Genomic DNA, 72,089 nt, shown 5'->3' with positions numbered 1-72,089 from the left:
CAGTATTTGCTTCCCATTGCTCTATCATAATTAATAAGGAGGAGGAGGAGGAAACATTTTCAAGAAAATAGGAGAAAGAAGAGTATTAAATTGAATTATTTATAAAAATAATAATAAAGGCAGGGTATAAATTAAGTTTCAATTAAGATTTCTCTTATGGAGGTTTGCACATTAGTTGGTAGCATCCATTGTAGATACCTTTCCTAACATTTTCCTCATGTTTTGTTACATTCTGAAAAAATAAAGACCCATTTGCAAAATCATGATGATGTTATCCATTCAGTCATTTTTTTATAAAAAGTTTTTTTTTTACTTTTAAACAAACAAAGACAAACAGCAGGGGGTTGGACTAGAAGACCTCCAAGGTCCCTTCCAACTCTACTATTGTATTGTATTGTATTATGTAACATAAAGCCCTCATCAATTACATATAGCATGTCGTTAGGTTACAAGCACTTGTGCACCACCACTTTCAATTGTGTATAGGCTCATTGATTATCCATCAAGCATACATAGATACATTATTGACATTGTACATCATATTGTTCAGTTATGATTGATATTCTTTCGTTTTAAGCAAATATTCTAGAACTTAGATTCACATATATACCAATATTCCATTGCATCCTTGTCTATTTAATAATAATATGTCTTTATAGAATCACCTATCTCATTATATTATTTTTGCAATATGAAAGAATTCTCCACTATTTTATATTTATGCATAACTACTTTCAATTATATATAGAATCACAAATTATCCATCAAGTATACATAGGTACATTGTTATCAGTATACATCATATGTTCAACTATAATTGTAATTCCTTCATTTTCTAACAAAATGTTCTAAATATTCTATTCATGTATATGCTAATATTCCATTACATCATTGTTAGTCTATTTAATAATAATATATCTTTATAGTATCACCTATCTTATTTTATTATTCTTACAATATGTAAAACTTCTCCAAATATTTCATTTCCATGTTTTTTTATCTAGCCATTGATAAAACAAATCCCATAGCTTATAAAATTGTACATCTTCTTAGTTAGTTTGTCCATTTCAGCACAATCCATAACCTTTCTTATTATTTCATCTTCGCTTGGAGTTAGTTTGTTTTTCCAATTCTGGGCAAAGGCAAACCTTGCCGCCGTAATTATGTGTAGTATTAAATACTGGATTTCTTTTTTGTATTTCGCAGACATTATTCCTAATTAAAAAATTTCAGGTTTCCATTCTATTTTAACCCCCGTTATTGCCTCCAGCCAATTTTTGATCTTTTTCCAAAAGTTTTTAGCCTTCTCACGGGTCCACCATAAATGGTAATACGTTCCGTGTGTTGATTCGCATTTCCAACATTTTGGGGAGGTATTTGTTGAGATTTTAGCTAACCTTGTTGGTGCCAGGTGCCATCTATAAAATATTTTGTACTGGTTTTCCTTGTATGCAACTGATAATGTCATTTTTAAGTTTGTTCCCCAAAATTTTTCCCATTTGTCTAATTCAATATTATAGCCAAAGTTCTGCGCTCATTTTATCATTTGTTCTTTCAGAATTTCCTTTTCCATTTTATACTTCAGGAGAAATTTATATATTCTCCCTATCATCTTTCTATCTGAGCTTTGAATAATTTTATCCAATTCGTGTGGTTTTGTTTCGATGTCATATAATTTAGTATCTTTATTGTATTTAGTTTTGATTTGAAGGTAAGTTAGCCAGTCAACTTTCACACATTTAAATAATACAGTATTATTTAATGTCCATCTAGATCTTATCCTTTGGACTTTCAAGTTAATTGTAATTGGATTGAGATCTGCCCAGGTACTTGTTTCAGTCTCAATTTCCTGTACATTACAGGTCAGTTCCATTGTGGCCCATACCATGTCGATTCTGGAACATGATAGGGGTCTATTTGAATAAAAAATATATTGGTTTTTTTGTAGGGTTTCTTTCTCTCCAGACATCTTTTAAGTTTATTTCATCTATCATCTTGAAAAAAGATTCTGAGAGTGGTTTTCTATTTAGCTTTGTTGTTTTTTGTGCTTTATAGTCCATGTTCTGATCTACAATTCCATTAAAATCTCCCATCATACAGATATCAGCATAGTCCAAATCAATTATTTTCCTGTGTAGTTTTCTATAGAATTCATTTTGTTTATCATTGGGAGCATAAATTGCAATTAAAAGTGTTTTCTTAATGTTGTCCATAATTTCCACCATCAGAATTCTTCCATCCTCATCTGTATAAATTGGTTTCGCTGAAATTTTATCTTTAATATAAAAGATCATTCCTCTTTTTTTGCATCTTACCAGTTTAATAAACATTTTTCCAAGTTTTGGCTGTACCAATAAGTGTTTGTCAACGCCTAAGGCATTTCCATGACTACTTGAGAAGGGGAAGCAAATTCCATGCATAGTTTTGGCCAGAGTAAAAGTCTCATATTTCTGTACTGGGATGTGAATGCACATGTCTAGAACCCTGCTTTAACGTCCCGTTGGAGAATGTGATAAATGACCTCAGCCAGAGGGGAGGGGACACAGGGGTAAAGGTCAGACACCATTAAATGTGACTTAGTTTCAGCTACACAGAAGTCCATGCTAAGATGTTAGTCCTAATAAACGAATGGTTTTACTTTGAATTTCATCCCTGGGCTCGTAAATTAATTAGGGCAACTCTTGGAACCTTCACAGATAGATGAAACACACTTTTAAAATAATTTTTTTTCCGGGTTTCCTGAAGCCCAGTTTTCCAAGTACTCCCTCCCAATGTTTGGGTTGCTTGGAGGGAAAATCAGTAAGACAGGAGATTGATTGCAGCTGGAAGTATCCGGCAAAGCAAAACAGGGATGCCTTTCTCAGAAGCAGAAGCAAGAGAAGATAAGTAAATGTGGAAATTCCCTTGCCCTAGTCCAAAGCCCCAGATGGAATCCCGAGGGAGTGCAAAAGAGCAACGGAGGGAGGAAGTGAGGGGAGGGACATCTGATCTTGTTGAAGGGAAGAGATGCAGACTGGGGTGCAGCCCCCCTCCCCATCCCGATGGAAGGAGAAGGAGCCCAGAACAGCAACCAGTGCCTCTCCCACGCAGCAGGCACGCTGCCAAGAGCAGGCAAACCCCTCCCTCTCGCCGAACTAGGGGTGAAGGAGATAACCAGCCATATCAGGCACAAGCATACCAAGGCCGACAGGAAGCTGGGGGATTAGGGCTGGATGACCCACCCCAATTCAGGGGAAAGTTTGACGGAGACTCAGACCAGCTAGCCCTATTCCTTGATTCAGCTGATATCCACCTAGAACGCTATGGGCACCTCTACCCATCCCCCAGAGCCATGGTGAATGCCATCACAGAGGGTCTGCAGGGAGAAGCAAGGGAATGGCTAGCAGCCCTCCACAAGAGGAGAGCCCCCCAACTGCAAGACATAGATGACTTCCTGCAACTGCTGGAGGCCAGGTTTGAGGAGAAGGAGGAGGAGGACCCATATGCAGAAGAGGAACTCAGCAACCTAAAGCAGAGGGGCCGCCCCATCAAAGAACACATCTGGAGGGTCATAGGAAGGCTACCCCCCTTACCAGAGCGGCTGCTGATGCATTTTTTCAGAACAAGCCTGGACAAGCAAATTACCCAGGTAACTGCATACTGTGACATCCCAAATCAACTCTCTGAGTGGTTCCGAGTAGCAACAAAAGTCGACAGCGGGCTGCGCACCAATGACATGACAAAGCAACCGGACACACGAGAGAGAGGTCAACCCGACCTGAAACCACCCAGCCGGCAGGGAACCACAGCACCACAGCAGGCTCTGAGACTAGCCCTCCCTCGAAGTCCACCAAAATGCTACAGATGTGGGGGGATGGGCCACATGGCAGCTGCATGCCCAACCCCAGCCCCAAAACCAAAGCCAGACCCACCGCCTAGAGCATGACTAGAACGAGGGTCCAAACGGACCACCAACATGTCTGGGAAACTCTCCAGGCTGCAAAGGCCCCTTTCCCCTCAGGCGAAAGTGATGGCAGCGACAACCAATCGCCAGAATCATATGACAGCGAGGACAAGGGAGAAAATGACCCAATGGTGAGTGAATCAATTCACCCTTTTCTTTTTCCAATACGCCTCACAGCCCCAAAAACAGGAAACCAGGGGGATTTTCAAGCCCTAATAGACTCAGGCTGCACAAGGTGCTTGATCAACCTAACCACAGTCCGGAAACTGGGGATCAGAGCAAAAAGACTGGCCCACCCGATCCGGTTTGAGCAGGTCGATGGGTCCCTAATGGGAGGAGCCTATGCCACCCACCTAACTGAACCAGTGAGGCTAGAACTAGTGGATCACTGGGAAGTAATTCGATTCATAATAGCCCCCAAAATGACAGACACAGTCATACTGGGACTTTCCTGGCTAGACAAGTGGGGACTGACCATCTGGTGGCAAGGGGGTACCCGAAGACTTAGGATATCAAGGGGCCCCCAACCTCTCCCACACCAGCAAGTAGAAACACCACCCACGCTGGAAAACCCCCCAGAAAGCCCACGAGAACAACTGGTAACCACATCCGACAAAACACAGAGGCCGAACTGATTCCGATAGAATATCAGGACCTCGCAGAAGTATTCAGCAAGGCTGAGTGTGATGTTCTGCCTCCCCACCGGGAGACAGACTGTGCCATCGAAATCATCCCCAGGGCAAAACTACCCAAGCCCAAACTGTATGCCATGACGCCCCGGGAAATGCAAGAGATGCGCAAAAAAATAGACAAAAACTTAGCAAGGGGGTTCATTGAGCCAGCCAAGCCACGGGTCGCAGTCCTCTTCAAAGAAAAAAAAGATGGCACCATGAGGCTGTGTGTGGACTTTTGAGGGATAAACGGGGTGTGCATACACAACCTATACCCCCTACCCCTCATGAAGGATATGCTATCTCATCTGGCCAAGGAAAAGTCTTCACCAAACTAGACCTCAGAGAAGCATACTACTGAGTACGAATCAGAGAGGGAGATGAGTGGAAAACAGCGTTCAACTGCCCCCTAGGGAGCTTTCAATTCAAAGTGATGCCTTTTGGACTGCAGGGGGGGCCAGCGGTATTCATGCAGTTAATAAATGAGGTGTTGCACGAGCACCTCTACAAGGGGGATCTACATGGATACCATGGACGACCATGTACCCCTGGTCTGCCAAGTACTGGAGAAACCTCTGGCAGCCAACCCGTACATCAAGGTATCAAAATGTGAATTCCACCGTGCACGGTAAGACTACCTGGGTTACCGAGTGTCAAATGAGGGAATAGAGATGGACCCAGCGAAAGTGCAAGCCGTCCTAAGCTGGCATCCCCCTCGCACCCGCAGGCAGCTACAAAGCTTCCTAGGGTTCGCGGACTTCTACAGACAATTCATTTCCTCCTTTGCAAAGATTGCCAAACCCCTGACAGACCTCCTGAAGACAGGGAGCCCAGGAACGAAATCTCGTCCGGGACAACCCCTACCATGGGACCTAACCTGCCAAGAGGCGTTCGAGACACTAAAAGAAATGTTTGCAAAGGAGCCAGTGCTGAAGCATCCTGACCCTGAGCAACCTTTCGTGATCCAGGCAGACACCAGCGATGTGGCAGTGGGAGCAGTGCTACTCCAAAGTAACAATCAAGGAAGCTTACAACCCTGCTCCTACACCTCCCGCAAGCTCACAGACACAGAGAGCCGATGGGCCGCATGGGAAAAAGAGGCTTTCGCAGTGAGATGGGCACTGCTAACCTGAAGACACCTGTTGGAAGGGAGCCAGAAACCATTCGAAGTCTGGACCGACCACAAAAATCTGGAGGCGCTTAGGACCCCATGGAAACTATCACCTAAAACAAGTCCGATGGGCTCAATATTTCAACTGTTTTGATTTTGTCTTAAAGCACATTCCAGGCAGGAGGAACTTTCTAGCTGACGCCCTCTCCCGCATGCCTCAGTACAAATGCGAACGGGAGCACGTAGTGGATGCCATCATTCCCTCTACCCAAACCGCTGCTCAAGTGACCACCAGACAGCAACGCCGTTACCGGCAAGACCAACTTGCAAGCGACCTAACCACGAGGCTTAAAACTGAACTGCTAGCAGACCCCTGGTTCCAAACCAACCAATACATCTTGACAAAGAGAGATGACCTTGCATGGAAGGGGACAAAACTCTATGTCCCAGAATCCCTACGCACCCTGGTTCTCCAGAGGAGTCATGATGCCAAACCAGCAGGCCACTTTGGGTTCCTAAAGACTTTACACTTATCCCGGAGGCAATTCTGGTGGCCTGGCATGAAGAAAGATGTAGATAGTTATGTGAAAAGTTGTACCATTTGCGCCACAATGAAGAGATGACCAGGAAACCCCCTGGGCTACTGCAAACAGTAGCAGAGCCAAAGAGGCCGTGGGAGGAGATTGCAATGGACTTTATAGTAGAGTTGCCAAAAAGTGGGGGAAACACAGTGATTTGGACTGTAATAGACCTGTTCTCCAAACAGACACACTTCATACCCTGCAGCAGACTACCCTCAGCTCACAAGCTGGCTAAACTGTTTGTGAAGCATATCTACCAACTGCATGGAGTACCTCGAAGAATTATCTCAGACAGAGGGGTCCAGTTCATGGCTAAGTTCTGGAGGGAGTTCCTGCGGTCCATTGGATCATCTCAGGGTCTTAGTTCAGCTTTTCATCAGAGCACCAATGGGGCAGCAGAGAGACTGAATGCCATGGTAGAGCAGTACCTAAGGTGTTACGTGAACTATCAGCAGTCCAATTGGGCAGACCTTTTATCTTCTGCTGAGGTCACATATAATAATGCTGTCCACAGTAGCACAGGACTCACGCCGTTCAAAATAGTGAGCGGTATGGACTTCGTCCCAATGCCTGAGTATCCAAGGGATCCCCCTTCCTCAGTCAGCTTGGCTGACTGGATGTCGATGCTGAAAGCGACCTGGGAAAATGTCAAAAAGGCACTGGCTAAAGCAGCACAAACCTATTCATCCCATTGGAGAATGTGATAAATGACCTCAGCCAGAGGGGAGGGGGCACATGGGTAAATGTCAGACACCATTAAATGTGATTTAGTTTCAGCTACACAGAAGTCCGTGCTAAGATGTTAGTCCTAATAAACGAATGGTTTTACTTTGAATTTCATCCCTGGGCTCGTAAATTAATTAGGGCAACTCTTGGAACCTTCACAATGTTCGTGTTGTTTTTGAATATGTGCTTCTTATAGACAAATTGTGTCCAGTTTTAATTTTTCTAATTTGTGAAATATTCTTCTTCTTTTAATTGCTGAATTAAGTCCATTTATATTAATTGTAATCGTTTTTTTCTCTTCCATGTTTATGTTTTATAAGTAGGATTTATAGCTCTAGTTGATCTTGGTTCTCATGGTTCTCTGATGTCTAGACCTCCTACAGCACCTTCTTCTGTTTCGAACCCACCTACTGCACCTACTACTTTCTCAGTCTCAGCAATGGTTGTCTCTTGGAGATCTACCAACAGCTCTTCTTTTCCAGTCTTCTCAGCCTTCCCTCCCAGGTGTTCCATATAAAATGCTTCTTCTTTTTCAGTTGTATCTATTCTATATCTTTGTCCTTGTCATACAAAAACTAAACCTTCCAGTATGAGCCATCTATAGTTGATGCCTTTTTTGAGTAAAATCTTAGTCAGAGAATTGATATTTTCTTCTTACCTCTCACTCGTCTTGGAATTTGTTTCAGAACTACAATCTCCTTGCCTTTATATTCCAATTTTCTATCTCTTGTTTTCTGTAGTATTTGTGACAATTGTTTTCTTAGTAAATCTTACATGAACTTCCTTTGGGAGAGCATTTCTCGTTGCATATCTTGTGTAAACTCGAAACACCTTGTCTATACCGTCTATCATCTTCTCTTGGGATATCTCTAACACATGATATTATTTGTACCAAGTTCTTTCCCTTTTCTTCTTCTATGTTTTGAAATCTTAAGAAAAATTCTGACCGATCCATCTCCCATCCCAATATTCCGCTGTTATCTTTTTCCACAACATTCAATCTACTATCAATGTCCTCAATTTTCTTCTCTCTTTGTTCATCTCTTTCTTCAATTTTTTGTAATTTATCCTCATACTTCATCATCCATTGTTGAATGTTTTCAATTTTTGCTGTTTTACCTGTCTTTTGTTCTATATTTTCTGTTCATTGTTCTAGCATTTCAATTCTCTTTTCCATAATCTCTGTTCTCTTTTCAATGGTTTCTGGTCTCTTTTCAATGCTCTCTGCTCTTACTTGTAGTTTTTGTATTCCTTGCATGATTGCCTCTAATGTTACTCCCTTATCTTTTTTCCTGTTGGAGCATCTTCTATATTGATCTTTGTCCTCCTGCAGGTGAAGAGGAGGGAGTTGTTGTTGCGGAGCCAATGGCTGTTATTTTTTTACTCATCTTTCAGATTTTTTCTTTTGTGTGTTTTAATCCACCTAATGTAAGATGAAATTGTGGCCCCACGTAGCCATTGGGAGGCCAAAAAATAAGAAATAAAACACTAAATAGGGGTTAGGGGGCAGCAGAAGAGCCACAAAGAGAAAAGAGAAAAAGATACAATAATATAAAAAGCCAAAATGGTAAAAATCTATGGTCTCTTGTATGCCCTTATCCAATTGGTTCCAATTTAAAAAGGGGGGGGGGGGAGAAGAAAAAGTAAAAAAAATAAAAATAAAAAGGGGAACTAAACAAAAAAATAAATAAGAGGGGAGAGCAATTCCCAAATAAAAATATAAAAATATATAAAAGTTATAAATAGAAGAAGGGAAAAAAGAGAAAAAAGAGAAAAAGAATATTTAAGTGTTCCTTTGGTCCAGTCCACTTAAAACATGCTCACAAAGTGCCTCAAAGTAAAAAAATAATAATCTAAAAGTAAAAGGGAGACAGAAAGAGGAGTCACAGCTTCCATAACAGAGTAAGATTAACACTGCCACCAAAGAAAAAGAAAAAGAAAAGGAATTCAAAGCTTTTGTAGTGTGAAAGCCTTTCCAAGGTCACTCTGGGCTTTCCCTTAAGGTTTTTATTTATTCTTTCAAGGTGGGTTTCCAGGCATTGAAAGTTTCCCAAGGGACACCTGTATAAACAACTGTGTTCCTCTCACTATCAAGCCTTAGCAAGATAACCTTAAGAAAAACAGCTTCTCTCCAGACATTCATGCGAAAAATAAAAATATTGTTTCAAGTCACTAGGTGGCAGTGGTACTTGTTTCCCACTCTCAGTCTTTGTCTCTTACACTCCACCTTTTACTTTAAAATAAATGGAAAGCCAAGAGAATATATTAACTCATTAAACAAAGGTAAAAAGAGAGAAACTTTTTAATCAGTTCAAACTTAGTTGTATCAACGTTTCCAAAGAATCCAATAAAAAAGTAAGGAAAAAAATGCAAAGAATCAGTCCACTTAAAAAAGTAAATTGCAATGAAAGCCCAATCGGGCTTCAGGCAGTAAAAAGGGAAAAAAGGAAACCTTCAATTGACCATGCATTAGATCCGTCACTTATTCTCTCATCAGTCTTTATTGTTAATAAAATCTCCAAATTTAGGGTGTTCTCTCTCCAATAGAAAAATGGAAAACTCTCACCAAACGACATGCCTCTCTCCTGCCCTTACGTTACGGAGCTGTCTACCATTTCAGGAGCCTAATGGCTGACTCAAAGTTGCCAGCAAAAGGGGCTTTTCCCCAGATCATCAGAGACTTTGCGGGTGCCTCTGGGATCAGCAGGATATACCCCTCTCTATCACCGTCTCTACAGGACGGCTTAGGTCTGATTGGACCGTCCAGGCAACCTGAATTCAATGGCGATCCTGGGACTCCAGAAAAGTCCATCGTTTCACAGTGACATCAAGCCCCTCCCCCCATTCAGTCATTTTTTATTCTTGGCAATTTTACAGGCCAGGTCTGTCCACATCTTCAGATTTTATACTAATTCTTTCTTTTTCTATGCTCTGGGTGGTATCAACTTTGATCATGTGCAAAATCATATTGATAATCAATGGAGCTTATTTTTCTATAGGCTTAATAAATGTTAATAATATTCTCAATCAGAATCTTGGGTAATCTCACTGTGATTTATGAAATTCTCTAATTCCTTTATTCTCTCCAATTGTGGAGAAAATCAGTGTTGACATAAATGGAACAGTTTTAGACAAAAGAAATTTAGCCTTACAACATCTACCTCATAGTGGCCTATGTGTCAGGCATGTAGTTATGTTCCTTTTAGGATCTTTGGCCTGCCACACTTTCTATTATTTTTCTATGCTGTTTCATTAATTTAGTAGTTGGGAGGGGGGAATAGAAAGGAGTAGGATTGTGGAATGTATTGTTGTGATTCTTTTTTAGAAGCTCAAGGCCATCTTTCGTCTCTGCACCTCGACACCTGACCGGAAGCAGAGGGGTGTAGATGCCAGCGTGGAAGAAAAGGATTGGACCATGTGATGGATTATGGGTGCGGGGATAAGATCATGAACTTTCAACTGGGTGAAATTCCAGGAACAAAATCAGAGTTGGAATTCCACAGACATGCTAACATGCCTGTATGATTAAATTGGAACTTTAAGGAAAATTCTGCCTTGGTCTCTGATTGATTTCATGCATGGTATTTGGAACGCTGATATTATTCCAACTCTCCCTTTAAAATAAATCACTAACACCCCCCTCATAGGGGGGGTGGCTGGTGAGGGGGGTGCTGAATTCCCAACGCTGACCGGCACAGCGTAAAATATCAGCGAACAATTATGAGTAACCTTTTGGTGATAAGAAGCTGAGAGCCAACGCTTCTCTGCTAACTTCAAAGGAAAAGGAATTCTTGCTTCAAGATTTATTGCAGCTGGCAAGAGAAACAGTGAAGGGGAGGAAAAGGACTAGAAGATGAAAGGAATGGAGATCCCAGCCATCCCCACACAATCATCTCTGATGGGCTTCCCAGACCATTTCGGACAACTAAACGGGAGTGCATACTCCCCCTCCTTCCCGCCAGCTTGGAAGCAAGGCTTGGAAAAAAAACCTGGAGTGGAGATTTTGACTCCTTCCAGACAGCAATAAATGAAATGACTTATTACCCTGCAACTGAGTGAGAGACAGGTTCCCTATCAAAATGGGAATTTCAACCGAGACAGCAAGAAGGGATTTGGCCAGCATCTTTCACTTGCCAGCCACAAATTGGGCTGCAACCAGTGAATGAAGCACCACCAGATTGGGTTTTTTCCCCAGAGTATGGATGGATAAGATGCCACTGGGCCCCTTCTGTGCCATCAACATGGGAAAATGCTCCAACCCAGCAGAGGGCACCTATGTGGCCCATAACTCCTCCAAGCCAGCAGAAGGGTCCTTGGTACATAAAACCCTCTAGCCAGCCATCGTTGGTTGAGCTGCAACCTGTGAATCTGGCAACCCCGGGATGGGTCTTAACCCCAGGTCATGGACGGGAGGGATGCCAGAGGGCACCTGCCCTCCCTCAGCAGATGGCACCATGGCAGAAAACTGGGCAGTGGCCAACCGAGGGATTGACCTCCCCACCAGTTCCAGTCTCCCCTGCAATGCCCCAAAAGGTTCTTACCCCACCTTCCTACAGAGAAGCAATCTCCAAAAGGGAAGAAGGCATTACCAAAGGGAGGCCTGCGGGATGGATGGCGGGAAAATGTGCACCTGCAATGCCCCAAAAGGTTCTCACCCCAGCTTCCTACAGAGAAGCAATCTCCACCATGGAAGAAGGGATGACCAAAGGGAGGCCTGCAGGATGGGAAGCAGGACAAGGTGCATCTGCAATGCCCCAACAGGTTCTTACCCCACCACCCTACAGAGAAGCAATCTCCACAATGGAAGAAGGGTTTACCAAGGGGGAAGCTGCAAGATGGATAGCAGTCCAATGTGATGAGATGGTTCCTAAGTTTAGAGATGTAACTAGGTTCCATTCCTCATGGGGGCCAATAAAATGCCACCGTTGCTGTCAACCTGGCCACAGAACGTCAGAGTGCTTGGCTCCAGCTCCAATGCTACAAACGTGCGCACCAACCGCCACGGCGGTAAAGAGAAGGCCCCAGATGCCACCACAAAAGAGTCATCTGGGCCACCAACCTCTGGAAGAGGATCCCCAACTTTCGTTGACAAAGAGTCCTACCAAGGGGGAGGCCTCAGAGGAGGAAAAGGGCAAACAAGCTCTGGAAGAGGGTCCCCAACTGACAAAAGGTCCTACCAAAGGGGAGGCCTCGGAGGAGGGAATTGCCGAAGAACAAACGTGTGTACCAATCGCCACGGCGGTAAAGAGAGGATCCCAGATGCCACCACAGAAGAGTCATCTGGGCCAACAACCTCTGGAAGAGGATCCCCAACTTCAGGTGACAAAGTGTCCTACCAAGGAGGAGGCCTCGGAGGAGGAAAAGGGCAAACGACCTCTGGAAGAGGATCCCCAACTTAAGGTGACAAAGAGTCCTACCAAGGGGGAGGCCTCGGAGGAGGAAACGGGCCAACCAGGGATGATTGAATCCAAGAGCCCAGAACCTGCAGCACCTGCAGCAGAGAGCCCTAACCGGCCATGGGAAGAGGTCACAATGGACTTCATCGTGGAACTCCCAGACAGCAGTGGGAATAAAGTAATCTGGACAGTTATTGATTTGGTTTCTAAGCAGGCACACTTCATTGCTTGTTCAGGGTTGCCATCCGCAAAGAAATTAGCGAAAATGTTCGTGAACCACATTTATCGCCTGCACGGAGTACCCAAGAGGATCATTTCAGACTGCGGAGTCCAGTTCACAGCCAAGTTCTGGAGAGAGGTCCTGAGATCCATTGGGTCCACACAAGAACTGAGTTCAGAGGTTCATCCCAGCATGAACTGCGCAGCAGAGGGAGCCAATGCGGTGGTGGAACAATACATCTGGTGTTTTGTGGACTATCAGCAAGACAACTGGTCGGACTTGCTACCCTTCGCCGAAGTGGCGTACAATGATGCGGTTCACAGCAGTACTGGATTTACTCCTTTCCAGATTACCAGTGGCATGGAATTTGTTGCCATGCCTTAGTAGCCTAGAGAACCTCCTTCCTTCATGTCTTTGAATGAATGGATGGACAGACTAAAGAAAGGATGGGAGAATACGAAGAAGGCTCTAGCAGTTGCGGCAGAAGCCTACAAGAAGCAAGCTGAGAAACATCACTCGCTCCAAAACCCCTTCTGTGTGGGGGACAAAGTTTTTGTATCTACCAAATACATAAGATTAGGAATGCCTAGTAAGGAATTGGGTCAAAAATGTCTAGGTCCATTCCCAATAGTGAGGATAATTAACCCAGTTACAGTTCAACTCAGTCTACCCAGACGTCTAGGGAAAATTGACCCAGAATTTCATTGTAGCTTGTTGAAACCAGTAATTGGGTCTAGCCTAAGAGCATCCACCCAAGCTTTCTCTCTTCCTGTAGTGATAGAAGGGGAAACACAATCTGAGGTTGAAAAAATTGTAGACTCCAGGCTGAATAGGGGTCGCTTGCAGTACTTAGTGCATTGGAAGGGTTACCCTTTGTCTGAAGCTCCGGGGGTAAAAAGTTGGAACCTAAAAGTGAAGAAGTTAGTAAACAATTCCATGAGAAGCTTCCCAATAGGCCTGGGGGAGGAAGAGGTGGTTAATTTTGTTTTGTTAACTTTTATGTTATTCTCTTTTCAGGAAATGTTTTTCTTCTGAGGAGAGGCCGCCTGTCAGGCCTGTAGTTATGTTCCTTTTAGGATCTTTGGCCTGCCACACTCTCTATTATTTTCCTATGCTGTTTCGTTAGTATAGTAGTTGGGAGGGGGAATAGAAAGGAGTAGTATTGTGGAATGTATTGTTGTGATTCTTTTTTAGAAGCTCAAGGTCATCTTTTGTCTCTGCACCTCGACACCTGACCAGAAGCAGAGGGGTGTAGATGCCAGCGTGGAAGAAAAGGATTGGACCATGTGATGGATTATGGGTGTGGGGATAAGATCATGAACTTTCAACTGGATGGAATTCCAGGAACAAAATCAGAGTTGGAATTCCACAGACATGCTAACATGCCTGTATGATTAAATTGGAACTTTAAGGATGATTCTGCCTTGGTCTCTGATTGATTTCATGCATGGTATTTGGAACGCTGACATTATGTTTATTAGAATATTCCCACTGCAATTCCTGAATCTCAAAATGCAAATGATTATTCCAACTCAGGTCAGTTTTTTCTGTAGATTCAAATGTTTTATGTCTTTACCCCATTTCCTCCAGTCCAATATTTCTTCGACTTTGAATTCCTTTTCACCTTGAACAATCATTTGAGGGAGCAATAGCTGTTGCAGTTTTAAAAGTCTTGGTGAAGCCTCTCTGACCTGCAACGATGGAAAACTGGATGGATCTTCGTAGATGTGGGAACTGCAAATAAAAGATCAAGTAATTTGCATATTTCCTGAGGTCCAGTTTAATAAATATCCTCTGATTTTGCAATCTGCCCAACATATATGGTAACTAGATATATGGTAACTAGTAGGTAATAGTCCCTCATTGTGACCTTGTTATTGAGGATTGTGCACATGGGGACCTCACTTTTTGGGTTCAGAAAATCCATCTCTTGTTTCTTAGGAACAAAAAAGATAGGTGCTGTAGCTGGTGACTTTGAAAGTCTAATCAATCTTTTTCCAAATTGGAATTCAGATGTTGCTTTAAGATCACCAGTTCCTTTCCTGACATTGGATATTGCCTCTTAGCTGGAAATTTACTCCCTGGTACCAAATTAATAACACAGTCATAGGAAATAAAAAACAATTGTGTTTGGTGGGCCATAGTGGATTACAATTTATTGTTATATTACTATTCTTTTTGCCTGGCTATTAAAAGATTAGGGTTGGAGGAACCTGAAGAAAATATCAAACAAAAATAGAAGAAGGGGGGTCAAGAGAATGTAAGTTTGGAAACTAACTGATTCATGTTTTTTTCTTTTGATTTTTTGACTTTGGGTTTTTTGTTTATTCTCTCTCTTTTAGATTATAATTGGATAATTTTTATTTTTGTTTCATTTCATGGTGGAAATGAATAATTTCACTTGAAGTTGACTGGGCTGACTTTTAGCTACAATTTCAGAATATAGAGGAAGAAAAAGGAGAAAATCTAGAAAAAATGGCAGTTATTGGTAGGAACCCTAGACATGGACAAAGATATTTTTTTTGGAAAATATTGATGAGATATTTAGAATTAACACCAGATATGCAGCGAGACATAGACTCCCTAGAAAGGTCCATGTGATTTTTTTTAAAAAAGCAATGAAGGCAGAAGTTTTACAAAAGAGAGAAAAGATGAACCTTTAAAATACAAGAAAAAGGAAATTGTAGTATTAAAACAGATTCCAAGGAGAGTAAGAGAAATAAGGAGAGAATATCAGTTTGTAACAAGACAACTAATCAAACACAGAGTAAATTTAAGATGGCTGATTCCGGAGGAAATATTGGTGACTTGGATGGAGCAAAGAAACAGATTGGACTCCAAAGAGAAAGCAGAATAATTTTATGAACAATATTTTGGACCACAAGAAGAAATGAGAATTAGTGATAAAGAAGAGGCAAGACGACAAGAAGGAATGGAAGAGAAGGACATGCAAAAAAAAAAAAAAAGATGAGACGAGGAGAAAATAGCACTAAAAGAAGGGGTAAGAGCAAAAGAACCAAGAGAGATAAGATAAATAACCATGGAAGAACTTAATGTCAATCAATATAAACGGACTGAATTCGGTGATAAAAAGGAAAAAGATTTTCCATAGATTAGAAAAATTAAAGTTAGACATAACTTGTTTGCAAGAAGTACATATAAAAAACAACATATGAAACTATTGGAATATCCTAAAATTGGGAAATAATATACTGCTTTATCACTACAAAAGAAATGGGGAATAGCCTTGAATATAAAAGAAACAATAAATGTCAAACAAGATTTTACAGATGAGGAAGGGAGAATTTTGATGGTGGAATAATGATGAACAATAAACTGATATTTTTGGTAGCAATATATGCACCAATTAGCAACTAAGATGTTTTTTATAAAAAAAGTATATGAAAAAATAACAGAATTGGAATATGAAAATATTTGTATCCTGGGGGACTTTTATGCAATTATGGATACAGAAATGGACTATAAAACTAGAAACTAGATAAAACTAGAAAAGCAAATAAAAAGGCAAGGAAAACACTTCCTAAAGTATTTTCAAGAATGATGGAAGAACTAGCTATTCAAGATGTTTGGCATGAAATGGGGCGTTGGTTACTTACCTGATACGCCCCTTCTCTGGGCAGGTGGAAACAGCAGCCATGAATGGGTTAACTCAGCCAGTAACCAATAGGACTGAGTCTACTGATTTGACATCATAGCCTCTGAGAAGTGTTCTTCTGCTTCTTTGACGAAGGAGATAAGTAGACTGCTATGCTCTAACAGATTGCTCTTGTTAGCTCATATCCTAGATTTCCTCACTACTGCCCCTCTGCGAACTAGGCCCGCAAATAGAAAGGGTGGGGATGGCTGCTGTCCCCACCTGCCCAGAGAAGGGGCATATCCGGTAAGCAACCAACGCCCCATTCTCCGAAGTTGGTGGAGACAGCAGCTATGCATGGGACATACCACAGCTTGGCCTGTCCACAGGAGGGATTGCGATGCCTAAAAGACTGATGAGGAAAGTACTTATTGAAGCACCTGTCTTCCGAAGGCCGCATCTGCCAAAGTGTACCTACCCACCTTGTAGTGGCATATAAAAGGTGTCGGAGAAGTCCAGGTGGCCGCCCTGCAGATTTCTTCCACCGAGGCTTGGGTAGACCATGCTGCCGAGGTTGCTGCGCTGCGCATTGAATTTGCAGTGATGTTAGATGGTGATGTGAGGTGATGTGCTTGATACGGCTTTGAAATGGATGACCTGATCCAGTGTCCTAACATTATAGAGGAGGCCTTAAGCCCTTTACTGGTGGAGTGAAAGGAGACGAAAAGGTCCTCCATATGTCCTGCTGACGTAGATTTTGAGGGCACGTCGCACGTCCAGAGTATGCCACTTTCTTCCGAGTCTGTGTGTCGGATGGGGGCAAAAATCAGGAAGAGTCAGATCTTGAGCCCGGTGGAAGGCCAAATTTACCTTAGGGGCAAAGGTGGGGTGGGGCTGAAGGACCACTCGGCCTGGATGAAACACAGAGATCAGATCTAATGGACAGCACCACCAATTCCAAAACCCGACTCGCTGATGTGACAGCAACAAGAAAAGCAGCCTTCAGAGTCAGGTGTTGTAATGAGGCAGACCACAAGGGTTCAAACAATGGCTCAGTGAGGAAACCGAGGACCCTGGTGAGGTCCCACGTAGGGAACCTATGGGTGACAGGAGAGCTAAGGTTGGAGGTGCCCCTGAGGTAATGTCCGACATGCGGGTGCAAAGAGAGAGGTTCAGAACGATGTAGAGAGAGAACAGATGAAAGAGCCTCCATCTGCCGCCTTAGAGTGTTAGGAGAAAGTCCTTTTTCAAGACCTACTTGTAGGAATTCCCAAACCTCAGCTATCGAGGCCTGGAGAGGAATAATACCCTGAGAACGGCACCATGTAGTAAAGGTTTGCCAAGAGAATTCATAAATTCTGTTAGTAGATGGGTGTCAAGATGCCTGAATTGTCCTGATTACTCTGTCAGAACGGCTAGCCGCTGTTAAGACTGCCAGCTCAGCCTCCAGGCAGCTACACGAAGCCATTGGAGGTCGGGGTGATGAATGGAACCCTGATGAAGAAGGGACCTGACCATCGGAAGGCACCATAGTGGACTCACTAATAGATTGTCCAGGTCCGGATACCAACGTCAGGGCAGCTGATGCAGAGCAATTAGAATGAGCTCCGCCTCTACTTCTAGCATTTTGCGAATGTCCCTCTGTATCAGGGGGAAGGGAGGGAAGGTGTACAGAAGACCTGGAGGCCAACTGCACCTTAGAGTGTCTGTCCCTTCCACCCCTGGTGTCATGTATTGAGTGAAGAACCTCAATACAAAGTTGTTTGTTGGATCGGGATGTGAAAAGATCCAGAACTGGAGCCCCGTACCTCGTGGTCAACTGCCTGAAGATGCGACAGTTCAGGCTCCATTTTGTCGGGTCGATGGTTGTGCGACTCAACCAGTCTGCTTGTGTGTTGTCGGTGCTTGAAATATGTTCTGCCCAGAGAGAGAGAAGGTTGGCTTCCGCCCAGATCCCCAGGCAAAAGGCCCAGTCCATGAGAGAGACTGCCCTCGTTCCCCCCTGGTGGTTGATATGCGCCTTGGCCATCATGTTGTCTATTAGAATAAGGACATGGGAGTTGCATACTGTTCTCTGAAAGTGGAGGAGGGCTAGATGGATAGCCCTCAACTCCATCCAATTCATGCTGTGGGTAAGGTCAGAGCTGGACCACAGGCCTTGGGCCACCTGTGAGTTTAGGTGAGCGCCCCACCCAGTGAAACTGGTACCTTTCATGACAACAAGCTGCCGAGATGCCCGGGGAGATCCACCACTCCAGAGATTGGATCAGCTCTGGAGTCAACCTGACCTTGACTAAGGAGCAGCTGCTGTTGGTCTTTTGATACGGCGAAAGAAACCATTGGAGACAGCGGCTGTGAAGCTGGGCCCAAGGGACAATGGAGAAGCAGGAGACCATTTTCCCTAGTAACTGGGACAGTCGGATCAGAGGAACCACTGTTGGTTCCAGACTCCATCGGCTGACCTGAGGCTGATCAGCCTCCCAGAGGCTGACCTGCCGCTCTCGCGACAGATATACCTTCCCCTTCGCCGAATCTATCAGGGAGCCCAGATGGACTAGCTGGGAGGTGGGAACTAGATGGCTCTTGTCGTGATTTATGGAGAAACCCTGTTCTTGCAGAACCGAAATGGTGGTCTGGAGGTCCTGGAGAGCCTGATTATGTGACCTGGACAGCAAGAGAATGTCGTCCAGGTAATGCAATATCCGCATGGGCCTGGCTCATAGATGGGCCACCACCACGGCAAGTAGTTTGGTGAAAACCCGTGGGGCTGACCATTTCCAATATCGGGCCCAAAGGGGAGGGCCCGATATTGGAAATGGTTGCCTGCATAGACAAACCTCAGGAACCATCTGTGTTGTTTGAGAATGGGCACATGGAGTTAGGCCTCCGTGAGGTCCACTGAGGTGAGAAGATCATTTTTGCGCACACTCTCCAGAATTGACAGGAGAAAGTGCATTTTGAATCTCCTGTACCTGATGAATCGGTTGAGAAATTTGAGATTGAGGATCGCTCTCCAGTTCCCCAAAGACTTTAGCACAATAAAGAGACAAGAGTAAAACCCCTGTCCTACCTGGCCTGGAGGCACAGGTTGGGTGGGCCAAATGTGGAGCAGGTGATGGATGGCCTGCTCTACCAGGAGCCTCTTGTGAGGGTCTCTGTAGATCGTGCACATGACAAAGTGGTCCGGAGGGCTGAAGCACAAGTCCACGGTTAGGCCAAATCTGACAGTGGACCTGACCCACACCTCATTGCTGATGTTGCCCCAATGATCCCTGAAGGCTGCCAGACGACCCCTGATTGGGAGGTCCTCCAGGAAGTCATTTCTGCCTCTTAAATGAGCGGTTGGACTTGTCTCTGAAGGATTTCTTGGGATGAAACTTCTGGTTGTTCCTGCCTGATCTACTGGAGATGGAGGGTCCCTGTCTGGGAGGTGCCTGCCCACAAAAGGGCCGCCTGCGATAAAAGTTTATAGTTTATAGTTTATTTAATTTATAGACCGCCCCCTCTCCCCGTAGGGACTCGGGGCGGTGTACAGACCATTCATAATCAAAACAATAAAAATGACATAAGACATAAGACATGGAACATAAACAACTCACACACACGATCTGTTATAAAATCCCAAAACCAATTTAAGTATTAAGAACAATTTTAAAACCCGTTAAAACCCCAATATAAAATTTAAAAAGCCATCCAGGAAGGTTTGAATAAATGTTAAATACAGTTGCGATTATGGTTGCAATTAGGCCAGACCTGCTACTCGAAACAGGTGGGTCTTGAGTTTCTTGCGGAAGGAGCGGAGATCAGAGGTGGTTCTAATATCAGGGGGGAGGTCGTTCCAGAGGGTTGGGCCCATCAGAGAGAAGGCCCTACTCCTAGGCACCGCCCGCCCACATTGTTTAGTGGATGGTACCCGGAGGAGGCCCTCTCTGTGAGAGCGGATTGGTCGCAGGGATGTATGGGGTAGAATGCAATCCCGCAAATAACTAGGTCCCGAGCCATGGAGCGCTTTAAAGATGACGATCAACACCTTGAAACGCACCCGAAAGGCCACAGGTAGCCAGTGCAGCTCGCGCAGGAGAGGTGTTACATGGGAGTACTTAGTACTCCCCATAATAACCCACGCGGCTGCATTCTGGACCAGCTGGAGCCTTCGGGTGCATCTCAAGGGGAGCCCCATGTAGAGAGCATTACAGTAATCAAGGCGAGAAGTCACTAGGGCATGAGTGACTGTGCAAAGGGTGTCCCGCTCCAGTAAGGGACGCAATTGGCGCATCAGGCGAACCTGATGGAACGCCCCCCTAGCCACGGCCGTCACATGATCATCTAGCGACAGCCGGGAATCTAGGAGGACGCCCAAATTGCGTACCCTATCCACCGAGGGCAGTTGTACCCCCCCAATGGCCAGAGATGGAACACATTGGCTAAAGCGGGGCGCCGGTAGCCACAGCCACTCCGTCTTGGAAGGGTTGAGTCTGAGTCTATTGTCGCCCATCCAGACCCGCACGGCTTCCAGACACCGGGACATCACCTCGACGGCTTCATTGGGGTGGTTCGGGGTAGAAATATATAGCTGAGTGTCATCTGCATACAGATGGCACTCAACCCCGAATCCTCGAATGATCTCACCCAGCGGTTTCATGTATGTGTTGAACAGGAGAGGGGAGAGGACCGACTCCTGTGGCACTCCACACGTGAGCGGCCTCAGGGTTGATCTCTGCTCTCCTGCCAACACACATTGCGTCCGACTGGAGAGGAAGGAGGAGAACCACCGCAAAACGGTGCCCCTCACCCCCATCCCCTCCAGCCGACGCAACAGGATACCATGGTCGATGGTATCGAAAGCCGCTGAGAGGTCTAACAGGACTAAGATGGAGGAACAGCCCCCATCTTTCGCCCTCCAGAGATCATCCACCAACTCCAGAGATCATCCACCAAAAGGATTGGTTCTGAGTATCTTGCTTTTTGGTAGCAGCCTGCAGGACCTTGCGTTTATCTTTAGACTCCATTAACAAAGGTTCTAGTGGTGGGCCGAAGAGAAGAATAGGAAGAGGAGGCGAGCCTCCACTTAGCACGAGCGTCCGCCTGCCACTGTTTAAGCCAGAGATGTTTAAGCCGGCAAGAAGTGATAGAGGCAGCAATGTATTTGGACGCGAAACAGGCGGCACCTAAGGCTGCATTTGCGGTGTACTCCAGGCCGCTTTCAATGTATTAATGTCTCTGTGTGCCCTGGAATCCCTAGGAGGGAGTCTCTCCTGAAGTTGCCTCAGCCAAAGGAGAGCAGGGTGGCTGAAGGAGATTGATGTTGCGGCACGGACAGTCCATGCCAAGGCTTGATGCCCTTTAACGAGCATTTGTTCAAGCCTCTTGTCCTCAGGACGAAGGGCTTCCTCAGTCGCAGCCAAAGCCGCATTTGGGGAGGACAAACTCACCACAGGCAAATTGACAGATGGTATCTCTAGAGCCTTGGAAAGCTCTGGCCCCACATTGTAAAGAAGTTTGTCCAAGGTGTTGAAGAGAGGGCCTGTACCTGCGGATACCCATTGGTTCTGGACGTCGTCGATAAACAGCCTGGGCAATGGAATCACCTCTTTCTCTACCCTGGGTTGAATGAAGAGAGGATCTGTAGCATCAGTCTTGTCCGCCTCAGATCCCTGGGTAGCCTTGGGTGCAGGAATGCCCGCTATTTTCTTTGCCTTAAAGAGAAGAGATCAAAAGATACCTGGTTTAAAAAGGCTTACAAATGTGGGAGGATCTGGTGGAAGACCCTCGTCCTCAGAGAGATCAGAATCTCGAGCTGGGCATTCCTCTTCACCAAACACTGATGGTTGACTGGAGTAACAGGGATTTCGTACATAGAAGAGGCTGAGAAGTCACCACGTCTGCGCCTGGAACTGGAAGACCTGCATGGAGTAGAATGGTTAGAAGACCTGTGTTTAAGACCCACCATGCCCCGTTCGATAGCATCGGAGATAACAGTGGCCATATCCGGAGTATAGGGCAGCGGCCTGAATGGAGGAGAACCATCCACCTGGGACAAGAGTTCCCCATCTGGGGTGAGATTCCTGTCTTCATTAGATTCATCCCCGCTGCCAGGTTGGTCGCCTGTACCTCTGGCTTCCTCTGGCTTCCTCCTGGAGGCCACAGGAGACAACTCATCCTCAGAATCAGATGATAAGTTGGGAGGACTAGCCTGACCTGGAAGGGATAGGGCTCTGTGTGCTTGGCTTTTTCCCTGGCCTTCCTAAGTGGTGCCTGCGGAACTGGGATGCCTTCCTCTGAAGGTAAGTTAGTTGTGGCCCCCTGAGTAAGCCTTGGGCTTTTGGAAGGAGGCTCATTGGCTGGAGCATCTGGGGAAGGTCAGTGCCTCTTTTTCCTGGGTTTGGGAGATCCGATTGCTGGACTCAGAGCCTGGGAGGCTGGAGGGTCCTGCTGATCCTGAGTGGGATTGGAGGCCATGGCCAGTACTTACGACCCTGCAGGAAGATGAGCTTGTCAAAATGGCTGCCGGGAAACTTCACACCCAAAGAAAATGACTGCAGAGGCTGAAAAGCCTATGGGCCGGGTTCCATGAAGCTGAAGTCCAGAAAAGGCAATGAGAAGCCCTGTTGGGATGCCGCGGAGTTGACGGATCTGCGATATCAGCGGAGGCAGCAGTGGGTTTGTGGTGGTGGTAGCAGCTTTGTGGCGGCAGCAGTGGCTTGTAGGCGGCAGCTGAGGATTCGTGGCTCCTGAGGCAGTGCTGAGCGAGTGGCAAGGCTGCACGATGGCTGGAGCCTCCAGCGGCCGATGCCAGGCAGCAAGGGGTGATAAGAGCCCGTTAACGCCACAGTTAGAAGCTGAGAAGCTGAAAGCCCCTTAAACTTCATGTGGCCACTTCTCCCGACGATCCCGAGTTGATATGGAAGCTTGCGCTCCAGCAAGGAGCAATCGCTGTCGCGCTGACAATCCCTGCCTTCCACAGCCAGGAGATCTTTTGGAATTATTTCTTTTGTAAAAAGCCATAGTGAATCTGGAGTATTGCTCAACCAAAGTTGAGGCGAGAGCAATTTAGCACAGCCAGTCCAATTCGAACTGAATCTAAAAAAGCGGGAGAACACTCCTCAGAGGCTATGATGTCAAATCAGTAGACTCAGTCCTATTGGTTACTGGCTGAGTTAACCCATGCATGGCTGCTGTCTCCACCAACTTTGGAGAATGCATCCCAAAGAAAACCAATATTCGTTTTATTCAAACAGACATATGTCTTGGTCAAGGATGGATACCGTGTTTCCCAGAAAATAAGACATGGTCTTATTTTCTTTTGCCACCTGAAATAAACACTTGGCCTTATTTTCAGGGAGGACTTATTATTTTTGAGGTGCAGGAGGCCCCTTAACCTCGGCCTGTGGACATTCTGTCTCTGTTTCTGGCACACTCTTGCCAGCCCTAGCATCACTGGGACTGTCAGTTTTTTGTCCCTAAGAAAAGGGACGCAGTAACATGTTACCCCCATTTTCCTCCCAGGAAATGGTGGGGATTGGCTGCACATACATTTAAATATTTTAGGGGAGGGCTTATTTTGGGGGGAGGACTTATTTTAGCGCATGAGTTCAAAAGCCCAATTGGGCTTATTATCCGGGGAGGTCTTTTTTTAGGGGAAACAGGGTATGATAGCAGAACTGAAAGCCAATGTAAAAGAAATAAATATTGAAACAAGCAACTGGGAACATCATAACCCAATAAAAGTTATATGGAAAGGACAAAAAAGATCATTGAGATGGACATTGAATCAAGAAATACTAAAAGAAAAGGAATGTATCCAATTTATGGGGAAAGAACTAGATGTTTTCTTCAAAGAGAATAGAAAAGAAGAAACATCATTACAAAATGTATAGGACACAGGCAAAGCATATATCAGAGGATTAGTTATAACATACAGAGGGAAGCAAAATAGAAAGAAACAAAAACAAAGAATACTAGAGGAATATAAGGCTTTAGAGACAGAATTACAAAAAGATCCACAAAAAAAGGATATAAAGAATCAAATGGACTTAATGAAACATAAAATGAGTTTTAATGGAGAAAGAAAAATTAGCACTCAAAATTAAAAATGTTAAACAACATTTCTTTGAAAATGCTAGCAAACCAGAAAGATGGCTGGCGTATAAATTTAAAAAAGAGAAAAAAAGAAGCCAATAGATAAATTAATGAACAATGAAGGGGAAATTTGAACATTATTTGAGGATACCAGTTTGGCTTTCAGCAATGGAAGCATTGATCCATCCAAATATTATTAATATGGAAAACATTGTTAGATATAAGGATATTTTAAATGAAGGGGAACTTAAAACGAAAGAAGAAATGAGTGAGCAAGGGATCGATATAACGTGGTATTCTGATGTGCAGATACAGTCTAGATATGAGAAAGATGCTAAATTACAGGGTTTTTACAAAGAACTAACTGAGTTAGATAAAATTCTAACAGAAATAGAAGAAAGATTAATTTAAAAAACTATATAATTACTTATTGGGCATAAAATTGGAAGAGGAACAAGTAAGAGACAATGATAGCATGGCCGAAAAAATTTGGCTATACGATAGAATTGGATAAATGGCAGAAATTGTGGGATAGGAATTACAAATCAACAATGTCAATTGCATATAAAGTGAATTTGCATAAGATGTTTTACAAATGGCATCTACCACCAGCAAGGTTGACAAAGATGTTTAAAACAACTCAGCTAAATGTTGGAAGTGCCACCAAATATCTGGATCTTATTATCATATGTGGTGGACATGTGGAGTGGCAAAGAAGTATTGAACAAAAAATAAGACATGATTGGAAGAGACGATACAACAATGTATTAAGCTGAAGCCAGAAACATTTCTGCTAGGAATTCTACCTGAAATTTATAATAAAGAGAAAGTATATTTAATCATTCATGTATTAACCGCAGCTAGAATTGTATTTGCACAATATTGGAAAAGTGTAGAGATTCTTGTTGATGAGGTGGTGATAAGGAAAATATTAGAATATGCAGAAATGAACAGATTAACATTAGCAATTAAGGAGAAAGAGCAAACTGAGTATTATATGATTTGGGAAGTATTTTACCAATGGTTGGAGAGAGAAAAAGGACTTTGGAAATGAAGAAAACTAAAAAATAAGTAGATAATACATTTAGATAGAGCTATAAATAAGATGAAAACTGTTAGTATGTGTATGATGAGAATAATGATGTTTAATGTTGATACGATATTATTACTAGAAGATAAAAGAAGAAAAATGAAAAGTTCCATAATATTTAAATGCTCAATATATTATAATAGGGAAATAATGTTAATATGAATGTGAAAGATGTGGCAAAAGAGGAACGATGCTGCACAGAGATGTTTGTATCCAGATGGCACACTGCATAAGGAAAGATGGAATGTTTATTTTTGTAACCAAAAAATAATAATAAAATTGTTTTTTTAAAAAAACATACAGTCATAGTCCCTATGGAGAGGAAGAACCAAAGCCTTATCTTTTGCAAAGTTTCTGTGCAATGTCAAAACAGTGATCATTATGGCCATTAACTATTTTTTTCACAGATAACCCAAAATGGCCAGGAAAGGATTGAATTGCCTTTTGCCATCAAAATTAGTAGGCGCTCAAATTCATCTTAAGCAGGCAGTTTTAAAAAATCAAGAATCTAATGGCATCTGCAGCGCCAAGGGCCAACTTAATGACAGTCTTGATATTTGTAGCTATACTTAATGGATTAAAATGTCTTCTAGAATTAGCATTTTAAGGAATATTAGCAATTTTTTTTCAAAGTATGAATTTACTTAAGATGTAAATCACCAGGCTTAAACTGTCCTATTTTAAACACAGTTGCATAAATTTGTAGTTGCTAACAACTGATTACTTGATGGCACATCATAATCATTCAATTGGAGACTTTTATAATGAATTACTTTTTTGAATAGGCTGGATATCAGCAACCATGCAGCTCTTTCGTCCCTCTCCTGCGACTCCCTGTCACACCGGTAGTTAGATTTTTCAGCAGTTCTGGATGATCTCACCACTGGCTGACCCCATCCATTGCCCCTCCCCTCCCACTCACTACTCGCCTGACCTGAGAAGAGATTTGATCTGGGTCCACCACACTCATCTTGTTGCTAAGGGTGAGTGGAGCAGGGTCACATTGTGCTTCAAGTTGTAATGAGTCCCGGGAGGAGGGGACAAGTCTCCCACTTTGTGAAGCGCGCTAAATTTTGTTGTGTTGCGCAAGGTGCTGCAAGAGCACCTAATGGCCTGCCAGCTGTTCTCATGCCTTGTGCAGCAGTGAAATTTAGTGGGTCTGAGGTGCTCCCAGCACCAACAAAGGCTGGAAGTAGCCGCCCACTGTTTTTTGCTTCAGTCTGTCGGGCAGCAAAACCCCTGGATGAAATGCTGGAGAATCAGAATCAGAGGAGGGGGGAGAGAGAGGGAGGGGGGGATATATAGAGAGGGGAGATACAAAGACAAGGGAGGAGAGGGAGGTTGAGAGGGGGAGAGATATAGAGAGGGGGGAAAGAGGGAGAGATTCATAGAGGGGGGGAGAGGGCCGGGGAGAGAGATACTGTCAGGCCTCAGGCCTACATGGAGAGAGAGGGGGGGAGACAGAGATGATAGATAGATAGATAGATAGATAGATAGATAGATAGATAGATGATAGATAGATAGATAGATAGATAGATAGATAGATAGATAGATAGATAGGATAAACAGACAGACAAACAGATATATAGGGAGAAATGGGCAGATAGAGGAAAAGGGAAAGCAATACAAAGAGGGGAGAGATATAGAGAAGGGGGAGGGAGGGGATGAGAGAGATACAGAGAGATACTAAGAGAGGGGGGAGAAAAAATACAGAAAGAGAGGCAGGGTGAGATATATGGGGGGGAGGGGGGGAGAGACATCATTTGACATCCTTTTAGATGTCATAAGGGTTTTGTGGCTCCCGGTGTTTAACAACCAGGTTTCTGCCCTAATGACCATCTGGATAGGCACGGCCAGGGTGTCATGTCACTGAGAAGGATAGAGTGATGTAGAGTTGGCCATGCCCACCCAGGTTTTGTGGCTCCCGCGTTTTCTTTTCTATGGGAAACAGGTCCAAATGGCTGTTTGAGGGTTTACGGTTGCAGACCCTTGGTATAGGCCAGCTATGGCGAACCTTTTTTGGCTCACGTGCCACAAGTGGGGGGAGCGCAGGGGGGTCGTGTGCAGGTGTGCCGCACCCATAATGCAATGCGTGACCCCCCATGCGCATGCGCGCACAACAGGCACGCCCCCCCATTTTTACATGCTTTTTTCACCCTCCCCAGGCTCCAGAGGCTTTATAGGAGCCTGGGGAGGGCGAAAAGAGCCTCCCCTGCCCCCCCCCGAGGCCCTCCGGAGGCTTCAGGGACTGTCCGGAGGCTTCCCTGAAGCCTTCGGAACGCTTAAAATGATCCTCCGAGCAAACCGGAAGTGACTTCCGGTTTGCTCGGAGGGTCGTTTTGAGCACTCCGAAGGCGTCAGGGAAGCTCATGAAGCCTCCGGAGGGCCTTGGGGGTGGGTGGGGGGCTCTTTTCACCCTCCCCAGGCTCTATAAAGCCTCTGGAGCCTGGGGAGGGCGAAAAAATGGCTTTTAAAAACGGTGAACTGAGCTGACAGGGCAGCGCCTTGCGTGCCCTGACAAATGGCTCCACGTGCCACCTGTGGCAAGCGTGCCATAGGTTCGCCATCACGGGTATAGGCCAACCATTGAAAAATCATGAAATCTACCATAATACATTATTTATTTGTATTTCTAGGTTATTATATGCATTGATTTTTAAATAAATTACTATTGCACCTAGCATTGTTCATTTTGAGATATCCTTGGTGCTCACTGGGCTTGGTTGTTTTCTTGCAAACATTTCATTACCTAAACTAGGTAATATTATTAGTCCTAGACTGACTTAAAAACAACCAAGCTCAGAATGCACAGAGATCTCCTCATTTTAATCCTAAACTACACATTTTCTCTTTTATTGATGCTATTCATTTTGATATATGTAGCCTCTGGATCTATTATGTCTGCCCAACTCCCAAATATCACAACAACATGCGAACAGTAATTTAGATTATGCTGCTATAAATAATATACAGTAGTTAACATGTATACAACATTCTCTGTGATTTGTATCAGAAATTGAACCTTTCTCATGCAAATTAATACTGAAGACTTGCAGATTAGTTTCCTCAATACTACAACTTAATTTAAAAAGTTTTTACATTCATCTGTGTGTCCTGAACTATTTTTAAAATAGTTTTCTTATCAATTAAATGTTTGTAATGCAGTCAATTATTATCTATTATCCTCAAAATGCTGCTTTATTATTAGTATCATGAGGAAAGTGGGAAAACCTAGAGAATGTGCCACAGGCAGGCTATTGTTAAAAACTGTAAGCACAATATACATTTTTAATATACAATTTTAAAAAAAAGAAATGACAAAGATTCCAACACAAGGTTTTTTTTTTACTCTAAAGAAGATTATTTCTACTATTATTGGTAAGATTTGTAATTTAATAACACTTCGAAGAAAAGGCATTTCACACCAGTTACAGGTTCCTACCCTCAGTTAATACAATTAAAACAAAAACATGAAAGACCAATTTTTACATTTTTCTTCTTTACAGAAAAATATTTCTAAAGAATTTACTAGTCCATTTCTGCTTAATTTATTCATTAGCATGAGAAAGCTGAAAGAAAAAAACACATTTTTGTACAGCACGATCAGAATATTTATACTGTGTGTGTATATGTATTATACATATAAAATACATATACACAGTATGTATATGTGTGTGTATTATATATTATACACACATATACACACACATACACATGTGTGTACACACACACATATCTACATATACATACATACATACATACATACATGTATGTATAATGATATTTAAAATACCACTCTCCCAGAGTCAACTTCCATGTTCTATTAGTAATTCCTTCTTTGCTTAGTTGCCAACTTGTGGAGGTCCTTCAGGAATGAGGGATGTAAAGAAAGTGGTAATGAAAGACCATGCGGAAGCCATAAATCCAGGAGGCTGTTCTGCATTGACATCACCAATGTCTTCACCACTATCTTCTTCAATACCTTCATCCATGAGACGTTCCTTTATATATAATAAAAAAAACCTGAGTTAATTATTTAATGTAATTTTGTATTAACAGAACTACTGTAAACTATAGTTTATTGGAAAACGTGTCCTTCTTTCTATCTAGATACCAATATAATGTATTCCTCTTTGCAAATTTGATAACATACACAAATCAACACTATGCTTATAAATTGTAAAGAATAATCAGACATTGCAATGTAATATAAATTTATTCAGTTCTGATTTTAGTAAAACTTATTCCCTATTAAGCATGCATTAAATCATCTTATTTTTATTTCTAAAATTTAGAGTTGAACTCTCACAAAACTGTAGTTCTTAAATTTAAAATTAGTAGTGTTGCTTAATTCATCACTTACCATTTCTTCAAGACCTGCATTATTAACATTTTGACCATCATGGTTTATATCTGCATTGTTTGCTGCAGGCTGTTGGATTCCTTCTTGCCTGAATGGGAACCACCCAGCTTGATGCCTTTATAAAAGACATTGACAAAATTACTAAAATGAAATAAAATATTTAGATCAGCAAATAATATAAAGTAACAATAATGAATCAGTTAAGACTAATAGCATTTAACTCATTCTTCCCCATCACTGTGCTTTCCAGATGCGTTGGGAGTACAATTTATAGAATTCCTGAGACAGATACATAGATATTTTTGAATGTGATTAAATGTATTGGATATAATTTCATGATGTAAAGTTAAAATTATTCAATTATATATATTTTTAGTACATGTAACATATAAAATGAACATGTAGAAGCACTAATATTTCTGTTTTAATTTAGAAGAGCACATGACAACTCACTGTAAATATTATGAATGTTACTTACTGATCAGATTTCAGAAATGAAAAATATTTATATTTACTGAACAATGGATTAGATTGTATTGTAAACTAAAAAGTTCAGTAGATTTCAGTGAATTTAAATATAATTAAATTTGTATAAAACCACTAAAAAGAGAGGGAGCGGGAGGGGAGGGGAGGGGAGGAAGATGTCCAACACCCACTGCTAGTTTCCCACAAGAAAATTCAATGGGGAAGCCAAGAGGAAGTAAGACATTGCTCTGGAATTGATTTTTGACCACTGGTGGTCATTCTGAATCTCTGTTTAGGTAAGGAAATATCTCTGAAATGATAACCTAATGGGTCAGGAGTTTGTCTAGTAACAAATAAATATATAAAAATACACTGAATCATCAGGATTCCGTGATAGAGCAAAATCCAATTGAGTTCAATCTTTTAATAGCTTACTTCTAAAGGACAGTGTCTTGCCAAACTAAAGCTGTAACTGTCTAACCTACTAGAAGTATCTTCAGAGATAGTAGGTTGTGGCTATCCTGAACCTCTTCCACCACCGCCACCCATCCAGCTTGGAACTGCACAGCCTCTTAATCCAGGCCTCTCTCTGAAAAAAAACTGTGTTGCCAAAATTTTCTCCCATTGCTCCTGCAGATGTACATTCCATCACATAAATTTTATATATTTTTAAAATAAGCATTTAAGATATTAAATAGAAATAAACTTTAAAATAAAATGATATAATTAACTGAATGCTTGACAATTATGTACACTTTGGGATTAAGATCAAGGAGATCCTTCTGAATTCAGTTTATGGATTTTCTAATGTATAGCACCAGGATTCTCACCTTAGTTATGAACTCAACGGATAAACTTAGGCAAACTATTCATCCCTCAGACTTTCATGGTTTGCCTTTCCACCAGTAAGTGTTACTGGAAGAATTAGTTTATATAATGATGGGTAGAATAGTTTTTATTTTGTTCATGATCCATTTCTGTTTTAAGATAGATATTCCAATTAACTTCTTCAAATTTTAGAAATGCGTTGTAAACCTATATGTTCATACAGTCTTTTTAGGGTTCCTTTTCATATTTAAATTCACAATTATTTTTACAGATTCTAGTATTACAGAATAGTTAGAAAGGATGTCATCTGCTATGCAGAATAATCACGAGTTGAAATGACCCAGATACAATAGCAAAAGTATACTATGTTTTTTAGATAATTGTATGAGGAAAAATATATATCTCTTGCTAACAAGACAGGGGGCGGCTAGCTGGGGGTCCCCGGTGTCGTCGGCAGCCGCGGGGGGGTTCCTGGCATTGCCCTAGGCACCAGGAGGCGAAAGGGGGTGCGCGGGAGCTCTCTGCTTCTGCGCGCTTTCGCAACGGGGCTGCCGGACGAATCTAACACTTTGAAGGCTGCAGCTGCGAGGTGGTGAGATGGAAACACCACCACCCCCGACTCCCTTCTTTGACTGTTTGGTGAAGGATTGACAGCGTTCTAAAAAACTTTCAATCGGCTTTTGGGAAGTGTGACTGGAGGGAGGGGGATTTTTCCCCCCTTGAATGGGCGGCTTTGGATTGCTCTCTGCCCCTGGAGGAGAGGGGGGAGAGTTTTAAAATGAAATCACACTCATAGCAAGCAAGCAGGTGAATACCCTGTTGCAATTGTGAAAGAGAAGTGATGATCTGTTTCTTTTGAAAACTTTTGAAAACTTTCAGTTTGCTGCCTTTTGATCCCAAGGCAAGGCAAGATGGCACACTTCCATTGTCTTTATGCTCTTTGAGATTTGACTCCACCCACAGAAATTGCTGGCATTTTGTCTTTGTCTCCGTGACACCCAGAAATATCTCTTGAAATACTGTACCTTGGACTTGGACTGATGGATTTTATTGTCTGGATTTGAACTATAGAAAAGGTCTCTACTATTGTCTGGACTCCCTGCCTCGTGATCCCTCTCGGCTACCCTCTGCTCATTATTGCCATTCTACTTTGTGGACACAGACACCGCTGAGTTCTTCTTCATTAAGATGGCACCGAAAAGACCCCCACCTGGGAAACCAGGCTTTGCTGGCTCTGCCCCAACGTCTTCAACGTCCAGTGGACAACAGACATTAACATCTTTATTACAAAAACCCCCTGAGGAGGACCTAACCCAGGAGATGCTTCAAAAGATTTTAAAGGGGCAGGAGGAATTGAAAAATCAACTGAAAGAAATGAATGAACAACTCAGAGAGAACCAAAACCGAACGGCTCAAAATTCACAGAGACTGGAACTTTTGGAGGAGGGGACGGCTGAGATGAGGAGGGAGGTGAGGGGGGTCCAGAGAGGAAACCAAGAACTTGAGAACCACCAGATAAAAATAGAATTTGAAAGGATGTCTTTTTTCCTTAGAATTCAAAATGTAATTGAGGCTGATAATGAAGATTTGAGGGAGATTATGACAAACTTACTGGCTGAATACATCAAAAAAGACAAACAGCAATTGGGGTGGGATATTGACCTGATCTATAGAGTCAATTCAGCTTATGCTAGAACACATAATGTTCCAAGAGAGGTTCATATTAAATTTCTTAGAAAGACTACAAGAGATGAGATTCTGAGTGCGCAAAGGGGGCAAACGTTAAAATACAAGGAGAGAGAGATAGTCATCTTGAAATAAATCCCAAAGAAAGTCAGAGATAAAAGAAAAAAATATTCGTTTTTAGCGAAAAAACTATTTGAAAAAGGGGTTTGGTTTCGATGGCTTCTGCTAGAAGGGATGTTGATATTCTGGGAGGGTGGCAGAGTTAGAATTAATACAATCACGGAGGCGGAGGCCTTCATGGAAAAAAACAATGCTCTCCTAGATAAAGCTGTTGATACTACACAGGACACGCAGGACACGGGAGGTGCCAGAGCCTTGCTGGTGGGGGGGGGGGGGGGAGAAGAGACACCATCGAGAAAACTTAGATCACAAAAGTGAGCTAGAAAAACACTGCAATTGCTGATACAGGGAATTTTTCTGTTGGATATAAAATAGATTGAAAATACTGGAAGATACAAGGTAAAATATGCTGTCAAAAAAAATTGTTAAGTAGTATTTTACTTAATATATTAATGTATTAACAAGTGAAAACTATGAGAGTCGGGGGGGGGGGGGGTGCCATTCTCTCACAATGTAGCTGCCATAATTTGTACCCTTTTCCACTACCCTTTTTCCTGAAAATTTTGTAAAACCAATAAAATTTTTGTTCAAAAAAAAAAAAGGCAGCCATCTTTTTAAATATACAATTATCCAGGAAGAGAAGATGCATTTAGATGCACTGATTTTCCTAAACTAATCTTAGGAGTGTTTTAAATGCAGGTTATGGTGCTACACTGGTTAAATACTCCATATGTAGACCATATGGGAAAAAAAAACTGTAGCATTTACAGCATGTTCATAAAATAGTAAGTTGTTTAACTGTATAACAGAAAAGTTTTAAAAACCCTGCAGACTAATCCATGTATCTGTTTTCAAAGTGAGTGTTGGGGAGTGTAAATTGATGAAGTTCACAACAAAATATATAATGTTCAAACTTTTCCAGTTTCTCAAATTTAAATTCACAAAATTATGTTATGATATAAATATATCATATTTACTTACAGGTAAACTAATAACATAGCTCCCATCACCATAACAAAGCGACTGAAGGATGAATAGAAATATACAATACTAAGAAGAATAGCAGCTCTGGAGAATGTGTATATCCAGTCCAGCCAATCTCTATTGAAGTCCTCTTCATTTATAACTGGGCCTCCTTGAGCATTCATCTGCACATTTTGATTTATAGGTCTGTTCTCCTGTAGAGCTACATTTGGAGCTGCTGGGGCTTCATTTGCAGGAACATGATCAGAACTTGAGGGCTCCGGAACTGGAGGACTGGTAGACTCAGGACTGAGGGTTGCCTGTGCTGAAAGTGCAGCTTGACTATAACAGAAATAATGAATAGCTTCTCAAAAGTAAGGCATATTAGTTAGCTACCTATAATATGCAGTAAAAGAATCTCATCATAGTACTTAAATCAGCTGCTGTAAAAAAGGCACCCCTCTCCCCTGAATGAAATAAGATTATCTCGCACTGGTAGCTGAAATAGGCATTTTAAAAATAAGAATCAGCCTGAAATACTGAAATTATGGACAGTGAAATTATACAATGCTCAATGTATAATGGCAATTAGGAGCAGAATTTTCACTGTTCAGTAATGAAGATATATTTGGATCAGGGTACAGCAAGGCTGAAGGAGTGTGCATGTGGGTGCCAGGGAGGTGTAGACAGGCTCAGGGAGGGTATATAAGGATGTGAGTGAGGTGTGATGAGATTCAGAAGGGTGCAGAGGGTATAAGGGAATGTGTGGTGATATGAGGGAGTTGCAATGAGAATTTCAGATGGTGGTGTGTCTCCAGGGGTGGGTGGGAACTGAGGAGGGTGTACAGCTCATGAAGGAAACATAGTAAAGGTCAGGGAAGGAATATGAAGGTGTAAAGGAGGAGGTACAGCAAAACTTATTTTTTTCTTCAATCTCATTGAATTATCATGAATAATGTTAATTATGCCACTAAATATCACAAATTTCAAGCATGTAAAGTGATTTCCCCTTTGACACAAATGTGCAGGTAAGATAAATTTTTACCTAAAAAGAAACTGGAAATATGGGAGTGTGTCTTAACATTGTATTCTTTTGCATTTCTAATAAAATTCTTCCCAAAATACAGTCAGTCTAAGGGATGGAAATTTTCACTTTGTAATAACTTTTGTCTATAATAAAGCATATCTCTGAACCAGTCACCAAAACAAACATAAAACTACTCTTAAATAATCAAGTTTTATAACTCAGTAATTCTAGTAAGTGCTTTAACAAATCTGTATTTTTATTTCAAAATTGGTTGGTTAAAACTAATCTATTAAAAAAATCAATCTAGTCTTTGTTTTAATTATCAATCTTCCATCTGATTACTAATTAAAATCATGTTCTATTTATACTTACTATTGCATATAATACTGACGTGCATACATCTGTTGCCACCATAATATCTGGAGAGGGCTGATAGCAGGATATACTGGACACCCAGTTGATATTCCTTGCACAGGAAACTGATTATCTACACTGTTAGAAACACACTGAAATTTAATTATATATCTCTGCTTTATGTAACAGAGGTACAGATAGATAAAATATATGAGCTGCAGAAATTCAGGTACACAAAGAATAAGCATTTGTATATCTCTTTGCTTCCCTCTGGTAGTTGGGATTTTTGAAGCCCAGATTTGGGTAGGCACAAAGTTAAAGTATTTGTTTTTTACAAAATGTATATGGCTCTATCAAAGAATTTAAGGTAGTTCGTAACTGATAAAACATACAATAAAATCAGAGCAATAATTGATTTATCATACTTCCTCCAAATAAATATAAACCCCCGTTTTATTTTAGGAAAATCTTACATAGAAAAGAATGAACAAGAAGAATGTTATATTAAAAATAATATAATTTCATAATCCCCCATGGTTTGTAATTTTAAAAAAAATAATACCAGGTGTTTAGCAAATATGTAGAAGACTGCAATAAGTTTAAAAGAACTGAATACTATCACAAAATTTAACGTGTTACAAACCAATCTCCAATAGAAAAGACGATTATCCATTTCTTTCTATAGAAAAGTCAATATAAATTCTGGAAGATAAAATGCTGGCACATTCACTAACTCCCTTCACATCAAAGGCTTCAACAGTTGCTTTAAGAAGTTATGGCTATACCTGTTGTTCCCTTCTTCATCAACTTTTTCTAAGAGTGTCATGTTTTTAATTTGAAAGCTAGGAGGCAAACTTTCTGATATTTGAAAGCTACTCTGGAATATTTAGGTTAAATAACTAAGTAAAAACTATAATGTAAGTAACCTGGAAACAAATTATTTTCATTTTTTATTATAATAATACTTTATCCCAAAAAGTGTGTATAACGTAATTATATTATGCTTTCAAGAAAATAAAACACCTTAACAGAATAACTTAGCAAAATATTGTGTTACATTATGTTAAAAATGTAACCAGACTTACATACAATGATTTACTAGTAAAGATGATGATTTAGTTAGCAAAGAGAAAAGCTAAAATAGTAACAGTTATTATCACTATTGTTTCTTGGGTTGTATTTATTTATTCATTACTTCAATTTACCGTATTTTTCGGAGTATAAGACGCACTGGAGTTTAACCAAGGTTTTGAAGAGGCAATTTTTTTTAAAAGGTAGGTAGGTAAGTAGGTAGGTAGAGGGATAGAAAGAAAAATACAGTAAGTAGATAGGGAGAGAGAGAGAGAGAGAGAGAGAGAGTAGGTTGGTAGGTAAGTAGATAAAGGGATAGAGAGAGAAAGAGAGAGAGAGAGAGAGAGAGAGATACAGTAGGTAGGTAGGAAGAGAGAGTAGGTAGGTAGGTAAAGGGATAGAGAGAAATACAGTAGGTAGATAGGGAGAGAGTGTGTGTGTGTAGGTAGGTAGGTAGAGGGATAGAGAGAGAAATAGAAAGAGAGAGAGAAAAATACAGTAGATAGGTAGGGATAGAGAGAGTAGGTAGGTAGATAGGTAGATAGAGGGATAGAGAAAGAGAAATACAGTAGGTAGGGAGGGAGAGAGAGAGTAAGTAGGTAGGTAGATGTTTCCAGGTGTATTTATCCATGTGCTGGAGAAGAAAATCGCTGACAAACCTTAAGACTTTGTTCCTGCTAGCACAGCACTTGATCAATGTAATTTTCATTAGTTAAAGAGCTTTCCAAAAGGGAAAAAAAGTTTTTGCACTCTGAAAACCTCCGAAAAATGTCCAGTTTTTCGTGAAAACAGCCCCGGTTTTTTTTTCAAATAAAAGGCATGAATAGCCTGGGGGATTGGGTTGCAGAGTGCTCCTGGAAAGGGGGGGGGAGAGCAAAAAATGCTCTTTTTTGTCAAAATAAATTGCATGCATAGCCTATGGAAGCTTATAGAGTGCTGCTGGGGGCTGGGGGGGGGCAAAAATGGCCCATTTTTTGCTTATTTTTGCCCTCCCCAGCCCTCAGGAATTCTCTGAAAGCCTTCATAAGGCTATGCACAGCCATTTTGATAAAGAGGGCGGGGCTTCAGGAGGCAAAAAATGCTGTATTCAATGTATAAGACGCACCCAGATTTTCAGCCTCTTTTTGAGGAAAAAGGGTGCCTTATACTCCGAAAAATACGGTATGTAGGCTGGTGTTCTGCCCAGAAATGACGAACATATAAATCTAACATACGTATTTTAAAAATTTTACAATGACAATGCTATACATTCTTTTTAAAGGCAACAACAGGATTCACTGCAATGCACGTTGATGCAATAATATTGCATCATACCAGAATTCTATTCTAGAAGAAAGTTGGTTGCAAAGTGTCACAGGAGACCTCATTAATCTTTGTGTACTCAGACTCAGGAGATGTACAAATATTAGTAATAAGAGAGAATCAATAGTAGTCATTTAAAAATAGTTGGGGAAAAATATTATCTCCAAAAATCTATTTGGCCTCCTTAGAAGTGTGTAGAAGTAGAATAATATGTGGTATAAGGAGACAAACCGATTTTTTTTTGCAAAGAAAACATTAAAATTGTAACTATTTATTTTGAGTTTCAAAACACTAGATTTTATAGCAATCTCAGTTTTTCATAGACTTCAGGGGCCTTCAGTGTAACGGATCAAATTTTCTTGCATTCTTCATAATTCTTAAAAGAGGTTGTGTTTTAATCCATTATCTTCTGCCATGCAGTTTAAACTTTTCTATTCTATAAGGAATATCTATAGCTACATCTGTATCTTCTGGATCACATAATTTTTTCTGTTTAAGGACATGCAGAAAAATTAAAGACCTCAGTTTGGTTTTCTCTGTTTAATTGAATATTTATATGTTCTAAATATATAGAACCTTCCATAAGAAAATATGTTTAGTTGTTATTAAAAGATTCATTCTCTGTAAAATGAGAGATAAAGAAATAATTTCCCCCAAATAATTACATATTGTTCCAATTGTTTGCAATATCTGATTGTTAGAAGTTATTTCCCTTTCTTTAACATGGCCTGTTTTACATAGTAAGATGTTTTAATGTGACTTGCAACCTGAGCATATATTAGTATATTGGATATAACTCTTAATTGGCGGAATACAGGCAAGGTATTTTCTAAATTAGAGGATGCTAGCCTGCATGGAATACCATGAAAATCCTTGGAGTAAAATTAGACTTTGATTCTAATTGTGGCATATTGCCCAAAATGTGCCCAAATTGCCTGGTACTATTCTTATTATTAGCAGAGAAGATTGAATGTAGCATAAATCAGCATTCTTCAACCTTTCTGGGCTGATGGGGGGAGAAGGGGCGAAAAGGGGATGGATTTGTGTGAGGGGCAGGTGCACATGTACATATAATCACACATCTTTTGTGGAAGCAGTGGGCACACGTCCCCGCCACTTGCGCAAGTGGGGCTGCAAGTACCCGTGTTTGCTGCTCACACGAGTGTGGCTGCAAGCACCGGAGTCTGTTGCTCACACGAGTTGGGCTGCATGCATGTTTGGTGCTGCCCCCCCATTCCCACAGCCTGGTTGCAAATGGCCATAGCCAAGTGGTGGGCTGTGGCCCATAGGCTGGGGACCCGTGACATAGATATAAAGATGGCTGGTACTTTAGTCTGTGCCTTTTGTAGTTTACTAAAAAGAATTAACACAAAACCTTTCAATGACTGAAGCACTGGGTAGCAGAGATCAAAAACTACGAACATATCTGGTCACAATGTATAGAAAATTGTACCTGGAATGACAGAGAAGTAAATGATAAAAAGTATAAATTATCATCTGAAAAGAATGAAAGAAAAGTAGACTGTGAATTTGCAAAACTAAAAAAAAAAAAAAGAATAGATTGGAATAAAAACTGTCTGATCTTGTGAAGTGTAATATAAATAAACACAGAGAGGTGATGATATAGGCTTACTTATGAAATAACCAAAATGCATTCTAGAGAGTATGAATTGGCATCAAAGGTGGTATTCAGCCAATTCTGGCAGATTCTGGAGAATGGTAGCGGAAATTTTGAGTAGTTCGGAGAACCGGCAAATAAGATGGCCCCGCCCCCTGATGCCTCCCAGCCGATTTTCTTTCATTTCCCTGAATAGGAGAATGGAGCTGGAAAGCAGGTTAGTGGGGTGGGGAAGGAATGGGAATTTTTTAGTAACCTTCCCCCAGAAGTGGGGAGGAAATGGGGATTTTGCAGTATCCTTCCACAGCCATGCCTACGAAGTCATGCCCACAAAGCCACACCACTCCCACAAAGCCATGCCCACAGAACCGGTAGTAAAAAAATTTGAATTCCACCACTGATTGGCATTATCTTTCTAGATCTATAACAATAATAATTTTAAAAGACAATAAGAGGCCCAGTAAGAACATTGGAAATGAGTGCAGAGGTTAAGTTTCCAACAGAGTAAAAGGTATAAAAAAATGATGAAAATATTTATAAATAACTAAAGGAGAGAACATTGGAAGAAATATTTTAGATATTTGAATGAAGATGACATAGTTTATATTAAAGAGTGGAATTGAAACTAATGCTGTAAATACTGGCATCTTTTAAAAAATATGAAAAGGAAGCTATAAATGCAGTATAGTTGGTACAGGTGACAAAATGTTAAAATATTCACATGTTTATTAGTTTAAGGAGTGGTGATGCAATTCATTTAATATATTAAATAAGAAATATGGTATCTGATTATTGGAACAATACCATTACGGTTCTGCAATACAAAGGGAAATATGTGAGTGAAAAACTTATAAGGTGATTAGTTCAGTAAGACTGAAAAAGAATCTGGCAGAATTCTGACTGAGTATACAAAACACAACAATGAACAAAATTTGGGAAAGTCGGTGTAGCTTTATACAAAACATAAGATGTGCAATGAGATTATTTTTAGATCTTTAAAAATGTATAACAATTAAAAGAAAGCATACTGTTATAGAGATTTACAGAAATCATACAGGTAATCTTCGACTTACATCCATTCATTTAGTGACCATTCAACAACACTGAAAAGTGATTTATGACTATTTTTCACACTTACGACTACTGCAACATCCCCATGGTTACATGATCAAAATTCGGATGTTTGGCAACTGGCATATAATTATGATGGTTGCAATGTCCTTGGATCATGTGATCATCTTTTGCAACTTTCTGACAGCCAAGATCAATGGGGAAGCCAGATTCATTTAACAATCATATTACTAAATTAACAAATGAAGTTATTCACCTAACAACTAGGGCAAGAAAGATTATAAAATGAGGCAAAATTTATTTAATAACTGTCTTGCTTAGCAACAGAAAATTTTGTTTCATTTGTAGTTATAGGTCGAGGATTGTCTACATATGAATAAATATATATGAGGTAGTTATGCTAACATTAGAACTATATTGGTAAGAAATATGAATGTACTTTTTGGTATGTTTTTATGCATTGGCTGAAAATCTGAAGACTTTGCAGTATGATGCAACTAGAAAATTAATAGTCAAAGCTTAGCATGCAACAAGAAAAATGAAGTGAAAAAGTTACACATCGAGAGAAAGATCATGATTTAAATATGGTCAATTATGAATGCCAAAATGTAGGTAGAACTATGTTCTCACATTGTTATACAGAAATGAAAGCTGGGTATGTCAGGAGAAACATAGAATTTGTGTGGAAGTGGAAGTGGGTATGAATGACAAGAGATAATATATAGAACTAATTAATTTTGAAGGGATGTGATTGAAAATTATCTGTGCTTAAGAGAGTTTGATTTTATAGATAGAAAGGAGGAGGATCAAGTAGCAAAACAAATCATATAAAAGAAAAATTTACATGGTGAAAAGAAACAAAGTTGTGGTTAAAGTAAGGGAGGGGAGAAGTCTGAAAAACATCTGCAAGAAAACCATCAAGCTCAGAGAGCACCAAGGACTCAACAATTTAAACCTGAGTTGCAAATACTCTGTTCCGTTGGTACGAAAGACACTGCATGATATAAATCAGGGGTGTCGAACTCAACGCCCATGGGCCTGATCCAGCCCCCAAAGTGCTTAAATCTGGCACATAGGGCTGCGCAGGAAACAGCAAAGGACCAGCCCACAGTGCCTCTGCTAATGAAAACAGTGCTCAAGAAGCCTACCAGGCTCCATTTTTGGCCATGATGGGCTCCTGCAGCCCTCTGCCAGTGAAAATAGAGCTCAGGGTGGCCATGCATGTCCCCCCCCAGACCCCATTTTCAGCCGCTACATCCTCCTGCAGCCTTCTGCAGCTCTGTTTTCTCTGGCAGAGGATTGCAGGAGGCCATTGTGGCCAAAAATGGGGCCCTGGGAGGGGACACAAGGCCCCCCTGAGCTCCGTTTTCATTGGCAGAGGGCTAGCAAAACAAACTAAAAGCAAAGCAAAACAAAAGGAGAAATATTTCCCCTTTTGCATTTGAACATCCAAGAAGGGACAGGAAAAGAGAAAAGAAAAAGAAGGAAAGTTGGGAAGAGAGCAAGGAGGGATAAAGAAGGAAAGAGGGGAAGGGGGAAGAAAGGAAATGAAGAGGAAAGGAAAAACAGAAAAGAAAAGAAAAGAAAAGAGAGGGAGGAAGGAAGGGAGGGAGGGAGGGAGGGAGATTATAATGAAAGGGAGGAAGGGCCTGCCTTAGTGCTTGGCCACCAGCAGCCCTGCTCCACTTTTGCCATCCCCTTGTCTTCTCCTCCTAATCTCTCCTGGTGGTCTGCTATTTTATCGCTGAGGATGCTTTGGTTACAAAGCGGGTCTCCTTGTGTGGCGAGTGAGTGGGCCTCCCTCTGATCCACATACTTTGCCCTCCCGCACACACCATGACCAACATGGCCAAGAAGAGTGAGAATAGCAGCAGCAGCCTCGAGGAGGTAAGTGCAGCGGGCACCCCTCAAGGAAGCAGGGCTGGGCTGGTGCCCAAGGAGTTCGATGGCCAAGTTGGGTGCTTGCCTTCTGCTGCCTAGGGCTCTGGAAAGCCTGCATCACCATCTGAGGGTCCTCCTCATGGCCTGACAGGAATGGTGAAGGTTAGGGCTCTCTCTGACTTCCTCTCCCTCTCCTGGAGATAATGGATCCCCCAGTCGTGCCTGGGCCACCACAGGTCTTCCCGACACAAATGACTTCAAACTAGCCATTCCCCCCCCCAGCCACACACACACACACACGGTCAAACACAACCCTGATGCAACCATAAATGAAATCAAGTTTGACATCCCTGATGTAAACATTAAGGAAGAATAGTTTGCAAAGATAGAAAGACAGGCAGAGATACAGTGAATGCTCTTATTGTATATTAGTTTTAGTCAAGTATTTTTTTTCTTTTCCTTTTATTTTATTTATTATTTTAACACATTTTCATTGATTTGTGTATTATTTTGCTTATATTGCTTGCACTATAAAATGTTGAATAGAACTTTAAGATTCAAATCATGTATATGCTACTTACCCCTGCAGAAGATATGAAAATGGATGACTTTGCATTTGATTATTTTGTGTCTGTGCAAGGTTGCGATGTCGCACATCTTCAGAATTACTGACAGCTGTATATACAGTTTCTTGAGATGGGGAAGGAGATATTGATCCCAAATGTTCTGAACTCTTAAAATGCAGATAATAGTTTGAATTATATGTGCAAAGCATTCAGTGCTGGTTCTTCAAAATACAATGAAAACTAGTTTAATATTTTATACTGGACATTAGCGTCTTCCTATTAGTAATCCAATTTTTATACCTTATAGCAGTTTATACCTTGCCCAGAATATCTTTATACATCTCACACATTTTTAAAAAAGTTAATAGAATATTGTGCTGGCTAAAATAGTACACACTGTATTATTTTAGCTTTATAAAAGGTAAGCAGATTATGAATCGGAAAACATCATCATGAATCCAGAACTCACAATATGATTGCCATGTCAGCCTATCTATATTGGGACCAAGACATCCGTAAATGCTTTGTAAGAGATTTGCTATCATCTATTATCTCCAAACATTATGTATATTCTTGGAAGGATGGGGAATAGTACTTGCACATTTTTTTGTATTTTTAGAAAGTTCTAAAAGATGCAGTCTAGAAACCTTTTATTATGCCTCATTTAATTCATCAAATGGCCAAAATAGTTGATATAATCCCTTTCTGACAACAGTACTATCATAATTTCACTATTATAAGTAGGAATGAATATATTAAAATAGCATTTATTTATTGATAGAACTTAAATGATTACATCTCACACAAAGATAACTTACCAAGCTGTTGCTAGATGCTGAAGACTCATGACTTTCTCTAACAGTATCAGGTTTTGGGGAATTTGGGGGTGTCCGTGAAGAACATACTAAATGAACCATATGATATTCATCTTGCTAAAATAAAAGGGATTATTTTTAGCGCTGTCTACTTTCACATTAAATCCATGTTGACTAGCAATACCAATCATCGTGTAAGTAGTCATATAATTAGTACAGTAGATATGTTTGCACAACACACTGAACAGATTACTGAATTAAACAATTTTCTACATTTGTACAGACTCTAAGAAAATATGTTGGATTTGCAGAACAAATTAAACTATGATTTAAAAAATAAACTCAAGCTTGCAAATTATGCAAATACAATTTCTAGGTCTTAATCTGACCTAGTTAATTCAGCCAATGAGTACCAAACGTAGACAGGTTTATTATGACCATTCCAGCTATAGTATTTGTATTAACCATCTAGTTTTCATTTTCAAAGAATAGCCCAGCACACACAGCAATGGGTAGGTACACACAGTACTCTTTCGGCTGGCTGGCTCTCTTCCTTATCAGAAAGAGAAAACACAGAACAAGTAAGCAAAAGCAAGAGAAGGGAGGAAGGAAAAAGGGAAAGGAGAAAATAAGGAAAGATTCTGTGTCTGCGTGTGTTTATGTAAATCATAATTCTCTATTTTATTTTCCTGAGTGTTCAAGAAAAATAGATCTAGTGATCTGTTTATGACTATGATTCCACTCTCATTTTTATACCAAGGAACATCCCAGTTTACTTGCCTATACAATGAGGCTTGAGGGGTTCTTCAGTCTCTGGGTCAGAAAAACGTGTGAAAAAGAATTGATATTAATATCAGGATCACCCCATATCCTAAATTTATACTCCATCTTCCAATTGTTTTATCCAGTTTCAAATAAATATTCAGAGTAATTTTTAAAGAAATAATAAATTGTCATTTATCTACAATGGATTTCTATCATAGGGAGTACAGGAATGTAGATTTCCAAATATTTCTCTCCCAATATTATGAATTTAGGCTTTGTCCTCTCTGTTACTTTATTTGAGAATAGTGTTGCTTTATAACTTGCTAGACCTGACAAAAAAAGTCTTAAGCAAAATCCAAACATTTTATCTACCTATCTGCCTGTCTATGTACCTAAACTATATTTAAATAAATCCCTGGAACTTGCTTAAGACTTTCTTCTGAGCAATTTTTAAAATAAAAATGGTGTTTAGATTTTGTTCTTCACTGCATTATCAAATGACCTTGTGCTGTTCCAACAAATTGCATATGTGATTCTGAGTAAGATGAGAAATATTATTTTCCATATGGATTGTTCTAGTATTTCTGAAATAGAAACGATAAGTAGAACACTAATCCCCTTGGCTCCATCGATTGACTCCACCTACACTCTGGAGAGCAGGCAATCAACAGGTTCTCTCTTCTTCCATCAGTCCCAGTGAACCATCATTAATCACTGCTTCTCCTCCTAAATTTATACTGCTGTTGGCAACAGTCATCAATTTTAATCTCCTCTTTATCAATAAATAATTACAGGGAGAGAGTATTAGAAAAAGGCTGTAATTGTTCAGAATTAGAGCAGCAATAGATCTAACCAATGCAATAAAATAGTTAGGAAGTATTACAAATTTAACACTCATATTTATGATACATAAAATAGCTAACCTCATGTATGTGTACACTTAGAAATATACAGTAATTATCACAGTAATAATTTTCTAAAACAGATAATCAATTCATATTGTAAGCAAAGTCAGCATATTCTGTAGTTCATCATACAACATTGGAATTGCTCCATTTTATAATAGTAACAATTCCCACATAGTTTAACAATATTTAAAATCACAATTTAAGTAAAAGATTTATTTAGATATATTTTATTTAAAATATAGTAATTGGGTAAAGCTTACTTTTCTGAGAATATCTTTCAGTTGCAGGTGATCAGGAAGCAACCTGCCAGAATAAACCAATCTCTGATCCTTTGTAGACTAAGAGATGTGACAAAGAAGAATTAATCCTTTTCAGAAGCATTATATTAGACCCGCAAACAATATTTGTAGATTAATAGTTTAGTTTAATATTATCTTACATTGAACATTTGAAATATGTGCAAATGATGTCTAAAGCTTCCATCTACATGCCCATTAATAACACAAATACACAAAAATGCTTTTATGACTTCGAGTCATGGAATAGTTCATCCAATCAGCTTTAATAAATAAAGTGAACATACATTTAAGTAATTTATTTGTCAAATGTGATATCTCTTGACTAATTATTGTCATTTATAAATATTGGTCTTGCTAAATTAGAAGGAAATAAGATAATAAATTGTCACAACTAATTGCTTTGTGTCACAACACTATAATTATGCTTTAATCAGCTTTTTACCAGTGCTTTTTTAAACTAACGTCTTTATTTTGACATACTTAGCTTCTTTAGTGAAGAATATTAATATGATTCAGAGCTTCCAAATGTGAGTTTCACTATCATTCAGTATGTATGTGATAAGAAGGGATTCAAATGTATTGCTGAAATAAATAATATTTAATAAGTCTTATTCAGAACTATTGAATCTCTCCAAATAACATACCTCAAAGGGAAGATGTTTATCTATAGATGACAAAAGCTCTCCTGTTTGTCAATTTGTAACCTTCAATTAGCCCAAACAGTGCATCATAATGCAATGATTTTTGAATGAATGTACCTCAAATCCATTTAAAGAATGTGTACAAAATCCGGGGCCAAGAAACCATGTACTATAGTGTGCTATATATAAATTCTAAACAAAAATCAGGAAGCATATTACTAGATGATAAGGTACCAGTCTGGGAACTGGAGGAATATAAGTTCTAGTTTTGTCAGATAGACCTTTGGTCAATCACTCTCTCTCAGTCTCAAGGAATAAGAAAATGACAAATCACTTCCAAAAATTTTGCCAAGAAAACTGCACAAACTAGTAGATTCCAGGAGTCAATACTGACTTGAAGGCACACACACAAACCCCCCAACCACAAAAAACTATTGTTTTTTCACTTTTCTTTGGTTTACTGTCGATTAAAGCAAACAATTCTTAACCTTGTAAGTTATAATAGTTCACAGTATATTTTAGAAAGCAGTACTCATATTTGTCACTACTAAATATTGATTATTTTAATGCAAACATAACATAGGAGAGAAATCAGGCTTCATTTTCATAAATAATTTCAAGATATCACTACATTCTATCAGAGCAGGCATGATTTCTCTGAACTGCTTGTAGAACTACAAGAAGGTGCAGGTGAAGCCTTGGAAATGAGTTTTCATCTATTTAAAATGTTAGAAAACAAATTATGTAGCAAAAACATATTAGTTTGCTCAAACACAGTCTGTAAAGGCTTACAGCAAAAATGCAACAATCTATTCTCTACAAGTTGATGCAAAGAACCTATGCAGAAAAATCAAGAACATCTTGTATTTGACTGACTTATATTATCTCAAATAAAATGAATCGAGATAAAAAGAGTAGTGAGACAATTGTATTCACTCCAGTATTATGAAAAGGAAAAGACACCTTTAAAAGAAAGTGGCTATTTACTCATTTCTAAAAATAAAGTAGGTGATGGAGGTAGAAATGTGCAGTAGTTGGATTCAATCTTTAAAAGTTATTTCAGACCAATACATGTTCAAACATAGTGCCTTACTACAACACTTAAACAGTATGATTTTTTCCCTCTGGGATCATGTGATTAGTGATTATGCAATCCCAGAAAGTGGAAGAGCTATTTATTAAGACATCCTTTTGGAGATCTCAAAATACTCAACAACTCTAATGCAGGAAAGCAAAAACATATTTTTGGACCACATGGATGGTCTAAAAATGGATGAGTTCATGACTGAACAAAGATCATAATGCCAATAATAATAATAATAACAATCGTGTAATTAACTAGAACTATGATGATCACTTTCTTGGAGATATGTATATGATTTGAGCATAAAGCTCAGGTTAACAAAGCTTTTTTTATAACATAATAAGATTTTAAAATTGAAAAATACCAAAAACATTTGCAATAATGTAGAGAAGTAGGATGAAAAGCTACAAGAGGCAATTTTGGTGGCTCAGCTAGTACTATTTAGAGAATTAATTGCAACAAATATTTTTAGACATAACTATTTAGAAGCTTGGGGTTATTTTGCAGATTGTACAATTATTGGAAAACACAGATTTGCTTCTGCAGACATAGTAGTCAAGTTGTAGTTATTTTTTTATAACACAAAGTTGTATTATACGTGTGACTTAGTATGTATATTTTAGATAGGAATGGCTTTCTTTAAATCCCCATAATGGAAACTATGCACTATTAAAGACAATATGCATTTAAAATTAAAGTATATGTAATCTAGTAATTAAGAGAAAGAGAAGTGACCAACATTTGGAATGCATACTTGGGCTCAAGAAAACGAACATGAGCAACAAGTGAGCCCACTGTTGAATACTGAATGAAGAAACACAATCTTACTGGGGCACACTTTGGTTTGGGGAATGAGGGGAGAAAGGCCTAATTGTTAGTACTATGCCAAGATCTGACACCATTGTTTGGGAAATAGCAGGTAGAGCAGATAACTTCAAAATGGCATTGAGATCCCATGGGATACCAATAGGAATGCTATCTTTTATTTCTGACTATTGCAGAAGTTTAAACCCTGAAATGTAGCAAATAAAGCTTGCTCAAATACAGAGACGATGTGAAAACTCCATTTTAGAACACTATACTCCTTTCAAACGCATAACTAAAGCAAGCCCCAAAGCATAAAGCGTTCTCCTTCCACACAGCAGCTTTTCTCGGTCAGCATCTCCTGAACCTCACCGGCTGCTCTGTTTCGTCCGGGGACTCGGGAGGAGGAGGAGCTAAAAGAAAGGCGAGGGGCTCACCGGCTTACTGGGGTACACCTTGGAGAGGTGGCACTTCAGTCTCCCGACGGTCCAGTCCAGGAAGCAGCTGATGGTCTGATCCGTGTACTTCTGGTTGGGCGCTTTGATGATGAGCGTGACGGGCACTCCCGCTACTGGGGTCTCCATCGGGGCCGGCGGTTGTCTAGGCGCCCGACGGGTAATCAGGCTTAGGAGCAGCAAGAACCAGAGAAGCGCCTTCCAGAAACGGGAGTGGCCGCGCGGCCCCCAGCGCCCATTTCTGTCCACTGGGAGCTGCTATTTCCTTCTCAGCTCAGCACGGCCCAGGCCTCCAAGAGGCAGAAGCGTAGCGTCATACAGTGGTCACGCGCAACAAGGCCAGAGCCCGGGCCCGGCCTTGACGTAGCCCGCCGCTGCCCCGCAAACAGCCGCTCATCCAACACCCTTCCCAGCCCACAGCGAGCCTAAAAAGGAGGCCGGAAAAACAACCAACCGCCCCGCCTGGCCAGAGCTCAGCACGGCAGCGGCGGAGGCGGTGGTTGTTGCTGCTCTATCGCGTGGCCACCAGGGGGCACTGTGGGGCAGCGGTGATAGCCGTGTCCTGACAGACGAAGGCAAAACAGCGAGAGACTGGTTTCTGCTTGTGCAGTTCGAGTTCTTGAAGGACAAAAAAATTCCCTCAGGAAATGAAGCTTCCCATTATTGTTGTGTTTGGCTATGCTTCGTGAATTTGGAGCTGCGGAGACTAGAAGACGGCTGAAGCCAACGAGAGGCAACAACGAAAAGAAAAACGAAAAATAGCGGAAAAGGAGAAAAAGCAACGAGCAAGCAAAACAATAGGAAATAAAACGTCATTTTATATTTGGGCACAGTTTGTCCAAGGGCACTTAGCGAGTTTTCAGCAGTCCCCTTTGATGCGTTGGATTCCCACTGCAAAATGTCAGGGAGGTGTAATACAGCTCAATACATGGGGAAGATGCCAATTGGGAAAGGACGCCTGTAGCTGGAAGGGGAGGACCATAGACCAGTGGTTTGAGTATCTGCTCTAACTCTTAAGCATCAGATACAGATTAACAGAGTTGGAAGGGACCTTGTAGATCATCTAGTTCAGTGATGGCAAACCTATGGCACGCGTGCCACAGGTGGCACCGGAGCCATTTGTCAGGGAACGCGAGGCGCTGCCCTGTCAGCTAGCCAGCGCACATGCACGCGCTGGACAACTGACTTCACCATTTTTAAAGCCATTTTTCGCCCTCCCCAGACTCCAGAGGCTTTATAGGAGCCTGGGGAGGGCAAAAAGAGCCACCCACCCACCCCCAAGGCCCTCCGGAGGCTTCATGAGCTTCCCTGACGCCTTTGGAGTGCTCAAAACGACCCTCCGAGCAAACCGGAAGTCACTTCCGGTTTGCTCGCAGGGTCGGTTAAGCACTCCGAAGGCATCAGGGAAGCCTCCAGACGGTCCCTGAAGCCTCTGGAGCGCTCAAAACGACCCTCCGAGCAAACCGGAAGTGACTCCAGAGAGCACCCAGGGGGGCGGGGGAGGCTGTTTTCACCCTCCTCAGGCTCCTATAAAGCCTGTGGAGCCTGGGGAGGAGGAAAAAAGCATGTAAAATGGGGGGAGTGTCTGTAGTGCGCGCATGCGCACTGGGGGGGTCACACATTGCATTATGGGTGCAGCACGCCCATACACGACCCCCCTGCGCTCTCCCCACTTATGGCATGCAAGCCAAAAAAGGTTTGCCATCGCTGATCTAGTTCAATCCCTTGCCCAAGCAGGAGCTCCTACACCATTTCTGACAGATGGCAAACTAGTCTCTTCTTGAAAGCCTCCAGTGATGAAGCTCCTACAACTTCTGAATACAACTTCTGTTCTATTGGTTGATTGCTCTCACTGTCAGAAAGTTTCTCCTTATTTCTAGGTTGAATCTCTCCTTGTTCAGTTTCCATCCAATATTCCTTGTCTGGCCTTCAGGTCCCTTGGAAAACAGCTTGACCACCTCCTCTCTGTAGCAGCCCCTCAAGTATTGAAAGACTGCTACCATGTCTCCCCTGGTCCTTCTCTTCACCAGACTAGCCATGCCAGTTCCTGCAACCGACCAGCAAAGAATAAAGAGGAAAGCTGGTGAGAGAGCAGAGCAGGAAGGTGGAGAGGATAGGAGAGGAGAGCTTGCTGTGGAGCATCCAGGGGATCCTGTTTGCTGGTGGAAGCAGTGTCCTGGCACAACAGACCAACAAACAGGAGACACATGGCTGCACAGCAAAAAGCAGTGCAGGAGGGAGGAGAACCACAGCAGCAAGGGGCAATGCAGTGAGCTAGAGCCCGAGAGCAGCGCAGAGAGTAATGGGGAAAGCTATGGTGGAGGTGAGTGGAGGGCTGAGAGGAACAGACCAGAAAGTGGAGTTGAGCCAATCAGAAAGCTGAGCAGCAGTTCAAGAGAGCTGACCAGTGCAGGAACAAGGTTGAAAAGACAGAATAGAGCTGGCAGAGAAAGCAACAAGCAGCTGGAGCTGCAAATTTAATACCTCTCTTAAATGTAAACTATGTAAATTACTAGAGGAAAAAATAACGGATCTAGAGGTAACGCTAGCCAAACTCCAACCTACACAAGAAAGCTATGCCCAAATTGAACCAAATAATAGTAATAGCACTTAGTCATATACCGCTTCATGGTGCTTTACAGCCCTCTCTTTTTCAAAAAAATTTTTTTTATTCTCTTACATACCATTTTAAGTATGCATTCACATAATTGCTATTCTTCTTTACATTTATCATTCTTATACAGTTATTATTTCATTTAATAAGTTATGATGTACCGTTTGGGCTGCTTTGTTTACCATTCCTTCCTCCTTTTGCAATACCTCCTTGTTTTCCCTTTCTTTTCTCCCTCCCTCCCTTCTCTACTTTCTTCCTCCTCTCCTCCCTTTTTCCCTTCCCTTTCTCCTTCTCCTGCTCTGCCTCTTCCCCTTCGGCCGAAAGATGAGGCAGGATGCATTCTGAGGCAACTCAATAGCGTTTATTGGAACAAGCAAGTCTAAAACTATATACAGACAGAGTTCAGCACCTTTCCCTGCTTGACAGCTATTTATACGGCTTGGCTGTTGCTGGCTGTCAGGTCGTAAGTTGAGGATAGAACACCTCTTCCCTCCCCCCCAGTGAGGACACATGTGCAAAGGTTGCACAAGCATATTCGCTAAGATAGGCAGGGCGACGTCGGATCTGCCCAGAACGCCTCAGTCGAGGTGGAGTCGGCGGAGGAGGATGTGCCCGTGAAAGCTCCTCCCTGAAGAGAGTGTAGCTCCGGGTGACGCCAGTCGGACCTTGTCCAGAGGGAGGATCCTGAAACTCAGGTAGGACGGGGCGAGGGGGTGCGTCCATTGTAGGCGGGCTTGAGAGTGACTGCCGGAGGGCGGTGTCTGGATGGCGAGGCCTGATTGTGGGAAGGCCATAGGATGGGGAAAACCTGGAGGGGTGTGGACAGAAGGAGTCGGCCCGTGGATGGTTGGCCAGCAGAGCGTGTCTGTGCATGCGAGGCCGTGGTGAGGACCGGAAGTGCCTGGAAGTATGGCAGTAGGTCATGGTAGCATGGAGGCCGGCTGCTGAGCAACGGTGGCCGGGCTCGACAGACTGGTTTGAGAGGAGGCCTCTGGTGGCAGGCAGCACCTCAATTGGTCCACATGGCGCCGCCATTTGGTGCCATCTGGTAGGAGGACCCTGTAAGAACAGGGACCAGTTATGGAGGTGATGGTGGCAGGCACTGACCTAGGATCTCCCGAGTAAGACCTGGCCCAGACAGGGTCCCCAACCTTGAAACTACGGGGAGGGGGCCCCAGGTTGCCAGGCTGTTCCCCAGAATAGAGTGGGTGCAATCTATCTAGGGTGGTCCACAGGCACCGGCCCATCAGCAGCTCCGCAGGGGTTTCCCCAGAGATAGGGCAAGGGGTGGAATGCTGACCCAACAGGTATGTAGCCATCCTTGCTGGCCAATCGCCCCGGTCCATCCTGCCCAGGGCCTCTTTGGCCGATTGGACAGCACGTTCTGCCCGGTCATTGCTGACTGGGTGGTACGGGGCAACAGGAGCTTGGCAGATGCCCTGCATGGCCAGGAACTCCTGAAATGTCGTGGATGCGAATTGCAGGCCATTCTCGGAGACAACAATGTCCGGCAGGCCATGGGTGGCGAAAAGGCGCTGCAAGGCTCGTACAGTGGATTCTGCTGTGGTGGAAACCATCAGGACAAGTTCCACCCAGCAAGAGTATGCATCCACGACCACCAGGAATACCTGGCCATGAAAAGGCCCTGCAAAATCCAGATGCAGTCATGACCAGGGATCCCTGGGCAGCTCCCATTCCCGAGGGGAAGCGGCCAGAGGCGCTGGTCTGGACAGTTGGCAGGGGGAGCACCGGGCCACCCAGGCCGCTATCTCGGCGTCCAGGTGAGGCCACCAAATATAGGTCCAAGCAAGCACCTTCATTCACGCTATGCCTGGGTGGCCCTCATGGAGATGAGACAGCACCTGGTGACGGGGGCCTGGTGGGATAACAACCCTGTCTCCCCACAGGAGGCACCCACTGTCTTGAAGGGGTGGAAGTCGTCAGGAACCCTCCCCTCAGGCCACCCCCTCAGGACCCAAGCCATGACCTGAGAGAGGACAGGGTCAGCCCTGGAGTGGGCAGCTACATCGCTGGCTGTCAGTGGCAGGTCTAAAGAAGCTATAGAGAGAGCCAAAAGGCAAGAGACCGCCTGCGGGTTAGAGACAGGGAGGAGGCAACGGCTGAGGGCATCAGGGGGCAACAGCTGAGGGCATCAGCGTGCCCCAGCTGTTTCCCAGGGCGGTACTTCAAGGAATACGAGTATGCCTCTAGGGGCTGTTCTGGCTCATGTACTGGCCTCTGGTCAGGAAGCCCCTATTGCTTATTTTTCACGAACTTTATCGCCGACTGAACGTAATTACAGTTAGGTAGATAAGAAGGCACTGGCAGCCATGGCAGGGGTTAAACGTTTTCATGACTGCCTGTACAGCCACCGCTTCCTCTTGGTGACTGATCAAAAACCTCTCCTGGGGATTTTAGCTGGTAATTGTCCTACACCCCCTATCCTATCTCCAAGGATACTGAGATGGTCTGAATTTTTGGCCGCATATTCCTATCGATTGGAGCATTGCCCAGGTAAGCAGGTAGGGCACACTGACACGTTGAGCTTGTGTCCACTGCCTTTAAAGGCCCAGGATCCGGCACCAACCTTCCAAGTTATGGCAGTCAACGATCTTAACTTGCTGCTGACGTCTACTGATATCGCGGCCCATAGACACTGCGATCCGGTCCTGACCCAGGTTCTAGACTGGATACGCATGGGATGGCCTGTTGAGGGTTTGGATGGAGGTTTTGTTCCTTATGGGAGGCGGCGTTTGGAATTGTCAATACTCCAGGGGTGTTTGCTATGGGGCAACCGAGTTGTGATTCCTACTGCCCTTCACACACAGGTGTTACAGCGGCTGCATGAGGGTCACCCGGGGATTGTTTACATGAAGGCCCTCGGCCGCAGTTATGTGTGGTGGCCAGGAATGGATGATGCCATTAAAGTGTGGGTGGGGAAATGTCCAGAATGTCAAGCCGCCTGACCAGCCCCGGTGAGTGTAGAACCCAGGGAATGGGAGGAGCCTAAGGGACCTTGGTCGAGGTTACACCTTGATTTTGCTGGTCCTATCCAAGGCACCCACATTATGGTGATAGTTGATGCCTACTCCAAGTGGGTGGAGGTGGTGCCTATGTCCACTACCACCACCAAGACATCTATCAGGGTTTTAAAACAACTATTTGTGTGCTATGGGTTGCCGGACATAGTTGTTTCTGATAATGGACCGCAGCCACCTTTCAGGCATTCTTAGCCACTCTAGGTGTCCAGCAGGTGCTAATGGCTCCCTTTCATCTGGCCAGCAATGGCCGAGCGGAACGGGCAGTCCGTTCGGCTAAAGAGGCTCTGAGTAGAATGATCTCTGGCAACATACAAGACAAAATCTTCCATTACTTACTGTATCAACATTCAAACCTGTGCCCAGTAACTAATCAGAGTCCTGCCGAGTTTTTGATGGGCAGGAAACTTTGAATCACCTTTGACAGGCTTCACCCACAATATAATAGCATCTCAGCACCACCTGGGGCTTACCAGACTAGGGAATTCATAAGGGGCGACAGGGTTTTTGCACATAATTTCGGGGGGCAACCAAAGTGGTTACCAGCCTCCGTAATCAAAGTAACAGGATCCTGTTCTTACAAAGTCCTTCTGAAGGATGGGTGACAATGGCGGCACCATGTTTATCATCTGCGCCGCCGTGAGGCCCCAAGGGAGCAGATTGCTGACGTGCTCCAAACAAACAAAGAAAGACTGTACGCAGCCTAGCGGCCTAACCCAACTGCGACACTTGTTCCCAGCATGCCTGCAACCACCAATCCACCGCTAGTTAACTTACCTGGGGAACCACGACCATCCACCAAGGTGGAGTCTTTCCAGCTTCCAGATGAGCAGCATGTTCTGGAAGGCCATGAAATACCAGCTCTCCCTGCACAGGTGCCAACACAAGGACTGCGTCGTTCAGAACGAATCCAGAGACAAACGATCTACCTATCTGACTATGACTATGCAATCTTGGGGGAAGGAGGTGTTGTGTTCGAACCACAGCAACCGTGAGGTGTCAATCATCACTGGTGTTGACAGGATTGGCTGAATTGTGTAGGCATCGTCAGCAGGAGCTGGTGTTCTTCTAATTGTTTGCTGATTTGACAGCTGCATATAAATAGCTGTCAAACTGGAGTCCGTTGTCTTTGTTCTCATAGCTAGTTGTTGTTAACTAATAAAGTCATTATTCCTGAGAGATCGACAGTAGATCTTATTTAAGCTGAATACGTAATAGGTACTACAAGGCTCCGTCTTAGGCCCAGTATTCTTCAATATCTTCATTAATGGTTTAGATGAGAGAATAGAAGGGGAACTCAACAAATTTGCAGATGACACTAAACTGGCAGGAATAGCCAACACCCCAGAAGACAAGCTCAGGATCCAAAAAAATATTGACAAACTAGAACAATGGGCCTTATCCAACAAAATGAATTTTAATGAGGAGAAAAATGAAGTTTTACATTTAAGCAGGAAAAATCAAAGTTATAAGTACAAATTAGGGGAGACCTGCAGGGGTTGGTTGCTCGGAGTGCAAAAAAAATTGTGCATGTGAACTCACTTCACTCATGCATACGCCAAACTGCGCGCATGCACATTTGCAACTAAAAAGATCTGTGCATGTAAAGAACATTAGAAAAGGAAAAAAATATTACATTTTTACAATGAAGATTGTTCTGCACATCTACAGAACCAAAAAACAAGATGGTGCCAGCAACAATAGAACCAGTTTAGGAGCATGGCAGGCCGAGTTACTACCTACTCGGCTGAACTGGGCCAAACCGGTAGTAACCCACTTCTGGAGATCTGACTCAAAAACAGTAACTGTGAGAGGGACCTTGGAGCCCTAGTGGATGATCACTTGAATATGAGCCAGCAGAGTGCAGGAGCAGCCAAAAAAAGCTAATATAATCCTGGGTTGTATAATCAGAGGTACAGAATCAAGATCACATGAAGTAGTAGGACCACTTTATAAAACACAAGTAAGACCACACCTGGAATACTGCAACCAATTTTGGTCACCATATTACAATAAGGTTGAGACCTTGGAAAATGTTCACAGAAGAGCAGCTAAGATAATCAAAGGTCTCAAGTTTAAACCATATGAAGAACCACTGCAGGATTTGGCTTTCACTCGTCTAAAGAAAAGAAGAATTAGCCCTTGATATGATAGCAGTATTCAGTATTTGATGGGCTGCCATAAAGAAGAGGGGGGTCATATTGTTCTTAATATCAGAATATACATTTTTCAGCATTTCTCTCTACTTACAAAAACTCTCAGAAGAAGGGAAAAGCCAGTTTATTTTCCTTCTTTTAAGTTTAGCTCCTATATGCGAGAATAGAAATTATGAAGGAACAAAAAATGGCATATATAAATAATTTAGTGATGTTTTTCTTGGCATAAGAATAAATGATCATTAAAAGCTCAGCTTAGACCATAGATCAAGAGTGTCAAACTGAAGGTGTTTAGGTGCTTAGATCTGGCCTGTGGGTCACCCTGAAAACAGCAAAGGACCAGCTTTCAGTTCCTCTGCATGGTCCTCCCAAGCTCCATTTCTGTCACAATGGTCTCCTGCAGCCCTCTGCCAGCAAAAATGGAACTCAGGGAGGCCACGCATGTCTCCCTGAGCTCTGTTTTTGCTGGCAAAGGGCTTCAGGAGGCTGTCGCAACTGAAAACAAAGCCCCAACGAGTGATGTCGAGTTGGCCATGCCCACCCTGGCTGTGTCCACTCCAGCTACGCCCCCTCCCCAAGATCAAACACAACCCTGATGCGGCTCCCAGTGAAATTGAGTTTGACATCCTGATCCTAAATAAATGTTAGCAGTTTTTGGTATTCTAAAATATTTTCAGTCTAATAGCTCCTCCAATTGTGTATGTGTATACACTTTTTAAAATAAACTCAGAACGGATCAGAATTAACCTGTTTTGTGATTAGCAGGATGAGGTGACAAATGTGTTATTTACATGTTATAGGAATGGCTGGTATATATTATTATATACAAGTAAAAAGTTGAGGTTTTATGTATACAATATTCTACTGCATCAAAAGGAATTCGAAGTAAATGTTTTTTTTTTATCTTTATCCCCTTACCCTACACATTTTTCTCTTCCCCTTTTCCTCTGTTATTTTTCCATTATTTTTATTTTTCTTAGTACTTCTATGTCTTATATTTTGATAAACTAATAAAATATTTGAATCTGGAAAAGTGTTACTGTTGTATGCTTCATGACCCTTACAGTTCTTTGGATCACATGTCACCTATGGGAATGTGAAATTCTTATTATGCAGTTCTTTGGTCTGATTGAAGGAGCATCTTATATATTTGTATACTGGCCTTTCAGTTTAAATATTGAGTAGGAACTTGGGGTCCTTTATAGCCTGCTAATACAAAATATAACTTCTATTATCCCCAACCAATATGACTGATGGTAGGACGCTAAGAATTAAGAGTTCAGCAATATAGGAAGCTCCATTCTGGTTTGAATTGCATAGTTTTCTCAATTCAAAACAGTTTCTGTCCTCTATTTTGAACCATTGTACACCAAAAATATAAGTATTGGGCTGAGTATCAAGCTTGAAGTTTTTGCTTGAATATTTTGGTCTGAATATGTTTGTATTTTGTCCTACATATCCCCTAGGATTACTGTGAAAATAGGGAATAATAATATTATAATAATCAGAATATAAAGAAAATTTATAGGAGATCACTTCCGGTTTCTGAAGGCGATGGGCATTGGTCCACTGTTCACTTCTCCAGTGGGCTCCTTTTAGGAGCACAGGTGGTCTTGGAGGGACCACCTGCCGCAGGGTGGAACCCCCCGGATAGGCGGCAGCCATGGGGGGGGGCTCCAGTTTCGCCTTAGGAGCTGGGGAGCATAGGGGGTGCATAACAGCACCTTCGCTGAATGGATTCCGGAAGGAAAGAATTAACTACATGCAGTGGCTGAAGTGCTGGAGGTGAGAAATTCGCTCCAATCTCCTTAATTGCTTTTAACTGACAAGTAGTGGCTTTTTTACAAGTTGTGGATTCAATCTGTTTGAAGTAGGAAGATTGGAGGGGGTTGCTTTTTTTCTTCTACCCCTCTCAGGCAAAGCAGCATTTGGACTGTCTCTCAATCTCGGAATGGAGATAGAGAGCAAAAAATTGAATTAGCCACTTGAACTAACTATGTGAAAAGATTTATATCATAACTGCAAGAGCTGATTGCTGAGTTGTTTTGAAAGATTTATGGAAGTTTTTAATGTTCTGTTCCTGATCCCGAGGAGGAGCCAAGATGGCCTGCTTCCTTCTTCTTCTTCGCACTTATAAATGAAGTCTGCCTTTTGAAACTACCTTTGAAGAAAGTCTTGTTTTATATTGTCCCCCCTGAAGGACTCTTGGAGCCTCTCCTATTACGTGGTCTTTATGGATTTGGACTATTTGATTTCCTTTTTTTTTTTTGAGTCACTTCTTGGCTTGGAACTGTGACAGAGGGTTAATTTTCACTTTTGGATTTGCCTGTCTTCTCGGACTCGCTCGGCTGCGGGCTTCACAGACGCCATTTCTTTTGCAAAAGATCTTTACTCTTTCTGAACTTAGACAATGGGGCCCAGAAAACCACCTACAGGCAAAGCAGCCTTGGCACCGACTTCTACTGCATCCAGTCCAATGATTCAACAGACAAAAATTTCATCATTTTTACAAGAAAAGACTGGAGAGAGTTCAAAAGATTTATCTCTTACTCAAATGTTTCAAGCTATTATGCAGGGACAAAATGAGTTGAAAAAGGAGGTAGCAGATTTTAGAGATGAGCTTAAAAGTGTGCAGCAACAAATAACAGAAAATAAACAGAGAATTGGTGTGCTGGAGGAGGGCACGGTTGGGCTGGGGAAGGAGGTTAAGGCAGTCCAGAAGGGGAATATAGAATTGGAAAATTTTATGGCAAAGATAGGACTTGAAAGAATGTCCTTCTTTCTCAGATTCCAGAACCTACCGGAGACAGAAGATGAAGATCTTAAGGATATTATGAGTACAATTTTAGCAGAATATATTAAAAGAGATAAAGAACAGTTGTGGTGGGAGATGGATCTGGTTTATAGGATTAATTCAGCATATGCCAGAACACATAATGTTCCAAGGGAAGTACATGTTAAATTTCTTAGGGAGACCACGAGGGATGAGATTCTAGGGGCTCAGAGGGGGACCACTAAAATATAAAGATAAAGAAATTGCCATTCTTAAGCAAATTCCGAAAAAAATAAGAGATAAGAGGGGGAAGTATTCCTCCTTATCAAAGAAATTATATAATAAGGGAATTTGGTTTAGATGGTTATTGCCAGAAGGAATGCTGATCTTCTGGGAGGGAAACAGAATTAGAATTAACACAGTCGTGGAGGCAGAGGCCTTCATTAAAAAACATAGTGCCCTCCTAGAGGACAGAAATATAAGAAGTAGTGAAAAAGGCAACAAAACACAAGACATGAAGGAGGGAGAGGCTGCGGCTCCGCCTGGGGACAGGGGGGAGGGAACAATAATGGAAAGACTCAGGTCACAAAAATAAATATATCTGGAATATCATTTTAATTGTTGATATATTAGAAAGTGGCAAAAGAGATGATTGAACGCATGATTGATACAATGTATAATAAGATGCTGTTTCTGCTTATCTTTTATCTTTTGCTTTTTTTTCTGTAAAAAGTTGTGAGAATTGGAGAGATTCCTACCTCTAGCACGATGGAGCTGCCAAAAAATTTTTTTGTATATCCACCTACCCTTTCCCCCAAAAAAATTTTAAAACCAATAAAATTCTTTCAAGGTAAGAAAACTTATACAAAATGTTTTATAGGTGGCACTTACCATGGGCGAGACTACAGAGATGTTTAAAAACATGTGCAAATACTGGAAATGTAATCAGACATTACATATGGACATGTGTGAAAGCAAAGAAATATTGGACAAAAATACATACATGGTTAGAAAAAATGTTAAAGCTGCATATAGATTATAAGCCAGAAATATTTTTGTTAGATATAATGCCAGGAAAGTATGATGAGGGAATTTATATTTAATACTACATGTTTTGACAGCAGCAAGGATCGTATTTGCACAGAACTGGAAAAAATGAGGGAACACTGAGAAAAGATGTAATTAAAAAAATATTAGACTGTGCAGAAATGGATAGACTTGACATTAAAAATAAAAGAAAAAGAAGTTACAGAGTATGTTCAAACATGGGACTTATTTTATAAATGGTTGGAGAATAGTGATAGAAATTAGGAGCAGGGAAAGTATTATTATGTAAGCAAATTGACCCAGACAATACACTATTCACAAAGCATTTATTAAATGAAAATGTATAAATAAACTATAAATGTATAAATAAACTATAAATGTATAAATAAACTATTAAAAACAATAACAAGCAGAATAAAACTGGAAGGAACCTTGGAGGTCTTCCAGTCCAACCCCCTGCTTATACCATTTCAGATAGGTGGCTGGCCAGTCTTTTCTTAAAAACCTCTAGTGATGAAGCATCCACAACTTCTGAAGGCAAGCTGTTCCACTGGTTAATTGTCCTCAATGTTAAGAAGTTTCCCTTTAATTCTAGGTTGCTTCTCTCCTTGATTAGTTTCCATAGATTGTGTCTTGTGCTTGCCTTTGGTGCTTTGGAATATGTTGACTCCCTCTTCTTTGCATAGCCCCTCAAATATTGGACTACTGCTTTCATATCACCTCTAGTCCTTCTTTTCTCTAGACTATCCATACCCAAATCCTGCAACCATTCTTCACCTAGCCTTTAATCATCTTAGCTGCTATTCTCTGCACTTTTTCTAAAAGTCTCAACATCTTTTTTGTATTGTGACCAAAACTGGATGCAATATTCCAGATGTGGTCTTACTAAGGATTTATAAAGCAGTAGTGATGCATAACATGATTTTGATTCTACACCTCTGTTTATACAACCAAGGATTGTATTAGCTTTTTTGGCGGCGGCTGTACACTGCTCATTCATATTTAATTGATTGTCTACTAGGATTCCAAAGTGCCTCACAGTTACTATTTTAAAACCAGGTTTCGCCTAATTTGTACTTGTACCTTTGGTTTTTCCTGCCTAGGTGTAAAACTTTGCTTTTCTCCCTATTAAATCTCATGTTGTCAGATAGGCCCATTGTTCAAGTCTGTCAATATCTTTGAATATAATTATATTGTGATCTACCAATTCATCCAAATGCTCATCAACTATCAATATTTGATGAATTGGTAGATCACAATATAATTAATATAGTTTGTTCCAAAAACAAGTTACTGACTTAAGAAGGAACATTTGTGAGATCAAGTGATTAGCATTAGAGCTAATGTAATGTCACAAAGGGAAGAAGATTGTATATGTACGGAGGGTAAATAACATGGGTTTTGTTATTTGTTAACTAACATAGTTACTTTGTATTTTAATCTGATTTATATTCTTTCTTTTAAAGCGATGTTCAAGATTTATTAGCTTTTGGACAATTCAGCCAGAAGTTCCTCAGCAAGACAGATGGGGGAGGTGTGGGCTCCAAAGAGCCTCACATAAACTCTGTCTAACAAACCAATCCAGAGATCCTTTTGGATCAGAACCTCCCTGTGGGGGGTGAAGAAGAGGCAGAATCTCATCAGACCCAGAGGGAGTGCAACAGGTCCCTCACAGGTCAGAGATTTGCCCTCTGAATCAGTATCAGGGGAGGCAGCATGGCAACATGGCTGCACAAGAAGCTGCTGGCTGCTGGCCAAAGCACTGAGTAGGAACATGTAGGAGACAGGATGAAAAGCCTGGTAAGAAGATTTAATTAACCAACAGACATAAATCAGAATTTGGAAAAGGCAAAGAACCTTGAGAGTATAAATAATATCAATGGACAGATTTGGATTTTGGCAGAAAGAAAGAAAGGGAAAAATTGAGGGTTAAATCACGAGCCTAAAAAGAACTACTTGTCCTAAAGAAATTGGAGACAGAAAGGAGAAAGCTGAGAAGTGACAAACCCACTCAAACACAAGCTTGGAATTTGGATTTGAAAAGACTGTGTCTTTAAAAGAGATAAGGTGGCTTCACTCGAGTTTCTTCTAACTAACCTATCTTAAGCAACTCTAATTAATGAGAAGTGGAATGTAACAAGGGGGGAAAATCAAGAAAAAAGCTTATATTATAACATAATCTTGTCTGTGCAATGAATGGAATGTGAAACCTTGAGCAGGAAGTTTTAATTAACCAATTGTCATAAATCAGAATTTGGAAAAAGCAGGAGAGACCAAGGAGACTTGCTGTGTTCGAGTTCATTCCAATTAATATCTTTTAAGCAATTCTAACCAAAGAGAGGTGGAAAGTAACAAGGGGGGAAAATAAAATAAAATCAAGAGCTGGGAAAATGCAAAGTTTTTTGCCAGAGGGAGAACAAAGGATCAAGATGGCTCCCTCTCTTCTTCCTCTCCACATTAGCTGGATTAGCTAAATTTAAGGTGGACCAGAACTCTGAAATAAGAACTGTGTAATTAACTGTAATTTTGGAACTGGACATTATGGAAAGGTGGGAATTTAAAGAACTACATGAAATTATATTTAAAAATATGCATAAATCATTAAAATCAAGTCTAAATAGAATTTTGAAGTTAAATATTGAGGAAGTGATGGAAGAAGAGAGGGGGATAATGAAGTGGTAGAAATGGTGGAAAATAAAAAAAAAACAGACAAAAAACTTTCATTGGGTTTGACAGTGGTATAGAGAAAACTGAAAAGGGGGGATGTGTCCCAACAAAAGAAATAAAAAGCAGACAAAAGATCTCACTGAGTTTGACAATGGCACAGGGAAAACTGAAGAGGGGGGTTATGCCCCAACAAAGGGAAATACAAAAGATTTCACTGGGTTTGACAGTGGCTTGGAGAAAATTGAAGAGGGTGAACATGTCAAAACAAAGAAAAGTGAGAAGACAGGAATAGAGAAGTGGGACAAAAGACTTACTAGGGAAAAAAATCAGATAATTAGAAATTATTATATGGGAAATATAAAGCTGAGATATGTGGTTTACTCCTGTATATGATAATTAAACTGAGTTGCTAACTGATTGAATATGATAACGGAAAGCTAATTAAATAAAAGTTAAAATATATGTAATATGGACAAATATGAAACCATTATGTGGAGAATACAAAATAGAGGTATGTGATTCACTTTTATGCATACTATTAAACTGAGTTGCTAATTGATTGAATATGACAATGGAAGGACAATTAAGTATAGGTTAAAATATATGAAATATGGACACAATAGAACTCTTAAAATGGTGAACAAAGTAAGGAGTGTTATTCTACATAGTAGATTAATGGAATTGTAATGAACCTTGAACAGTAAGGACTGTTATTTAAAGACAATTAAGGATAAGATAAGTCAAGATATGGAAAAATGGAGAGGGAACATGAAATATACTTATAAAGGAAAATTAATGAGATTATAAAGACAGAACTACAAATTTGGGGCACATAATGATGTATAACTATATAAATATAATGATGAGAATAGCTGGGAAATGTAACCAGGTCTACATCCCAGCCAAAAATAGGATGGGGGGGGGGGTTTAAAAATATAATTACTATATATGTATACTTTTTTCTTTCAAAAAAGAAGGAGGATATATGTTAAAATTAAAGATGTATATTGAAATGGAAGTATAAATACCATCAACATAAAATGTAGCTCGCTCAGAGGCTGAAATACACCAAGTAAATGAGATGAAGTGTGCGGAGTAGAGGAGAGAAGTAAGGGAAGAAGAGAGGGATAGGAGAGAGGGTAGGGAGGGAGAAGAGGAGGAGAGAAAGAAGGAGTAGAAAGGGGACCGAGGAAAAGGAGAGAGGAAGGGGAAGTAGAGAAGAGAAGGATGACAGAGGGAAGAAAAGAGGTGGGGAGGAGGAGGAGAGAGGGAGAAGAAAGTGATGGATAAGGTATAAATATAGCGTATGGAGAGCAGAAGAGCCAATAATCATTTTTGGGGGTTGATGGTAAGATGAATTGATGTAAACATTTAACAATATAATATAATGTTGGTTATGTAATAGTATACATGTGGTTATCTGTTATGAAAATGAAAAAATAAAAAAAAATTCAAAAAAAGATTTATTAGCTTTTAACATTATTAAACTGATAAACCAGCTGGATAGTAGCTCCTGATAAGAAATGTTTGTTAGTACAAATTAGGATCTGGCTTATCTCTTTTATGAACCCTAAACAACCTTTCTCCTTACAATTTATTCCCCTTCAGACCTCATTTTAATAAACATGTATGCTATTATCCTGTCCAATCAACTTTCCTCTTTAAGACTTCTTTGTTATATTAACTATAAAAGGGGATGTAAGCTAAAGATCGAGGTTCCCTCTTTGAATGAAGAATCCCTTTTGTCTGAATATTCTGATAAATTGTAATAAAATGATCTTCCTGTCTCGGTTTGTCTCATAGGAAAATATGTACACTGAGGCACAAGCCTGAAAAAGCCATATTTGGCCATCAATTTTGGCAAATTGCCAGCCAGTAGAATTTTGCCTCGGAGCAATGATCTCCAGCCAAGGGTAAGGAATAGGCAGGTGCACCGCTGGAATTTTTTTCAAAGCCTTTCTTTTGTCTTTGACTGCATACATTGCCTCTGTCAGGGGAAATTTCATCCTGAGCTAACAAGGTGTAGACCATCGGCATTCCTAATAGCATATCTTCAGAAAAAGTGAAAATAAAATAAATGAACAAAACCTTACTATCTAAATTCTTACATTCTGGCAAGAGCTCTGTTGCCCACCTCCTTGGCAGGCGAACAGAAGATCAGAAGTTTCTCTTTTTGGAATGTGTGTGAGCAGGCGCAGTACATCACTTGCTGATAAGACCTATGACCTGCGCAGTAAATCTTCAGCACGGCTAGCAAACAATTAACGCAGTGACAGCCTCAAAGGTGCTTTTAAGAAAGAGAAGATCACTGAATGATAGGGATCTGAGAGGTAACGAAGCAGTCATCTATCCTTCCCAGGACAGAGAAATTGGTGAGTCTTGATTTTATTTTTAAGAAGTATCCAAAATCCCTACCCCTGTATGCAATGTAAAGCAACTTCTTAGTTAATTACTTCCTTTGTGAGCTAGAGATAAGCTATAAAAGGAGATGTAAAGGCCTTTAGAAGGGCCATAGTTGTAAAGTATCAGTAGTAAAAAGGGAAAAGAGAAAAAAGCTGAATACATATTGTTTCATTCCCCCCTCCAGGCGATTTAGCAGATTGAAAACTGCCTGAAATGGGGAATATAAGAGACTCACAAGAAATGGATGGTGAAAATGCTTGTATTCCTCTCAGATGTCTATACCATATTTTTTTTAGCAGCCAGCAGGATAGAATTGAGAAGAAGAAGAAAAGGCCTGTGAAGATTTTGTAAGCATATCTAGCCAAAAAATTAAAAACTCCCAAATAATTATTCATGGCCTTCTGAAGATATCTTTGAACAACCAACTATACTTGCTCTTATGACTGGATTATGGGAATCTAGAAAATTGTAACAATCCTGGTATGCTGGTGGTGTGAAAAAGTGGGAAATCCCTCATACAAATGCCACCATTGTTATAAATGTGGGGAACTGGAGCACTTGAACCGAGAATGTAATCAATCCTCTAACCATTACTGGCATTCAGGACCACCCAGAGATTTTAAGCAAAGAAACAATCCTTTCTGCCATAGTGAACAGTGGAATAGCTATCGCAGGAAGCTGCCCATAGCCCCCCTGCTGCGGAACAATCCATTCTGCCACAACGAACGCAATCAGTCTGAAAGGACCCATTGGGAGGATGAAAGGGAAAATGATCCACATGCCCAATGACTAGAGAAGGAAGACAGCGAGTTCATAGTCACATTTCAAGGGCTTGCCATTCCCTTAAGGAATGGCCTACAAGGAGAACCTATGATTTCACTCTATGTAGGTGGGAAAGAATATGAATGCCTAGTGGATACCGGGGCCACAGCCTCATTAATCTCAAAACCACCCCACAAGGATTCAGTGAGGCTAGGAGCTCAAGATGATATAATGGGAGTGGGAGGAGGGAACCATCCTGGTAGAATTTACTAAAGAAATAAAAGTTGACTTAGATCCCTTCTCATTGAACCATTTCTTCACCATCTGCCCCCAATCCCCAGTCTTGTTTCTTGGCAGAGACATCCTATGTAAAATTGGAGCCACCATAAAGTGTGGAAAAGGAGGTCTCACACTAGACGTCCTGGGGGAAAGAACTTTTAAACTGGTCACCCATGAGTCATTGCTTCATGTGGATTTGCAAGCCCTGCCATCCTTGCTTTGGGGCTGTGATGCAATGGAGGTAGGACTCCTAAAAGGGGCCACCCCAGTCACAATCCAAGTGAAAAAGGGACCCCCTCTTGCATTCTTCAATATAAAATTCAAGCGGAAGCCATCGAACCAATATGCAAACTGATTAAAGCATATCTGGAAAAGGAGTCCTATGTAAATGCACCTCTCCTTGAATACCCCAATCTTTCCAGTAAAAAATCCAAAGTAGATAAAGAAGGGAATCCCATCTACAGGTTTGTACACAACCTGAGGGTCATTAATGACCACCCATAGTGCTACCCATAGTCCCTAACCCAGCTACAATAATCATGGAAGTTCCAGCCTCAGTGACCCATTTTACAGTTATAGATCTGTGCTCCACCTTTTTCAGTATCCCAGTGGATCAAACATCACAGTATCTTTTTGCTTTTACCTGGGAGGAGCAACAGTACACATGGACTCATCTGCCTTAAGGCTATACGGAGTCCCACATCCTATTTTCACAGATCCTAAAGGCGGATTTATGCTCTATTTCACTGCCTGAGAAATCAATATTAATTCAGTATGTGGATGATCTCTTACTAGCATCTACAACCAAGCAAGCATGTAAAACTGATGCACTACACCTATTAAGATCTCTGGCAGCGAGGAGACATAAAGTCTCCCCCTCAAAATTGCAATACCTAAAAAAGAAAGTGACATACCTGGCTATATTATCGCCCCAGTAAAGTAGAATAAAATATGGATTAAAATATAAGAATGAAGACGTGGCATAAAAGGGACAGTTAGAAGCTTGCTTAAAGGGACAGGGAAATGTCATCAGCCTTCAACCACAATGTGTTCCAGCAAACGTCCCTATGTCAAAAGTCCAAAACCACAAGGTTCAATTAAAGTTCGTTAATGACACATAGTCCATACCTGTAACAAAAGGAGAAGACCCCCATCTCCTTATAAGATTTTTGCTCAAGGTAACCAATAAGAAATGAGTTAAGTGTTTCCGTGTTATGCTGTCTTTGAGAATGTATAAGAAAGCGTGCTTCAATAATGAAGGTCGTTCAGAAATTGCAAGTTAGCCATGTGCTAACTTTCTGAACCTGTCTGCCAAATAAATTTTTCCTGTATCCTGAGAAGTCTAAAGATTGTCATTTTCTGCAACAATTCTGGCGATTGTGGGCAGGGCTTAGAGCGATATTTCGCTGAGGACGGAATGGACTGACCGATGCCCCATCAAGGCCATCTCACCCGTCTTCAGGCGCCATGGAGATCTTTTTCTGGAAGGGGACTGATGACCTCTCTTGGGCATCCGGAGGAGACCACCAATCCAAGAATCTGACCAGGATCAGGACAAGTTAATAAAAATTACACCGGCTGAGAAAGAAGACATCTGCAGGCAAGTATCAAAAGAATTGTATACTCACTCGGTTAGTGGAAGAAGGGGCCCAATTACCCCCCTGAGCCCAGGATAGCATCCCTTCCAAATGGAACCGGCGTAGCTTAATGAGGCACTAGATTTGTGTGGGTGATTAAGTCACCGCAGTCCTGAAGGTGACCGTGATACTCTGGCATCCCAGGTCGGTGACATTGTGTTAGAAATAGAACATGGGAAGGTGGGGAGTGTACCTCGAACGCCTCTCCAATGCATGTTGAAAAAAAACTCTGAGAAAGTTTTAGTAAAGTCTTTGGCAGAGAAATTATCCTCACCCCCATTGTACAAGCCTCAAGGAGGAAAGAAAAAGAAAAAGAGAGTCTCAAGGAAACATTTAGTTCCTGTCTGTTTTAACTTGCATGGTTGTCCTTGATGTGTTTAAGTGGTTTTTTTTTTTTTTGGTTAAAAAGAAAGAACAAACGGTCCCATTAGGTGGGGCCAGGAGGAAAAAAACAAAAAAGGTTATCGAAGGGACAGATCAAGTGGACCACAAACCTGGTCCAAGGGAGCAGTTGAGATAAAAACTCAAATTGCCCCTAAGGGAATTTTATTGCCAGAAGCTGAGGGGGAGCTACGTAAGGTGTGGATATATGCTCCATTCTCAATGGCTGATTTATATAATTGGAAAAATCAAATTCCTGTTTATAGAGAAAATCCAGATGAAATGCATGTCCTTTTTGCATCCATTTTTCTGAACTCACTAGTCTGCTTGGGCTGACATACAAAGTTTGATGGAAATTTTATTAACCCCAGAGAAAAGAAGGCTGGTGAAGGGAACCATGAATAAGCCTTTGCAGATGGATCATGTAAAAAAATCCAGACTGGACATGGTTACTGAAGGAACCAGATTGGGAACCTTAGTACATTCAGCTGCAAAACTATTGGACCTTAGCTTTGTTAGGATTCAAACAAAAGAAAAGTTAAGAATTTAGGGAAGGTCTATTAAAGTCAACCGAAACAGGATGAAAATCCAGGAGAATTCCTAGAATGCATTTATCAAACCTTTAGGCAATATACCACATTAGATCCTGAGGTTGAAGAAAATAAGAGAATGGTCAATATGATCTTCATTGGTCACTCTGCAGATGACATTAGGGAAAAATGGGGGGCCAGGAAAGGCATCTCTGAACTTGTGGAATGAGCATACAAAGCGTAGATTAATTAGGGTTCAAAACCTCAGAGAAGAAGGAATTTCAAAAGGCAAAAGGAAACACATTTTTTTTCTTGCCAAGGCTCTTAGACAGAGTGGGAGGCCAGGGGACCTGCCGGAAGAATTGTCGAGGAGGTTGTTTGCGGGGATCAGTAGTTAGAGGCACACATGCTGTTGTTAATCAGGTTGCTGCAGCCTGTCTCTGTTGTGACAAAACAACTCAAAGACAGGATGGAAACGTCCTTTGGAAGTCCTTCTACAGGGCTCCCAGGTGTTGTGTGGCAAATAGATGTCCCGACAATTTCCCCAGAAAGTGGGATTTAGAGATCTCTTGGTATTTTGTGTACTAAAAGACATTGTGCCAAGGTTTGGGGTGTCTTTGAATAGGGCCTCAGATTCTGGCCACCATCAGATGAATCAAGAACCCCACCCAGATGCAAACAAAGTGTTAATGAAAGTCTCTATACATCTGGATCTTTAAAAATATGCCAGCACTGGGCTGGGAGATCAGGATAGAAGAGTTTGGATCTTTAAAAATTAGCCAGCGTCCCGCTGGCAGATCCAAATTAGAAACAGAACACCCCAGGGCAGAGACAGGTATTAACAACCTAGTGCTTAAGGAGATAGAACAACGGGCATAACTTCGAGCAAAAGTAAGAAATTTAGCAGGTCATAAAAAGGCAAAGTCTATTGAATGGGAAGACATAGGTCAGTGATGGCGAACCTATGGCACATGTGCCACAGGTGGCATGCAGAGCCATTTGTCAGGGCATGCGAGGTGCTGCCCTGTCAGCTGGCCAGCACGCATGCACGCGCTGGCCAGCTGGGTTCACCCTTTTCTAAAGCCATTTTTCGCCCTCCCCAGCCTCCAAACACTTTATAGGAGCCTGGGGAGGGTGAAAAGAGCCTCCCCCCCCCCGAGAGGCTCTCCAGAGGCTTCATGAGCTTCCCTGAAGCGCAAAAAAACGGCCCTATGGGCAAACCCAGAATTCAGGAACGGACTTCCTGTTTGCTCGGAGGGTCGTTTTGACTGCCCCGGAGGCTTCAAGCCTCTTGAAGGTCCCTGAAGCCTTTGAAGCGCTTAAAACGACCCTACGGGCAAACCGGAAGTGACTTCCAGTTTGCTCAGAGGGTCGTTTTGAGCGTTCCGAAGGCTTCAGGGAAGCCTCTTGAAGGTCCCTGAAGCCTTTGGAGCACTTAAAATGACCCTCCGAGCTTCTGGTTTGCTCGGAGGGTTGTTTTGAGCACTCTGAAGGCTTCAGGGAAACCTCTTGACAGTCCCTGAAACCTTTGGAGGGCTTAAAACGACCCTCCGAGCAAACCGGAAGTCACTTCTTGTTTGCTCGGAGGGTCGTTTTGAGCCCTCCAAAGGCTTCAGGAAAGCCCCTAATGGTCCCTAAAGTCTTCGGAATGCTTAAAACGACCCTCCGAGCAAAGAAGTGACTTCCGGTTTGCTCGGAGGGTCATTTTGACTGCTTCAGAGGCTTCAGGGAAGCCTCCAGAAGGTCCCTGAAGCCTCCAGGGGGCTTCCGAGGTATGTGTGTGGAGGAGGCTGTTTTCATCCTCCCCAAGCCTCTGGATCCTGGGGAAAGCAAAAAAGCATTTTATCAACTCTTTTTTTGTTTCTCTGTGACATTTTAACTAGTATTTTAGTTTTCTCTTTGTTCATTTTCAGTCCTGCAACTTCACCATACTCTGCTATTGTTTTCATTAACTTGGGTCTAGATTCTTATTCTTCTAAAATAAATACCCAATCATCTGTGAATGCCTGTAGTTTATATTTTTCTGTTTTTATTTCCATTCCTTTTATTTCTGAGTCTTATTTAATATTTCTATTTAGTACTGCCAATGTTAATATAAATAGTAAGGGGGACAGCGGACATCCTTGTCTCATGCCTTTTCTTATGTTAAAATTCTCAGTCATATCTCCATTAAACATAACTTTTGCTGTTTCCTTGGAATATATCGCCTCAATCATGTTAACAAATTTGTCCCCAAAGGCCATGTAGTTTAATTGTAATAACATAAATAGCTGTAATAATTTATGTTATCAAATGCTTTCTGTGCATCTAAGAATATGAATGCCATTTGTTTTTCAGGATGCATTTCATAATATTCCGGCATGTTCAAAATAATTCTCATATTATTCTTAATTTGCCTTTTAGGTAAAAATCCATTCTAGTCTGAGTGTATAAATTCATTCAGGAATCTTTTTAATCTTTCTGCAATTATTGAGGCATATATTTTGTAGTCTGCATTTAATAATGATACTGACCTATAATTTTTTTATCTGCATTAAATCTGATCCTTTTGGTATTAGAGCTATATTTGCTTCCATCCAGATGTTTGAAATTTTGGTCTCTCACAGTACTTCATTATAAATTTCCAACATTGGCAGACCCAAAGTGTTTTGTAAACATTTAGAAAGTTCTGCCGGTACTCCATCTGGTCCTAGTGTTTTATTATTATTTTGTCTCTTGATCACCTCTGTTAATTCCATCATTGATATCTATAACACCTTCACTGTTTCAGGTAATTTGGGTGATTCAGTCTTCTCCAAATATTGTTTTATATTTTCTCCTGACACATTCTCTTGATTATATAGTTTTTCATAGTAATTCTGGATTGTTTCTTTTAGTTCCATTTTGATAGTGATAGTTGATAGTTCCATTTTCATCTAACAAGCTTGGAATCAATTTCTTCTCTTTCTCCTTTTTCAATTTGTGTTGGCATTTTCAAAGTAGTTTTGTTTTGCTCTTTTAATCTTTTGTGCTAGTTCTTCTGTTTCCATTAAATTGAGTTAAGTTGAGTTTATCAGTTCCATTTGTTTGTTTTTTTAATTTCTTTTTTGTAGTTCTTTCTGTAACTCTGTTTCTAGTCTTTTGTATTCTTCTGCTAATCTTTGTAGTTGTCAGCTTCGGGGCGTGGGACTCAATATGTCCGATGTAACCAGCCAGGTCAGATAAAAATATATTAAATAGAAGAGGAGCCAGAACACATCCCTGCCTTACTCCATTCTTAGTCGGGATAGGATTGGAAAGTTCTCCCTGCAGACCACACCTGACC

General features: G+C 41.4%; 1 protein-coding gene across 2 annotated transcripts; it reads right to left on the bottom strand.

Annotated features, from left to right (window-relative positions):
- Positions 1-28,667: 28,667 nt before the first annotated feature.
- HERPUD2 (HERPUD family member 2) lies at positions 28,668-48,963 on the bottom strand. 2 transcript variants are annotated; one of them, XM_081933351.1, is made up of 8 exons: positions 48,481-48,949; positions 45,476-45,553; positions 43,546-43,659; positions 42,743-42,894; positions 35,237-35,356; positions 33,856-34,179; positions 29,776-29,890; positions 28,668-29,413 (listed from the first exon to the last, which is right to left on the bottom strand). In XM_081933351.1, exons 1-8 carry the CDS (start codon positions 48,625-48,627, stop codon positions 29,255-29,257), a joined length of 1,209 nt encoding a protein of 402 aa, XP_081789477.1. In that variant the 5' UTR covers positions 48,628-48,949; the 3' UTR covers positions 28,668-29,254. The 2 variants fall into 2 exon arrangements, with proteins under 2 accessions (XP_081789477.1, XP_081789478.1); XM_081933352.1 differs by having other exon boundaries at positions 29,275-29,413; positions 29,776-29,916; positions 48,481-48,963.
- Positions 48,964-72,089: the final 23,126 nt, after the last annotated feature.

The sequence above is a fragment of the Natrix helvetica genome, assembly GCF_964273705.1.
Source record: "Natrix helvetica genome assembly, chromosome: Z".
In the NCBI taxonomy this organism is placed as follows: domain Eukaryota; kingdom Metazoa; phylum Chordata; class Lepidosauria; order Squamata; family Natricidae; genus Natrix; species Natrix helvetica.
The sequence above is the reverse complement of the archived record's forward strand: the minus strand, read 5'-3'. Positions and strand labels throughout refer to the sequence as shown.

Bases quoted from the DNA above. Each gene is read 5' to 3' on its own strand.
- HERPUD2 (XM_081933351.1), bottom strand. From the start codon at position 48,627: ATGGAGACCCCAGTAGCGGGAGTGCCCGTCACGCTCATCATCAAAGCG. The intron at 45,554-48,480 runs GTGAGCCCCTCG...CACATCTCTTAG, and splicing joins AGGTGTACCCCAGTAAGCCG to TCTACAAAGGATCAGAGATT. The intron at 29,414-29,775 runs GTAAGTGATGAA...TTATATATAAAG, and splicing joins ATGCAGGTCTTGAAGAAATG to GAACGTCTCATGGATGAAGG.